The sequence below is a fragment of the Vicia villosa genome, linkage group LG2 (assembly GCF_029867415.1).
Source record: "Vicia villosa cultivar HV-30 ecotype Madison, WI linkage group LG2, Vvil1.0, whole genome shotgun sequence".
Taxonomy (NCBI): Eukaryota; Viridiplantae; Streptophyta; class Magnoliopsida; order Fabales; family Fabaceae; genus Vicia; species Vicia villosa.
This window is the reverse complement of record NC_081181.1, coordinates 223010313-223082401: the sequence shown is the minus strand read 5'-3', so window position 1 is coordinate 223082401 and position 72089 is coordinate 223010313. Positions and strand designations below refer to the sequence as shown.

Here is a 72089-nt window from a genome sequence, read left to right as displayed (position 1 = left end):
CTTCCCCCTTAATCTTGAGCCAGATCAAGGTTATCCAAGAGCTTCACTTTGATTCCCTTCTGCAGTGTCTTGATTCCTTGAACTCCCCGTTCCTCAATCGTTACACTCAGCCGAATCCTCAATGAACGCCTCTTGATAAAAACCCCCAAGAACCACCCGTCGTGGAGGACAAAACCCGCAGATTTTATTCACCAACAAACCCCACAAACCTTCACCCACTAGGAATCTTCAATTCCGTTCCATGGATGTTATCGAACTCATCACTAATCCGCAACGCAAGAATGATTATGTGTAATTGTGTTGGAGATGATGAAGAACGAAGATGAGAAACGTTTGTGTATCTTTCAGTCGTTGGTGTTTCATGAATAATTACCCTTGCACAATATATATGATTGCATAACAGTTAGAACCAAGAAAAACTGATTTTTGAACTTTCTTGATCAGTTAGGTCGACCACTTGTAGTGCTTAGGTCGACCTAACAGAGCTTGCAGAATTTTGCTCCCAGTTAGGTCGACCTGTTGAAGGAGTAGGTCGACCAGAATCCTCTTCTGATGCATTCTGGGGACATTTTCACAGATTAGGTCGACCTAGTTGATGTGTAGGTCGACCTAACAGGCTGGTATGTAGAATTCATCAATTTAGGTCGACCTAAATGATGTGTGAGTCGACCTAGCAGGGATATATGAATTTTTCTCCATTTTAGGTCGACCTGGGTTGATGGTAGGTCGACCTAACTGCTGTTTTTCTGCATTCTTCTTGTTTTTCTTGTGTTGAGGCAACCTATAAACATATAAACATAATGGGTTGACCTATAAGTGATCAATGCTTGCTTTTCTTTAAGTTTTCTGCTTCCGTCTTGTTGTTTGAATGCTTATTTGAGTTTGCCATGAATCAAAAACATCTTTGAGTGTAATCTTGTATTCACATACTCCCCCTTTTTGATGATGGCAAACCATTCGTCTAAGCTTTGGTAGTAAATGATAAAGACTCAACAGAGCTCCCCCGTACATCCAGCATCTATCTCTCAACAGGGCAATCTCTCAACAAAGCTCCCCCGTACATCCAGCATCTATCTCCCCCTTTGTCAACATCAAAAAGATAAAACAGGAGAATAGGAGAGTAACAAGAGAACCATAGATAATAATGCTAGCATGTACAGTATAGTAGGTAAAAGGTAGTTAATGATAGAATGAGACACATATGTGAGCAGGAGCAGTTTTTTATGCATGAAGTCACTATAAGCATGTTAATTGATAGCATATTATAGTATCAATAATATTTTTGGAAGTGAACAACAATTACGTTACCGCTTTTTCAATATGACGCCTGGCTTGATGATGAACTACCTTTACGCTAAGAAAAATGTTAGCAAGACAAATAGATATATACATAAAGTAAAGAAATAATATTAAGAGAAAACAAACGTAATTAGCCCAAATTAGAGATATCGAGTATCCCTAATTCCCTACGAATGTTGAAATATTGCTCCGTTGCTAGAGGTTTGGTGAAGATGTCAGCTAGTTGCTTCTTGCTTTCTACATGTTCAAAAGTAACGTCTCCTTTCTCTACATGATCTCGTAGAAAGTGATGCCTTATTTCAATATGTTTGGTACGTGAGTGTAAGACAGGATTTTTACTCAAGTTTATGGCGCTTGTGTTGTCGCACATGATAGGTATGTGATCAAGCTTAATACCAAAGTCAAGAAGTTGTTGCTTGAGCCATAATATTTGTGCACAGCAGCTTCCAGCAGCTACATATTCTGCCTCAGCAGTGGATAATGCAACCGATACTTGTTTCTTACTATGCCAACTTATTAATGAGTTTGAGAATAGATGACACGTTCCACTAGTGCTTTTTCTATCGGATTTGCAGCCAGCAAAATCTGAATCGGAGAATCCTACCAAATGACACTCATTTCCTTTTGGATACCATAGGCCATATGTAGTAGTTCCACGTAAGTATCGCAGAATTCTTTTGACAGCTTTCAAGTGAGATTCTTTTGGACAAGATTGATATCTTGCACACATACACACACTAAACATAATGTCTGGTCTTGAGGCAGTAAGATACAATAGTGAACCTATCATACCTCGGTATAATTTCACGTCAACCTCTTTACCTTTCTCATCTTTGTCTAGATTTGTATTTGTTGCCATAGGTGTGTCAATTTCCTTTGCTTCACTCATTCCAAATCTTTTGAGCAGCTCCGTACAATATTTAGTTTGATTCACAACCGTTCCATGACTGAGTTGCTTGATTTGTAGGCCAAGGAAGAAATTTAGCTCACCCATGAGACTCATCTCAAATTCACTCTGCATAAGCTTAGAAAAGTCTTTGACAAGTTTTGCATTAGTGGACCCAAATATAATATCATCTACATAAATTTGGACTAAGAGAATATCCTTATCTTTTCTTTTAATAAAGAGAGTAGTATCAACTTTACCTCTAGAGTACCCTTGACTAAGGAGAAATTTGCTCAAACGTTCGTACCAAGCCCGAGGGGCTTGTTTAAGACCGTATAGAGCACGTTTCAGCTTATAAACATGAGTTGGATACATGTAATTCTCAAAGCCGGGTGGCTGAGCAACATAGACTTCTTCATTTATATAGTCATTTAGAAAGGCACTCTTAACATCCATTTGGAATAGTTTGAAGTCTTTAGAACAAGCATAAGCAAGTAAGAGGCGAATAGCTTCGAGACGTGCTACAGGAGCGTATGTCTCTTCATAATCAATACCTTCCTCTTGATTGTAACCTTGGGCAACTAATCTAGCTTTGTTTCTAGTAATAACACCGTTTTCATCAAGTTTGTTACGAAAAACCCATCTAGTGCCTATTACTTGATGATCTCCCGGATGAGGGACTAAGTCCCAAACATCATTCCGTTTAAATTGGTTTAATTCTTCTTGCATGGCCATTAACCAATGCTCATCAAGTAATGCATCCTTAGCGTTTTTCGGCTCAACTTGTGAAACAAAAGCAAAATGATGGCAGAAGTTACTTATCTTTGAGCGTGTTGTAACGCCCCTTGAGATGTCTCCTATTATATTGTCAATTGGATGGTCTTTCACGTTTGTCCAGGCCTTGGGAAGTTCTTCATTGTTTGAGATGCTTTCTTTTTCATTTTCATTGTGAGACTCATCTTTCTCTCTCTCAGCATCTTTCTTTACAATACTTTCATCCTCATCTTCCTTATCCTTGACAATGTCTTCAGTGGATGGGCCTGCACCATTAAATGAAAGACCTTTCTCGACATATTTTGCATAAGATTCATCAAAAGAAACGTGTACTGACTCTTCTACTATAAGTAATCTCTTATTATATATTCGATATGCTTTGCTAGATTGTGAGTAACCAAGGAATATGCCCTCATCAGCTTTAGCATCGAATTTGCCAAGATTATCCTTACCATTGTTCAAAACAAAACACTTGCAACCGAATACATGGAGATGAGATACATTTGGTTTTCTACCCTTTAGTAATTCATAGGGAGTTTTGTTCAGTATAGGACGTATTGTTATCCTATTCAAAACATAACATGTTGTACTAATCGCGTCAGCCCAGAAATACTTTGGTAGATTACCCTCATTCAGCATTGTTCTTGCCAGCTCCTCTAGAACTCGATTTTTACGTTCAACTACTCCGTTTTGTTGAGGTGTTCTAGGAGCTGAAAAGTTATGCTCAATTCCATGTTTATCACAGTATTTTTCAAAAAGAATGTTTTCAAATTCTCCACCGTGATCACTTCGAATTGCAACTATTTTGTTGTTCATTTTGTTTTGACATAATCTTGCAAATTGTGTAAAGGCTGGAAAAGTTTGATCCTTACTAGGTAAAAAGATTGTCCAACAAAATCTCGAGTAATCATCGACAATGACAAAACCATAGGTGTTTCCACCTATGCTTTTAGTCCTTGAAGGGCCAAAGAGATCCATGTGAAGTAGTTCAAGAGGGCGTGATGTTGAAACCACGTTCTTTGATTTAAAAGAGATTTTTGTTTGCTTTCCCTTTTGACAAGCATCACATAGATGATCTTTTGAAAACTTCATTTTGGGTAAGCCGATTACTAAATCTTTTGAGACAACTTTGTTTAGTAAGTCAAAATTTATGTGGGCGAGACGTCTATGCCAAAGCCATGAGTCATCGCCTAGAGCAACTAGACATTTGGTACTAGACTTAGATACCTCATCCAAGTTTAGCATGTAGATGTTGTTTACTCTTAATCCCTTAAACATAATGTCTCTTTTCTTAGTATGTTCTATTGTGCATCCAGAATTTGTAAACATTACTTTAAAATCTTTGTCGCACAATTGACTTATACTTAAAAGATTATGTTTAAGACCTTCTACTAGCAGCACATCAGTTATAGTAGTGGTAGAAGGGTTACCTACACTTCCTTTACCAAGTATGGCTCCCCGATTGTTATCTCCATAGGTGACATACCCCTTTTTCTTTGCTTGAAACTCAACGAAAAGAGATAGGTCTACAGTCATGTGTCTTGAACATCCGCTATCAAGGAACCACAACCTTTCGGCAATGTCAAGACACTTTTCCTGCAGGATTAATTTAAAGAGGGAGGTCCCCAATTTTCATTGGGTCCTTGGTAGTGAGTACACAATTTGTTGCACTTAGGCAACCATTGAAATACTCCTTTAGGAACTAAAATTCTCCTAAATTTGCATTTTTCAATGGTATGTCCCTTTTTGCAACAATAATGACAGGTAATATGATGAGAATATGGAGTTTTGCTAGTTGATACTTTTGGTACAAAAGTGTATTTACTATATAAAGGAGTATACGATCTTTTGAACTTGTTTGGATCAACCGCAAAAGTCACTTTTGGTTGTAGAGCCTTGTCTAACTTGGCTTTTAGATCTCTCACTTCTTTTTGCCAAATGTGACATGTCTCACAACCAAACCATGATGTAGGATCTATTTCAACTTTGTCCTTTTGAATGTCTAGCATAGATTGTTTTAAAGCTTCCATATCCCTTTCGGTTTTCTCAACTTTTGATTCAAGATATGAAAATATTTTCTTATTTGAGGCAAAAAGTTTGAAAGCTTTAATTGCATCTCTATGTAATTCTTCAAAAGCAAGTTTTAGTTGAGAATGAGATACCTTATCTACGAGTTCAGGTTTAAGATGACTTACAGCTTTCTTTTTCTTGTTTTGATGAGCCATGAAACATAGGTTTGCTGATTCTTCTTCATCGCTTGACGAGCTTTCACTAGATGAATCACTTTCCCATGCTATGTAAGCTCTTTTAGATTTGTTATGACCTTTGCTTTGGTTCTTCTCCTTTTCTTTCTTAAGGTATGGACAATCCGGTTTGTAGTGACCGGCTTTCCCACAATTGAAGCAAAGACCTTTGATCTTTCCTTTGTTGTCGTCATCTTGTTTGAACATGTTTTATTGCTTTCTATAGTTGATCAATCCTTTGTCGGAATGTTTTGCTCCATTTTTCTTTAGATATTTGTTGTATCTTCGCACAAACAGTCCCATTTCCTCATCATCGGAGTCTTCGTCATCACTTGTGTCACTATCCTTTGGCTCTCGTTTTGAGGTCTTGGAGCTCGAAGCTTTTAGAGCTATTGACTTCTTCTCTACCTCTTTCTCCATGTTCTTTTCTTTCTTTGTCCTCTTCTCATGCATGTCAAGGCATTTAAGATGCTGTTCATGTTCCTCTAGTTTACCAAAGAGAGTGGTAATGTCTAAAGTGTTGAGATCATTTGCTTCCTTAATTGCTGTAACTTTGGGCTGCCATTCCCTGTTCAAACACCTTAAGATTTTGTTAGTAGCAACTGCATTGGAAACAGGTCTATCAAGAGAATTTAATCGATTTTTCAGGTGAACGAATCTTTTCTGCATGCTTTCGATGGTTTCACCATCTTCCATGTGGAAAAGTTCGAACTCTTGAGTTAACGTATTGATCCTAGCTAGTTTGACATCATCCGTTCCCTCGTGGGCAACTTGCAATGTGTCCCACATAGCTTTAGCTGATCTACAATGGGAAACGCGATAGTATTCATCAACTCCTAGAGCTGAGATTAGAATGTTTCTCGCTTTCCAATCGTATGCATATTTCTTTTCATCTTCAGCATTCCAAGTATCTTCTGGTTTTGGAACAACTGCACCAGCTGCATTTGTCATAGTGATCTGAAATGGACCATTGACAATAGCTGTCCAGATGTTCCTATCAATTGCATTGATATGGACACACATACAATCCTTCCAATAGCCGTAGTTTTCTCCGTTGAAAACTGGAGCTCTATTATGAGCCCCTTTAGGTCCGGAAGCCATCTTTCCAATAAGTGTTTCACGTAGCACGGAATAAACCAGAGCTCTTGATGCCACTTGTTAGACGCTGGCCTAAAGATCTAGAGGGGGGGTGAATAGATCTCACTAAGTTTTTACGGATTTTTCTACTGACTCGAGCGAAAGCGGTTCTGAATCGACTTGCGTCTATTCCGGACCGCTATTGCAAAGGTCGTATGTGTTTTAAAACCAAAAAGTAAGTGGAATTGATGGTGAAGTAATATGATGGCTAACCAATACGTTTAACAACTGAAAACCAATTTACTCCTAGATTGACAACTTTGATTTACAATGCAGTAAGATTGGATTAAGCAAAAACACAAACACTTGGTGATACGTTCAAATTGATAGTGATTCAAGTTGTGGTGAATTGTGATGTTTGTGCAGAACTTTAATTCACAATTTTAACACTTGAATCGTTGATCAATTTTGAACTTATGACCAATTATGAACAGAAAGAAAAAAGAGAAAGTAAAAGCGACAAGAACACGATATTTGTTTAGGCAGTTCGTCGATCGTCCTCGCTACGACTACGTCTGCCCCCAATTCCAAATTGAAATTGGGTAATCTTTCATTAATGTTGAAAGTAGTATATACAAAGAAGATAACAAAGCGATAAACGATAAACCAATTATGTCGATCCTTTGAATCTTCTTCCCCCTTAATCTTGAGCCAGATCAAGGTTATCCAAGAGCTTCACTTTGATTCCCTTCTGCAGTGTCTTGATTCCTTGAACTCCCCGTTCCTCAATCGTTACACTCAGCCGAATCCTCAATGAACGCCTCTTGATAAAAACCCCCAAGAACCACCCGTCGTGGAGGACAAAACCCGCAGATTTTATTCACCAACAAACCCCACAAACCTTCACCCACTAGGAATCTTCAATTCCGTTCCATGGACGTTATCGAACTCATCACTAACCCGCAACACAAGAATGATTATGTGTAATTGTGTTGGAGATGATGAAGAACGAAGATGAGAAACGTTTGTGTATCTTTCAGTCGTTGGTGTTTCATGAATAATTACCCTTGCACAATATATATGATTGCATAACAGTTAGAACCAAGAAAAACTGATTTTTGAACTTTCTTGATCAGTTAGGTCGACCACTTGTAGTGCTTAGGTCGACCTAACAGAACTTGCAGAATTTTGCTCCCAGTTAGGTCGACCTGTTGAAGGAGTAGGTCGACCAGAATCCTCTTCTGATGCATTCTGGGGACATTTTCACAGATTAGGTCGACCTAGTTGATGTGTAGGTCGACCTAACAGGCTGGTATGTAGAATTCATCAATTTAGGTCGACCTAAATGATGTGTGAGTCGACCTAGCAGGGATATATGAATTTTTCTCCATTTTAGGTCGACCTGGGTTGATGGTAGGTCGACCTAACTGCTGTTTTTCTGCATTCTTCTTGTTTTGCTTGTGTTGAGGCAACCTATAAACATATAAACATAATGGGTTGACCTATAAGTGATCAATGCTTGCTTTTCTTTAAGTTTTCTGCTTCCGTCTTGTTGTTTGAATGCTTATTTGAGTTTGCCATGAATCAAAAACATCTTTGAGTGTAATCTTGTATTCACAGTTTTTACTATTGCTTTGCGGTACTTATCGATTCTTTTGTATTATATTCTCTGAATAATTCCCCGCTTTTTGTATAAATATGTATAAATAGGATTTAATTAAGTTTTTATTCCTTTATATACCATTTGATAGTTTTCTATTCATTTTGTAGATATCGAGTCGCTTTTGGAGCAGGAGCAATAAAGTGCCAAAGACACGGCTTCAAAACGCGCAATTTTGGCGACGGAACCAACGAATCGTCGAATAAATCTCAAAATCAAATAAAAATAAATCATCAATTTAGTTGATATTCATTCATTATTGGATAGGGCATGGAATAAGCTTTCCAACGCTTCGAACCGGGCGCAAATCGGAGTTACGGTTCTCAAGTTATGGCCAAAACAATGATGTTGCTACTGGTGTCGTTCGCCCGGCGGAAGACATGCTCGCCCGGCGAATCTGGCAGGACAGAAGTGTGTTAAAAGGGGCAAAAACACATTTTTTAGGTTATGGTTTGGGTATTTTTTGCTCCCACTCCATCACCAAATATTTTTGAGTTAGATTAGCTTAGAAAACAACTTCGGAGCTTGCATACGGATGATCCAAGGTGGATTGATCATCGATCGGAGCTGACAAACCGAGAGATTTTCAGTTCATTTCTCTTCTTCTTTGTGTATTTCTCTTTGGTTGGGTTTTGTATATGATTTAACTTTGAACTCATGTATATTTGTTGATCATGGTGTTATATAAAGTTTGCTTTACAAATCTTTGTTGATTGTTGTCTTAGATTTTTGCTCTGTGCTAGGGATTTGGGTTGTTTTAGAGATAGACTTCTTGAATCCTTATCTAGGATGATTATCTGTTAGTTTCTGGATTTCAGAGATAGATTTAGAGCTAACAATCTTTATGGGTGTCGAAGCTTAATGCTTTCGTGTTAGTTGTGTCGGTTGAGAGATCGTCGATACGATTGATATGGATGTCTGCTGTGTTGTTGAGGTGTGCTGAGAGATCGTCGCCGAGATGATATAGTAGTTCTCTCTACTTTGGGTTAGAAATGACTTAGGGTGTGAGCGATGCTGGATGACATTGACGAGTATTGTAGGTTGAGTGTAACTGGTCAATAAGTTTAAGTTTGTGAGAAGTAGATTATATACCAGGTTTGATAAGTCTCTTCTTTCTGAAAAAATGAATTCTTTTTGTGTTGATATTTACTTTTATGGTTTTATGCTTCACCAATTTAATCCAAACTCATAATTGCAGAAACTGTTGAATGGCAGGTCGATATCACTAATCTCTATGGACACGATAATTTCCCGGATAAATACTTCCAAAACTTTTGTTGCTTGCCGCTTTACCGCTTCAACACGAGTCTCGGGAAATCGGCTAGCACGGAAAGTAAGGATGCGGGCGAAGATAGACATGCAAATGTAAATGTATGAATGCGTGAAAATGCAAATGCATGTGTATGCAAGAGACTCCTTTTTTATTTGTATATGATGACTCCTTATATGCAATGGAGACGTGCGACACATATAATCCTAAGAATAGCCTATGCGGATTTTGAGGTGACATTAGACCCTAGCGAAATCCTTGCAAGCTAAATGTTATGACACGCCAATGGAAATCCCTTAGTTTAAAGAGTACGCAGAAGGTAAAAGGTGGTGACCGTTCAAGATAGTCACCAAATCTCATGGCCATCGAGAGGTCGTTCGACGTGTACCAATGAAGTTGTCCCTCCTGGGAAGGTTCTCTATGCGGAACACAACCTATCTAAGGTAGATATTAGACGAAGCAAAATCCCCACGGGCTATGGATAAAAGATGTATAAATGGAAATCCAAAACCCTACAAGTTAGGGGGTGCGCGGGAGCTAGCATGGGGTGACCATTCAGAACAGTCACCAGATCTCATGGTCATTGAGATGTCAATCGACGTATGCTAATGAAGTTATCCCTCGTGCGAACAATGTGATCCTGGAATTAGAATCCCTACTGGCTAGGGAGTGCGTAGATGTAGGCACAGGGTGACTGTTCAAGACATCCACTAGGTCTCATGGCCATAGCGAGATCAATTGACGTGCATAAATGGAGATGTCCTTCGCGGGAAGGACATGATCTTGGAATTAGAGTCCCTACAGGCTAGGGAACGCATATGAAGACCTACAAAAAATAAAAACGCAAATATTTGCAGTATATAAATCGCAAAATATAATAAGCACCTAAGCACAAAAGCCCTAAGTTCACGGCATGATGGCTTAGGGAGTCTACCCTTCCCATTGGTATGTTCTAACAAGGGTCTCATGGGGTCGTTCGTAGCCTCCGAGATTTTTTGTCTCTTTGGATTTTAGAACAACTCATTTGTCCATGAGGTTCGAGTTTTAGGGGTAGGTTCTCAGAGAGATCAACCAAATACCAAGTCCTGCCCTCAACAAAGTCAAGTCTCGTTTTGGACATTTCCGGATATTCAACCTACTCTGAGTGGAATTATCGATAAGACTCGTAGGCGATGCAAGTCTCCCTGGTCTTAAAGATAATTTCCACACTTATGTTTTAACGCAATTTATAGTATCCCAGAAATATAAAAACAACATTTTATATAAAAAAATACAATAAAATAAATATGCAGTAAACAAATACTTATTTAAATTACTGTAAAAAATTACTGTAAATAAAAAATATAAATAAATAAATAAAAACACAGAAATTAAATATTTATTTAAAAGAAAAGAAACCAAAACCCTAATCCACAACCCTAATCCTGGAAAATTAGCCAAACCCTAATAGTTAGCTAAAACCTAAACAATCAACCAAAACCTAAACCCTGCAAAAACCTAGGAGCATAATATTCACCATTAATGAGTAATCTCCAGCAGAGTCGCCAGTTGTAGCAACCTTCCCTAAAAATAAGCTTTTTAGAGTCGCCACCTATTCTACCAGGGCGAATAGGAAACCCTACGCAGTTAAGAGATTCGGGGTAAGTTATTATAATCATGTCAAGGGAAGGTGTTAGGCACCCTTAACCCTTTCCTAAGGTTTTGAGTTAAGGCAAATGTTTATGATTAAAATTACTAAGGTTAATAGCTAAGGAAATGAATAAGGCAAAAAAGAGATTTGAATGAATTGAGGTTTTGGGGAAGGGGACTCGCCTTGGTTATCTAAGTTTCTACGTACCTCCTTATGGAGGATCAGAGTCTACGTAGTTCGGGGAAGGGTTGTACGCCTTAGATTTGATATGAACGCATTTGAAGGTATTTTGAGTTACCTTATCGTAGTTTTGAAATTTGTGGTTTGCAGGGTATTTTGAATTACCTTATCGGAGTGACGAAAATCCGTAGTTTGAAGAGGAAAAAGTGTTTTAAGATTTGGCGTACAACCCTGATTTTAGATATGCACTATTAATCGCAATGATCAATAGGTTTGATCACCATAATTAACATATTAGTAAAGAATTGCTAACAATTCTAATCGATAGATTCGATTATCACTAATAGCAAATAAATGTATTTAAAAATTAAATTAATTATTTAATTTTATCATTATCCCTCATAATCAATATATTTGATTACAAATAATAACAAATTAATAAAAAGAAATATGCTAATCATCGTAACCAATAGAGTGGTTAAAACCTTTTAGCAAAATACCTTTTATTTGAATTTAATTAAATAATTAGATAATTTATTATTACCCACCGCGATCAATTAATTTAATCGGAGCGAATAATAAATGAAATTTTAAGATTTACTTGGCTAAAAAAAACCTAAGTTAATTAGGGAATCTTAATCCTAATACTTGGGTCAATGGCCGGTGGGATTGGGCAAACCCTAACACCTTGATAAACCTTTCTAGGGTTTTTGTAATTTTTATAATTAAAGCTGATTGAAATAAATTAATCGAAATAATCGAATAATTGGGAAATAGTCCTAATATTAATTATATCCTAATTATATAATAATTCAAGTTCAAACTAAAATTATTATATACAGAGAAATCTATTAAAATTAATTAAGATTAATTATATAATTGTATAAATAATTATATAAAAATAATTAAATAAAACTTGGGAAGCAATCTTGTGTGGCATGCTCTGGACGTCCATGGTAGACCAGCGATGTTTGCCCCTTTAGATCTTGTTTGCTGTGAAATCGGTGGCCAGGATTGAAGGTCCATCACGTGCACACAAGTTTGAAACACATATGATCCATTGGCCAAGAAATTTAAAGAAAATGATTTGCAAAAGCCCGGGTTCGAACCCAGGACTTTGAAGGTAACAAATATCTCCCCAACCAGTGATGTTGTCTGTTTTGGTTGTTATTAAACCACAAACAAAATAATATATATATCAAAACAATAATTAAATAGGGAAATTCAAACCAAATCAACATGGGACACGGATTCACATGCGTGGCAATTCGTGGATGGAGGAATCTTTTGACCTCGCAGACCGCCCAATTAGGAAGAGAGAGAGGGACCCAACGTGTTTGAGCACCACCCAATGTTATTGTTCATCATCATCTTCCTTCAACCCTGCGGAAATTCCTGCGGATTTATTTATGCTTTTTCCTGTGGATTTTCATAATAATCAACCTACAAAATTAAATCTCCATGAAACGATTATGAATGGCAAGGAAATACGCCCAAAATTACTAAACAAGATGTTGCACGTCTGATGGTGTGGTTCCTTTGATCTGAAGGTGCTTGGGTTGTGAGAACCGAAGCAATCTCCTTCCTTGCCCTAACAATGGTGAAACGTGATTCCGGCTCTATAACTCCATTCCATTGATTAAAAGCTTCTCTATTACACGCCAGGAACTCATACAAATGGTCACATAACATTGAAACGCAGTGTAACGTTAGGTACGAAAAACAAAAAAAACTATGAACATGATGAACATGGCGTGAATGCTATAGGTGTTTTCACATGTTGCAATTCACATATACTTACTCTACCTTACCTGAAGAATAGAATAGAATAAGTTTTTGGTCTTGAGATTGCTTGCAATGATAGATATGAAAACTCACCTATTCTTGAATATTCGGAACTTGAAACCCTAATCTTCCTTGGCCAATTTTTCGTCCCCCCTTGCATCTGATGTTCTTTACCTATTTATATGGACTGAATCAGGTCAACAATATTATCTCAAATCCCCATGGTTTCCTTGGTTGAAATTTGACTTTAAATGTTTCTAAAATTAGCCAATTTGTTCCTTCTCTTTCCAATCTCAATTCCCACGAAATTTGTACCATATCATGGATATTTAGATGATTAAAACTTGATTGGAAAATAAATCCTTGATTTGAAACTATTTATTTCATATTTATATGATTTATTAATGTTTAAATGAATAAAAATTCAAGTAAATAAAAATAAATATAATAAAAGTAAAATAAAAGGTTTAAGAGTCCTTTTATGGACCATGGTCACGTTTGGAGTGAAAATCTTAGGCCCATTAACCAAAAAATCCAAAATTATTCACTTAGGGTTTCATGTCTTTCTTGAAATTTGGCCAACTTGTGCACATCGTATCTCCCTCAATTTTAGTCATATGAATGCATTCTAGGAATTTTTAAAAAGCTTAAAGAGTACTTTAAAACCTCCTTTTGGTTTCATCTCAATTGAAGCGTTCATGCTCATGTTATGGGCTTTTGAATAAGATTACCTTTTAATGGCCTTTTTGGAGGACTTGTAATGTTTTGGACCATATCTCTTGAATGAAGCATTTCTAGTCTTGGCATGTGAGAGACAAAGTTGTATATAATCTAATTTCCTTGAGAATGAGCTTTGGTTGGGAAAATTTTGATACTCCATGTGAAAGTTATGGCCAGTCAAAGTTGAGTTGACTTTAAAAAACCCTAATTTGAACCTTTGAATTTGTTTATCTCTGAGTTTTTTATTAATGATTCATGATAAAATTTTGATCAAATGATGGATATAACTTCAAATACTTGATGTTGACCAAAAGTCATAAAGTTTGACTGTATTTTGAGTATAGTTGACTTTGATGTCAACATAGTTGATTATTGATCATCTGAGCAATTGAATGAGCAATCCTTGGAATTGAAGCCTGATTTTTGATGTGGAGATATTTTGAAACATAATAAGCTATATGAGATCCATCGGGAACCTTGGTTCATCACTTTTCTCAAGGAAATGCAAAACCCTAATTCATGAGGTCCTCGCTTAAGAGGAAGCTTTAAGTAAACCCTTGAGCCTGGAGGATGAGATGTGGAGCCTTTGATGGAATATAATAGGGAAAATTTTGGGGTATGACAGCAGCTCTTGTGTTGGATGCTTCTATCTTGCTCTTATTCTTCAAATCTTCTTAATAAGCAGATTAAGAACAATGGTTCTTATTAAGAGTTGCTTCTTTGATTCTTCTTCCTTTAATCTTCCTAGTAAGCAGATTAAGAACAACAATTCGTATTGAGAGTAGCTTCTTTGATTCTTCTTCCTTTGATCTTATTTGTAAGCAGATTAAGAACAACAATTCATATTGAGAGTTGCTTATTTGATTCTTCTTCCTTTGAGTAATAATTTTAATGGGAGTCTTTTGTCAGACAATATTTCGATCTTATTTTATTTAAGGTTCCTTTAGATTTTGGTAGTTTTTTTTTCATTACTACATCTTATCTCCAACCCCTCACACTCTTCATGAGAGATCTTACTTCTTTTTATAGCTTGAAAGTGTGTTCGTTGTCTTGATCTTTGGAAAGCGTAATAAATGTAGACGTGTTTCCACCATGCTTTTGTTTTGTTCAATGGATTGCATGTAGGTTGCTTCTTCAGTCAACCTTGGGAGTTGTTCCTTTTAATTGTTGTAGCCATTTATCTAATGATGATGTTTGTAACGGTTTTCTTCTTTATTCCGATTCTTTGTATTTTATTTGATTTTCCATGTTGAGTTGAAGGTTATCTTCTGATTTACATGTGACTCTATTGCTGTTTACCTTTTGTAGGTCACTGCGTTGTAATTTCATAACTTGTAACTTCAGAACTTCTTATCTTACTACTTGCGTGATCTTCTGATGTTGCAAAGCTTGTTGTAGCTGATTTTTCTTGTTCAATTTCCTTGAAGCTTCTGATGTACTTTCTGATTATGTGTTTTTTGTATGTAAACGTTGGTATTGCTTTGAAGATTATCTTGTTGAATTTTAGCTTCTTGTGATCCTATTGTTGTTGCATATTCTTCTAAATGGTCTTGTTTATCATTGTAGCTTCTTTACTTTTGATTTGCTGATCTTGACTTGTTTGACGTATTCTTAGTCAGAACATCTGATGAATGATGTTAAGCTTTGTCAATCTTCTGAATGTTTCAGATGTAGTTGTTGTACTCTTTTTCGGATGAATCCTGTATAAGATTTATGACATAATATCTGCACACTAAATAAAACCATTAGTAATAAAATTGTTACTCACAAAATATATGTTTGTTATCATCAAAACCAGATTCTGAACATAGATTCTAAATCTTGTTCAAACAAACGGTGATGTAAGTTTGTCCTTAGTAAAAGAAATTTCTCAATTGATATAACTAGCACGATGATAGATAGATGTAAAGCATTAGTTTATTGGAATTTAGTTTGTGCGGAATTATAGAGTGGTGATTTATAAGAATCACTATGAATTTCAATACTAAAACAATTATTTATAGCATAAAAACAAACTATGAACCAGGGACGTATCATTGTATCAGGAAGTTATAGATTGTGGAAGCAAATTTAATATTAAAATAACATTAAAAATATAAATATTATTTATAAATTAACGTTCATTTATAAAAATTTAAATTTTATTATAGGGTTATTAGTTAAAAGTTTATTAATTAGTTGTTAATACAGAAACGTATAATGATAAAGGTAGGACAAAAAATTTCCACCGCATAAAAGCTATTTATAATAGGACGAGTTTCCCTTAAAAAAAAATAAAGCTAACATGTGCCCTTGAGGTAAAGGTTAAGAAACATATTGGAAAACGTACTAAACACATTAATTATAAAAAATTTATGAAAACAATACACAATTTTTAAGTAAAAATTTTTACATTTAACTCTTAACATGTGCCCTTAGGCCTTAAGACACATGTTAGCATGACCAAAAAAAAAAACTTAGGCTGAGTTAGAAATTGAAACACAAAACTAATTAATTAGATAATAAACTAATACAATATAGGAGTATATCATTAATAAAATATTGTATAATTATAATGGGGGCACCTGCCTACAGGCTCCACTAGCTGGGTCCATCATTGAAGCTAGAGAGGCACAAGAAAATAAGGATAAAAGATGAAAATTGTGTCATTGTTTTAGATATTTGAGTGAAAATGTTTTGATAACAAGTTATATTCTTTCATGGTTTTTATAAAACGACAAAGCATAAAGATAACAGCAGTAGAAAATAATAAATATTTGTTTAATGACATGTTTATTATACATGTTAACTATTATACGTATTTTAAAGATTTGATTTGATTTAATTGAAGAAAAAAATATTTGATTGGATATTTTTTTAGCCAAATATGATTTATAATTCTTTATTAATAAAAAAAATTAAATGGAAATATTTAATCATAAGAATTTCATATTGTTTTTACAGATAAATATATATACTCCCTTTGATCACTAGAGAAAATAATTTTAGATTCATATAATAATTATTATATATGGTCTATATTTAAACCACTTATGAAGTTCATATAGATTTTCTTCTACTTGGTGTAAAAAATAATGCATCATATACTTAATGGAGATATGGTACATTATCATGAACTAGAAATAATGATGATATAAAATCCTAAAATATTTTTTCTAAATTGGACTTGAACTCATGCCTTTAACTCCTTTACACTAAAGCTCTTACAACTAAACTATAAAAATTTACTTGTCAAATTTCTACACAATGTATATATTATTATTATTAATTAGAAAATCATTTTTTAGTTTATGAAGGTGATTTTCTCTTATAATTTGGAATAGAGAAAATATTATTAGAAAATATCAACTTTTCAAATTTATAGAATAATCAGTGAATTTAATCTATGAAGGTTATTCAATAATCCTGGAAAGAGAATTATTGTTTATAATAATGAATGAATAGAGACACTATATTTTTTAGTTTAGATCCAAAAATTAATTTAATAAATAATATAAACACTCATATTGTAGAAAACAAGAAAAAAATTTAAATTCAATTTAGACCATTCATATTCATATTTTGTTAGGGAAAGTTAAATCCCTCAAAATAAATATATTTAAGATTATTTACCCTTTTGAACCCATGAATTTTAGTCCTAACACAATGTAAAGAAGTATTAACAAATATTTAATATGATTTAATGGTAGTGCCACTATTAATGTAAAGAAATATTAACAAATATTTAATCAAAATAGGGTTAATGAACTTTTTGGTCCCTCTAAATATTGGAGATTTCGTTTTTAGTCCCTCTAAAATTTTCCTTTAAGAAATAGTCCCTTCAAAATTTTTCATCTAAACTATTGGTCCCTAACGTCAAATTTGCTAGAGATTAGCTACGACTTTAGCCACTGATTAGCTACGAAATTTGACGTTAGGGACCAATAGTTCAGAAGAAAAATTTTGAAGGGACGATTTCTTGAAGGAAAATTTTGGAGGGACTAAAAACGAAATTTAAAATATTTAAAGGGACGAAAAAGTTCATTAACCCATCAAAATATTATAAAGTGTTAAATTATACTAATAATTTAAAATTTAAAGTCTGATTAACGGCATAAATTATTTTAACATAACCAGTTTTCTCTTTTAACATAACCATTTTGTTCCCTGTCACATATATGCCCTCAACACTACACCACAAGTTTATCAACAATGTATTTTGGGAGAAGTATCCTTATACTTCTCTATTAATACTTTTTTATCATTAATGATTAATAACAATCCAAATTAGTGTATTAAAATTAGAAAATAATTATTTATTCATGAGTTATTTTTCATTTTTTTTGTAAAAGAAATAAATGTATTGATTTGACGTTAATAGACAAAAAAGATTTGATTGGACTTTTTTGGACTATTATTCCATAAAAAAAAAGTTAAAAATGGATACATTTAATTATAGAAATTTTATATTTTTCTTAAAGGTTAATATATATAATAAGTGATGTACATTACCTTTATATAGACCAAATACATTCAATAATATATATAATATTACTTTTTTAAAATTTATTGAATGTATTTGATCTATAAATATATTTTATTAATGATGACTAGAGAAAGAAAGTATATTTTTCAAACTAATTACAATGATATTTATTTATTTTTATAAATATATAATTTAATAAATACCATGATTTCTTTGAATGTAAAAAAACTTTTTAAACAATGAAAACTTGTAATTTCAATTTAGATATGTCAAAGTTTGTTAAGGAGAGTTAATATGTCAACAAAAAAATATTTAGACTTAACAGGTCATACATTTTCGCCCATACACATAATTAATCTTTCTATTATAAGCATTTTTCATTTCACTCACATATATGCACTCAAGATTGTTGTTATGGTACATATTTATCAATAATGAATAAGAGCAACCTAAATTAGATAGTTTTAAAACTCGTGAAATTTTGCTTACCCACGAATTTATTATATTTTTTATTAAAAAAATCATATATGTTAACTACTATACCTATTATAAAGATTTCATTTGACCTTACTGAAGAAACACCATATATTCGGTTTGAATATTTTATTTACCGAGTGTGATTAATATATTTTTATTCAATGCAAAAAAAGTAAATAGAAATCTTAAGTCCTTGACATTTCATATTATTTTTTAAGATTAATTTCTAAATTAGAGGTGGTCTAACAAACTACTCCACCCTAAATGAACTTGATCTTAAATGGATGGGTCAAAAAATTGCTACCACAGCCCAGACCTTTACGGGTTTTAGGATAACCGAACAAAAACAGGTTATCTTGTTATAGGGCAAAATACCCTTTTTGGTCCATTATGTTAACCTCAGGGTTCATTTTGGTCCCTTAACTTAAAAAAGTGTCATATTGGTCTCTTAACTCTTCAAAAGGTGTCATTTTAGTCTTTTTTGTCACATTAGCGACGGAAAATATCATATGATTTGTTTTATATATATATATATATATATATATATATATATATATATATATATATATATATAAAGAAAATTTTATTATTTTAAATATTATACATTTTAAAATACTATATTATTTTTTGATAAATAATTTAATATATTAATGCATGCATGTATAATTTGTATAAAATAATACTAAAGTATTTAACATAAGAGAAACTTCTAAAATACGAGGAAATTGGGAAGTAAAACATAAAAAAAATTATTATCTAAATTTATTAATGTATAATATTTAAAAGAGAAACGTGGAATATAAGTGAGGTGAGAAAATTTCAATGTAATACTTTGGAGTCACTACTAGAAATACACGTATTACCTGCGGAATTTCCTGCGAAATATTTTCCGCAGGTATACCTGCGGATTTTCCTGGGACTTTATTAAAATAAATAAATTTTCTACGGATACAGGATTGGCAGCAAATTCCGCAGGAATTCCTGCGGATTTTACTGCGGATCATATATTTTAAACCAAATATTTATCCATAATATAAATTCCGCAGGTAATTTCGCAGGAAACGTTAACTTTTGTTAAAACCAAACTGTAATACAAAATCCGCAGGTAATTCCGCAGGAAAGTTTCCTGCGGTATTACCTGCGGATTTGACATATTTCAATATTTAAAAAATTAATCATTATTTTTTCTATTTTATTAATTTTATTTATGGTGGTTTTTTATTTAGTTTAATTTAACTATTAATTAATTCGTTTTTAAAAAATAAAATTGTAAAAATTTAATTTGATGGGAATTTATATTTTAAGTAATAAAATTGTAAAATTTTAATCATTATTTTTTCTATTTAATTAATTTTATTAATTTTATTTATGGTGGTTTTTTATTTAGTTTAAGTTTACTATTAATTATTTTGTTTTTAAAAAATAAAATTGTAAAAATTTAATTTGATGAGAATTTATATTTTAAAAAATAAAATTGTAAAATTTTTATCATTATTTTTTCTATTTTATTAATTTTATTTATGGTGGTTTTTTATTTAGTTTAATTTTACTATTAATTATTTCGTTTTTAAAAAATAAAATTGTAAAAATTTAATATGATGAGAATTTATATTTTAAAAAATAAAATTGTAAAAGTTTAATCATTATTTTTTCTATTTTATTTATGGTAGTTTTTTATTTAGATTAATTTTACTATTAATTATTTCGTTTTTAAAAAATAAAATTGTAAAATTTTAATTTGAAGGGAATCGAACCCACATTTTAAATCATTTAATTGGACTATGTGAACCACTAAGCCACTACACTGTTATTCTCTTTTTTTTAGTTATATTTATTCCTTCAACAAATTACTCACTCTCACGTTTAAACAATGTTCAAAAACCTAAGAAACCACCACCCACTCACTCTTACGTTGTAGTTACTCAACTTCAAACGCCAAAAACCAACAATATTCAATCGCTTACGCTTACGCAAATAAAATTTGCAAAACCTAAAAATCACTTCTCTTGTGTTCAACCGTGTTCTGTTGCTATCACCGCGTCTTCGCCGGTGTTCTGTTGCCGCAATCTCGCCGGAGCCTAGCATTGTGGTCTTCTTCATCTTCACACTTCAATTCAGGTATTCTCTTGACATTATATACATTTCGTTCCTCGGAGTCCCATCACCGCATCTTCACACTTTAATAAGAAATACCAGTACTATCAAGTTATGGCTTAAGCTAAAAATCAATTGAAATCATGAATTTCAGTTTCCATAGCTAGGGTTTTGTTCCTGTTTTTTTGATGTGGTGAATTTGTTCCTATTCTTGTCTGAAATTAGATGATTTTAAGTTAGGTTGAATATAAACTTATGTGATTTTTGTAAACAAGGTGTTTGTTGAAATGATTTTAGTCTTAGGCTTCAAAGTTTGCAACCTTGAAGATTCATTCTTGCTGGAAATTTTCATATACACACAGCTTGTTGTTGGCCTTTTCTCTTCAAACTAAAACTCTTTGAGGAAGTATTCCAACCAAACGAGTACATTTTGTTTCTTACTAATGACATGGTCACTTATTTTGCCTCTGCGTTGAATCGCGTGATTACATTTTGTTTATTACTTTTAAAATAGATCGTTTACCAATGCATGATTATGCCCAATCAGTATATGAGTAATCAATTATCTAAGTATGTCCTCTATCTTCATAATAGAGACGATTTTCAATAGCATTTTTATGTATTTCAGAATCTGAATTATAGCTCTTGTTTGAACAATCATAATACCCTATTCTGTTGATTGAACAATGTGGCTGCTGAACTACAAGATCCCACACATAGCATAAATTATTAGTGACATTTGTGGCATTTGTGGCTACGTTGAGATTTTGTGAGGCTATGATATCTAACGTTTATGATCTGGATCTGGATGACTACGTTTTATTAAGATCCCTAGATGTCTAAATTATTAGTGACATCATAAATTACTAATCACCAATTGTGGATTGTCTGATGTTGATAGATATTACTAACAACAGGTTATATTTATATTCTTCTTCTAAGTTCTATTTTGTTTTTGTTCTTACTTTATTTTCTAATGAGATGTATTGAATGTTTGGTTGATGAAATGGTAGGGTATATTGATAAATGGACAGTTTCCAGGACCTCAGATTGAAGCTGTCACTAATGATAACTTGATTATCAGTGTTTTCAATAGCTTGGATCAACCTTTTCTGTTTTCTTGGTTAGTTTCTTTCTCTGCTAAATTTCTTGTTTAGTTTTGTGTTTCAAGTATTAGCTTCAAAAATAATATCATAGTTTTACTTTTTCATAGTTTTATAGTTACTTATTCTGATATAAGAAATATAGATACCGACATTGACACCTCGACACCGGTATTAATTTGAAAAAAATAATGTAATTACTAGTGTCGCAGTCGGTGTCATATATCAATCCTGGTGCACAACACCAATACTGGCACATCAACTTATCTTTTTTTAGAGGTCTCGGTGTACGAAGTTAGTTTTGAATAGTACAATGCTCCTATTATTTGAGTGTTAGGCTAATATTAAGAGGATGTGATGAATCTTGATTAGGAATGGAGTAGAGCAGAGAAGAAATTCATGGCAAGATGGAGTATATGGAACAAACTGTCCAATTCCACCAGGAAAGAACTTCACTTATGTTCTTCAAGTAAAAGATCAGATTGGTAGCTTCTTTTACTTTCCCTCCCTCTCAAAATTGAAAGAGTATTATTTAATTTAAAAGTGAAGAAGAATTTATCTTTAAGTTTAATGGATTTATTCGGTTTAATGGTATTTTTAGCGGTCAAATCAATAACAGAGTTTTGATTTGACAGTGATGGCCCAAACCAAACTAGTGGATTCCTTGGTTGGTTTAATCTTAATCTCGCATTGTTATTAAAATTAATTTTGTATGTGGATAATACTTTTTAAAACACCATGTTTCTTATCTAATTTGATTTCGTGGATATGTATATGGATTATGAAGAGGTAGGTGTTGGTGGTATTATATATATCATGGAGAGACAGGGACCACCTGTTGTGTTAACAGTTAATGGAGAATGATGGTAGTTGGCCGTATAGACAAGAGACAGATGGGAGATATGAAACATTTGAGAGATTAATTATAACCATTTAATTAGTACTAATTACTTGCATCTTTAATTGATTTAGTTTTAATTATCAGAAAAGTTAATTGAAATTCTGTGAAACATATGGCCATCCCATGTCAGATTCCATTGCTTTGTATTGTAGCTCATGCACTTGATGTCAATGAAAGATATGTATCAAACAAGGGAACCAGTTAATATTTTTACTTCAACTTTCAAATAATTCTGTGAGAGTTGGGATAGAGAACAATGAAAGCGGGACGAGAGAATCTGCACATGTATAAATTACATGCATTGAGCTTGTTACAAGTATTGGCTACCCTGCTTACATTATTTCTAACAGGCTCCCTCAATTTAGAGTGTATATAAATCATATGCATTTAGCTTGTTACTTGTGTTAGTTATACAAGGACGGACCTCTCAAATGTTTAGTGAAAACATTTACAAAATTATTTTAATCACACTTTTCCCAATCCCATACTACATTATAAATATACAATAGTACAAACAAATTCTACGTTCAAACATTCTATTCTAACTTGCTTGCATTCAATATTCTATAATGGTTAACACTACTCTTTTCCATTCGCTGCAATTGTGAACTAGCTAGTACTACCATGTCCATAGATAAGTCTTACTAATTTGCACTATCACTTGTATTTTTTACACTATAATTATTTTTTGTGGTGCAGAGAGAAAGTGGTGGTTCCCGTGACGAAACCGTACGTAACGTTTGAAGGTGAAGGAAGAGAAGTAACAGTGATAGAATGGCATGATAGAACGAGTGATCCTGGTCCCAATGGACAACAGCTACGGACTTATAGAACTGCTTCTGTTAGCGTTTTCGCTAATTATTTCTCTGCAGGAAATATCACCTTCAAGGTAATTCATTTTTTTCAAACTATTTGGAAGAATCCTCAAATATTGAAAGCGGTAATTAATCAAATATAGATTGTTTCATTGTTATAGTAAAAAAACCGTACTCCATGTGTTCTCGCAATCTATAGCTACGTTCCAAAACTGTAAATATGTCCTTACATTCTCGTGACTTTGCACTGCATGTGTTTTTTTTTCTCTTCAAGTTTTAGGATTATATTTATGGGGCAATGTATAACTTTTTTATTTGATTATCGTGTTTTTTTCATTCTACTTTTATGTATGTAGGTGTTGCAAAAGAATGATGCTAATGCATATATTTTGCGCTTTAAAATTTTAAGGTGGCGCATCTCTTCACACTGGGGTTTCTATTCCTCATCGCTTGCATTGGAAAAGAATGGTATATAATATATATTATATGTTCTTCATTATATTTTTTAGAGTAAAAAGTTTATTAACCTGAAACAGAACTATAAAAAGCATATACTTCGATAGATAAACTTACCGAGTTCTATTTTTTTTGTAATTTGTAGAGAAAGGAAAAGGGTGCAGATCCATCATTGACCGAGTTCTATTTCTTTTGTAATTTGTAGAGAAAGGAAAAGGGTGCAGATCCATCATTGACCGAGTTCTATTTTCTTTTCATTTTGACTTGGTTGTAATTTGGATTGTATTATCTTTTTAACTTGGTTGACAAATGATTAGTAATAACTAGATTTTTTGAATCATTTTTAGTAATGACTATGTAAGTACTTACCAATTATGTTATATGAATTCAAGTTTAATTTAAATTGAAAATTATAATTTTATTTTATATTATAGTTATTTAAATATATATAATGGTTCAAATGTTTACTAAAATAAAGAAATTATTTAAATTGAGAAAGAATTTCATGCGGAAATAAATTTACTGCAAATTTATCTGCGGAATTAGCTGTGGATTTACCTGCGGATTTATCTGCGAATTGTTTCCTGCGGATTTAGCTGCGGAAATACCTGCGGAATTACCTGCGAAAAATATTACCCACGAAGGTTTTAGCTGGGGACATAAAACCGCAGGAAAATCCGCAGGAAACACATTTCCTGCGAAAATTTAACAAAAATCCGCAGGTAATTCTGCAGGAAATACGTGTATTTCTAGTAGTGAGTTTGACAAAATGAATATTAAGGGGTTGTTTGTTTTAAGTTTAAGAATTAAGTTTCCAGAAATAATTTTTAGAAAATGATTATACCATGCCTGTTAAGAGTTTGAAGAATAATTATATTTAGGCATAAAGGTTCTAAGGAATAAAATAACTTCCAAATACATCTATAATTCTTATGATTTTATTCTAGAAGGGTGAGAATTTTAATTCCAATAAAATTTTACATATAATAATTTATTAAAAAAAACAAATAAATAAAATAATAAGAAGGCATGGTCGTAGACCGTCTACCCACCACCTTGGCGGAGCAAGTTAGATTTTTATACCCATGTCAATTGGTAGACTTGCTCGCTTCACTTTTGTGTGGGTGTATGGCGAGACGGGATTGGACGGGACAGACAGCCCGCTTTGACACCCCTAATAGCAACTAGGGAGTATACATATTAATCTGTAAGAAAAATATGAATTCGTATTATTAAATAATTCCATTTTGATTTTTTTATTTTGATTTTTTTATGGTAATTTTGATTTTTTTTATTGAATACCTATATATCAATCATATTCCACAACCAAAATGTCAAATTAAATTTTTTTTTTTCAATTAAATCAAATCAAATCTTTAAAATAGGTATAATAATTAATTTGTATTATTTTTTACCAAAAAAATAAAAAACTTGTGATTAAACAAATATTCATTATTTTTAATGCTTTAATTTCTATTATTCTTACCTTTTCATCAATGTGCAGTCTCATTTTATAAAAAGAATGAAAGAATATAACTTGTCATGATAAGATTTACTCAAATATCTAAAATAATGTCACTATTTTCATCTTTTATCCTTATTTTCTTGTGCCTTTTTTGCTTAATAGTTTGTTCACATGCTATAAGCAATAGGGAGTTTACATATTAATCTCTAAAAAAAATATGAATTCGTATTATTAAATAATTCCATTTTGATTTATTTATTTTGATTTTTTTATGGTAATTTTGATTTTTTTTTTATTGAATACCTATATATCAATCATATTCCACAACCAAAATGTCAAATTAAATCTTTTTTTCCAATTAAATCAAATCAAATCTTTAAAATAGGTATAATAATTAATTTGTATTATTTTTTACCAAAAAATAAAAAACTTGCGATTAAACAAATATTCATTATTTTTAATGCTTTAATTTCTATTATTCTTACCTTTTCATCAATGTGCAGTCTCATTTTATAAAAAGCATGAAAAAATATAACTTGTTAAGATAAGATTTACTCAAATATATAGAATAATGTCACTATTTTCATCTTTTATCCCTATTTTCTTGTGTCTTTTTTGCTTAATAGTTTGTTCACATGCTATAAGCAATAGTTTTAGTGTTGAACTCATTCATCGTGATTCTTATAAATCACCACTCTACAATCCTACCCAAACAGAATTCCAAAAAACTATCAATGCTTTACATCGTTCTACCAACCGTGTCAACTATATCAATAAGAGAATTTCTTTTACTCAGAACAAACTTGAGTCATTTTTGACCTATGATGATGGTGAATATCTAATGAGTTATTTCGTAGGTACTCCACCATTTAAGGTCTATGGTATTTTGGATTCAGGTAGTAACTTAATTTGGATTCAATGTAAGCCTTGTAATATATGTTACAATCAAACTTCTCCTATTTTTAATCCTTCAAAATCTTCGAGTTACCAAAAAATTTCATGTTCTTCTAGTAGATGCAAATCTAGGGAAGAAGATATATCTTGTTCTAAAGATAAAGATTCTTGTGAATATACATTAGATTATGGGCGTGGAGCAAAAACCCAAGGAGATCTTATTTTAGAGACAATTACATTACAGTCCACATCCGGATCTACTGTCTCATTTCCTAACATTGTTATAGGATGTGGACACACTAATAATTTGTCGTATACTGGAAAAAGTTCAGGTGTAGTTGGCCTTGCAATTGGGAGTACGTCACTTATAAAACAATTAGGATCTTCCATAAATGAAAGATTCTCATATTGTTTAATTGATTATAGAAATGCTAATCAATCTAGCAAGCTCAATTTTGGAGATGCTGCCATTGTTTATCGAAGTGATGTTGTTTCAACTCCTATAGTCAAAATGATAGGAAACAATCAAACTGATTATTACTATCTACATTTGAAAGCAGTTAGTGTGGGAAGTAAAAGAATAACGTACAGTGGATTTAAACTTAAAGGGATAAATGCTTCTACACATAACATCCAACTTGACTCTGGTACAACCGTAACTTATGTTCCCCGTCATTTTTACCATAGGTTAGAATCAGCGGTTAAAAAAAAGGTTAAACTAGTGCGTTTTCACGATGATAGTGGTTCGTTTAACCTTTGTTATAATACCACATCCAAACAACCCACAACTAAGCAATCAAACTTTCCGGTAATTATTGCACATTTTAGTGGAGGAGATGTTAAGTTAGATCCTAAGGGCTATTTTTTATCTTTATATGAAGGGATTGAATGCTTTTCTTTTTTCCCAATTAAAAGTGATCTCGGCATCATGGGAAACACTTTACAAGTGAACTATTTAGTTGGTTATGATCTAAAAAATAATATTGTTTCGTTCAAACCTACCGATTGTTCTAAGTATTGAATGAGGGTAGCCATTAGTTCCTCATTTAATTATTAAATTGATAATAAAACCTGTATTTTGTTTCCCATCTCTTTAGGATTATCTCAAATTTTATTTTAAAGGATTTATAATAAGGATTCGTTATAATGTTGCATGACATTTATGAAGTTTATATATGTTTTTATTCATATATGTTCTTATTCATTGGTGGTAAACAATACTTCCACTACTATAAAATTCATTTTTAGTGACCGAATTAGAGACCGAAAAAACTTTAAAATTGGTCACTAAAACGCTTAGCGACTTATTTAGCTACCATTATTTTTCGGTTGAAAAAATGCTAGTCTCTAAGCTTTTGCGATGAATTTAGTGACCAAAATTTAGAGATCGAATTTACTGACCGATTTTAATGTTCTTTTTCATATATGTTTTTATTCATTGGTGGTAAACAATACTTCCACTACTAGAAAATTCTTTTTTAGTGACCGAATTAGAGACCGAAAAAGATTTAAAATTGGTCACTAAAACGTGACGTATTTTAATGTTCTTTTTCATAAAATGAAATTATAAGTTGTGTAACCTAGGAATCAAACTTGTGACCTCTGCGTATTTTATTAAGAGCTTGTCACTACACCGCTTAACATCTATTATTATATGTTATATTTAAACATATATACATATAGTTTTTGTATAAATATATCATATGTTAAAGCAATAAAGAATAAGAAAATTTTAGTAAAAATTAAAAATTGAAAGAAAATAAAAATCTTTAAAAAAATAAAAGGAAATAGTAACCTAATAAAGAGAATTAAAAATAGAAAAAGAAAACAAAAAATAGTAGTGATCAAAATTTCGGTCTCTAATTTTTATATATAAATTAAATTGTATATAATAATATTTTTTCGTGACCGATTTAGTGACCTCTCAAAATTAGCTCATGAATATCAAATTCTGGTGGCTGATTCGGTCACTACAATGACCAAAATTTCGGCCACAAAATTTTGATCTCTAAATCGATTGATGATTTATTTTAGTGATTGATTTAGTGACCTCTTAAAATTGGCTCATGAGTATCAAATTTTGGTGGTTAATTCAGTCACTATAGTGACACAAATTTACATCACTAAATCGGTCACTAAATGCGAATTTTCTAATAGTGTGCGTCATATAATAATGGTGATAAAATACTATACTATGAATCAACAATAATGATGATATCGTATATTAGTTGAAATACTATTATACGGATTCAGATCCCTTGAATTTGACGCGGGAAAGTCAGGGTAACTTTGAGTCCATCACGTCCCGTAGATCAATCTGACACACAACATCATGCCACATATTGCTCTATAATTATTTTATTTAAAAAAAAATTATACTTAATGTAAAAAAAATAAAATATTGTACAACATATCCTTCCTTCTCTATCTTCCACAATCTTTCCAACTCATCCTTTCTTCCATCACCGCCAGCCCTCCTTCAACATTCCATCACCGTTGCTCTAGTACCAATGTACCATGACACAAATTTGCGATTTACTGATAAGGAAGATTGAATTTTTTTATATTGTTATATTTCTCCATTTTTCTTTATATAAATACTGAATGGTGTGAATTTCTTCACCCCACCCAAATTATTTTTGCAGGTATTTTGATTGTGTTCATAAACCAAAGATTTACTTTTTTCTTAAAAATTCAGGGACTTTCTTCATCTGATTCAAACTCAATTTTCTGCTATTATTAATGATAAATCAATGGGGGAGAAAGTCATCGAAAGTGGCGGTCAAGAGCTGCAAGGATCACAGAGAGGTAAGATCCACGGAGCGGCCAAGGTTGACGGCAAGAACATGACCGGAAAAAAATCAATGTCTTTCTTCATCCAACACAACTCTCTACTGTTGTAAATAAATTTAATAAAAAATCAAAACACATGGCATGATTTTGTGCCTTAGATTGATCTTACGGACACGGTAGACACAAAGTCACCGTGACTTTCCCACGTCAAAGTCAGGGAATCTGAATTATACATGAAATATCTCATTGACTAATATATAATATATATTATCAATTTTAGATATTATCATAATTAGTGCTTGTACTTCAAAATAGTGTGATAATATCATAACCCGTACCTAATTTTAAAATAAAATTGTCTTGAACAATAATTAAGCTTGGATAAATTATTAAAAATATGTAGTATGTAGACTTTATATGTATTATTACGATGTAAGTGTTAAAAAAGATGTACAAATATCTTTTTCCATGTCAAAATACTAGAGGATCTCAATATAAAAAAAGCGAAATAGCTAGATAAAGGGTTAATAGACATTTGCCCCCCTGCCATATAGGCGAGATTCGGTTTATCCCCCTATTAATTTTTTTTTTGGATTACCCCCTGTATTTTTAGGGTACCTCCTAAGAGTGTAAAAAACAGTGAAAAAACAGGGGGGTAAATAAAAAAAACAAGGTTACAGGGGGGTCCTAGGGGGGTAAATCATAGAGTTTTTCATATTTCAAGGGGGCAATCCAAAAAAAAATTAATAGGGGGATAAACCGAATCTCACCTATAAGACAGGGGGGCAAATGTCTATTAACCCAAAGATAAATAACTAATAAGAATTAAGCATCCTCTTCACGCCATCTTTGCTTTTCCTTTACTTGTCACTTGATCAGCAGTAAGAAGAAAACACATGGTGAGAGATAAACAATATTAGTGTAGTTCTTATTACATCCAGAAGTTATCTTCGTGGCCAACTACGTTACTTATAACATGCTACCACTATTGATAAATGGTTCGATGTTCTTGAGAGATTCTTTGAGCATTGACTTGATTGCCCCAGATTGATTGGACAAAACACGTCATGTCCCTTGTATTCATTGACTTTTAATCGAATAAATCAGTTATAAGAGATGTTGCTGCTGGAATAGTTTCGTCTTTCGGGATGACTTTTAGTCATTAGACGTACCCTGAGCAAATTCTTTCTGACGCTAACATTTGAAATTATGTAGCAGAATATGTTTGATAATGAATTCATGAGATGTAATGCATATGTCTGTCGTGAGTTTTTGAAAAACATTAAAACAGGAGATGTAAAAGCGTGATATTTGTAAAAACGTGATGTTTGTAAAAACGAAATATCAACTCAGCATTTTTGGTGAACCTTAAGGATTCAGGATGCCCTTTTGGTGACAATATGCTTTCAAACTAACCATGCTTCAGTTAGGACTTTCAAGGGTTGTAACGTGGCTTGTATTTTATTTGTACACATCCCAATCTTCGTGATGTTCTTCGATCCTACTCTCAGTTAACTTTGTGTTTAAGTCCTAGCATAGCTTGAAGTCTTAACACTGACACTTGATGATGGTTAAAGTGTTGTAAGTTTATTTGGACATGCAGTCATTCTTTTTTTGTAATATTTTTTTGTCGAGGATTTATAACAACCTCTTTTGGTTTATTGAATTTATTATCCCTAACTTTTACCTGAACTATTTATTTTGAGATTACAGTCAGCGGGATGTTTTGATTTTTGATAAGTCTCCTTCATAGGTTTTGACTTAACATCTTTTCTTTTTGGTCGATATTGACTGTCTAACTTAATGGTTGCAGGGACCCATCATTATTTGTGTAAACAACAGCTAGTATTATTGAGTTAACTTAGTAACTACCCTGCCCCATGTTATGATTAAGGGTTTAATCTATACAAAAAAAAATTCTACTTCTTAGGCTCAAAGGGGTCGACGAGGGATTAACATCCTTATATATCCACTGTTTAGGAATTGAAACAATGCCTGTACATGGTTAGCATAGTCCGTTCAAAAGCATATTGTATGAGGTTGCGATATCGTTTTCATCATCCTCCATCAAAAGGCTTACAACTTAGCAGGAGTTGAATATCACAAAACATATGCAAAGTAGAAACAAAGTTTAAATATGAGTGATAGCGAAATGATTAATTCAAGACAAACATATGCAATGCACTGATGATGATTATTAAAATAGATAATGTCTATCATAAGTCGAATGTTTAAACAAACAGAATAGAAATTAGGCATGAAAAAAGTCTAATGATTAAAAAGTTCATCCTTCTAGACATTAATCAATCTTGTCGTGATTAGGCATGTGAGCAGTGATCACTACAGGAGTCTTGGGAGGGTTGAATTCGATTTCCCGAGCATCAATCATATCTTAGATCTTGTTCTCCAATGGACAACAATCATTCGTATCATGTCCAGGGCTATTGGAATGATATGGTCACCTCACATTGGGCTTATAGCTAGGAGCGGAAGTGTTGAGATTCACAGGAGGATCCCTTACAATAATCAAGTTTGCCTTCAGCAGATGTTGCAGTACCTGAGTCAGCGACATATTGATCTTTGTGAACAGACGCCTAGGTGCATCTGGCTTGCATCGTTATTGTGGAACTGGTGTAGAGATCAGAGTTGTCCCGACAGATTGGTTGTGTTCATTACGACCTTTCAGATTGTACACAGCATTAGCCATATGAGGTTCCTCAGGTGAATTGAAATCAATAATCTTGTCATCGATTAAGTTTTGTATCTTATGCTTCGAATGATAAGAACATCTCAGATGATAGTTGTACCCAGGATTGGTAGGAACTGAATATGGAGGCACTATAGTTATCAAGTTCTGATTGAGCAGTTGTTGCATCTGCTAATCCTTTTTTCTTCTGGGTTAACAAGGTTTTTCAACTCGTATTGCCCCTTGGCCAAGTTTAGAATCAAAACTTGGAATCAGATATTCTGAGCCTGAAGATTTTTGAGTGATTGCTCGAGATCCATTTGTGCTGAAATAAATAACGAGAGAGAATGGGAAACCTATTGCGGAAACCTGTTATGCAATGTTTATGAATGTAGATGTAATGTTTTCAAGGATCTTTAGGAAATTTAGTTTGCGACATTAGGAAATGATTTGGTCGCATCTTTGTCTGAAGAATTCTGACTTTCGTCTTGGAACGTCCTTCTTTAAGAATCAAGCTCACCATATCGAGTGGGTCATCACCTCTGATTCGGGATACCTCTGAATTTGAAAGTATATGACTAGAGGAAAATAAATCCTCTTGCCTCTTGATAGGTGCTGAGCCTTTGATTTGGAAGGTATGTGGCTAGAGGAAAATAAATGCTCTTGCCCCTTGATAAACATTTAGTCCTTGGTTAGGGCACATGAAATTGTGCGCCCTAAATCCCTAAGATCCTTGAAAGGGTTAGTTAATCATGCTATGTTATGATGTCATGATGTTATGCGAATGCAATGCATAAGGTATGTCGTAAGAGAATAAGGACGAACAATATCCTACAAATGAAACCCGCAAGGAAAACAAATGTTAGTACCAAACACAAACAAGTCACACAAGTGTCCTTAGGTTTAAAGGCTTGCATGGAGTCTAACCAGGTAACTACCCTTTCCCAAAGGTACTTCTATGGATTAGGATGAGATCAGCAATAGGTTCTACCAGTTACTCAGAATTGTCAGCCCCTCTAAAGCACCCTCGAACATGGTACATGCATACCACGCAATGATACTTTAAGAAGAAACCTATCTGAATTGTAGTATCGGGTCGCGACCATAACTTGACATGCATCAAGAATAGCCCTCCCACTACGTTCCTAAAAGTCAAGATGGCTTAAAGGTGACTAAAAGTCCTTGAGCTCCGACACACCCAAAGATACATACGTAAACCTCTCTCATGCAAAAGAGGTGCATAATAACTAGTGGAGGCCTAACTCAAGCGCGAACTCTCATATTGACCAATCCCAAGCATGCACAAGGGAGGTCTCCATGACTACGTCACTCCTATCTTAAGGTGTACTCGAATCCGGGTGTAGGATCCATCTTTCATTCAATACCCAAAACAACATTGAAAAATAGAACAAGCAAACAAACAATTATTAAAGTGAACTAGCTCTAAGGTAACCCCTCTTTAAATAAGTATCCCCAGCAGAGTCGCCAGTTCTGTAACACGGTGGGAGAGCTGACTTTAAAAAATGTTGCGGATAGCAAGAGTCGCCACCGACTTTTATTTTATCCAATATATAGAAAGGCTAAAAGAACAGAAAAAACCTTTTTAAAAGACTTTGAGTTCGGGGGGTAAGTTATACAAAGGGAAGGTGTAAGCACCTTTTGTATCCATGGTTATCCATGGGCTCTTAATTGCTTAGATCACTTGTTTGTTTGAATTGTTTGAAAAGTGTCGTGTGTGAATTGAAAAACTTTGTTAAGGACTTTAGCTTGTAAATAAGCGTAGCCTTGTTTTTGAAAGTATTTGAAAATGAGTGAGAAAAAGAGTTTTGAATTTGAAAATAGTAAGCAATCAGGAGGACCTACCCTAAGTTAGAAAATTTGTTCTTTTAGCTTTTCAGTTTGAAAAGGCTATCCATACCATGAGAGGGTAGAAAATCCTTTCATTGGATGTTAAAGGGTCATCGAGGAAATATCGTTCGCCATAAAACTGTCCCTACCATGTAGAGGTAGGTAGTCTTTAGGGAAGGATATAATAGTCATTAATCTTTTTTAGGCAACCAACGAGTACACCTTAGCATTCGAAAGGGCGATCATCATTTATCGAGGCAACATCGAGGGACGAGATCATTTTTTATCGTAGGCAACTCGAAGGGACTATGATCTTTATATCGAGGGACTATGATGATTTTATCGATGGCAACATGTGCTAAGATATCCATACATCCTAGGAACTTGACTATTTTATCGAAAGGCAGCAATAGAGGGGGTTTACCTTAAAGGTGGGTGGGTGCAACAATCATGTGATTCTGATTCAATTATATTATTTTGTAAATTACTGATCTAGATTCAGTTAATAGTCTTGCCACTCCCTATTGTTGCTAACCACGCAATTAATATCATGCCGAAAAATAAAAATCATATTTATTATCATATTTAATAGAGGAATTTTTTTAGATATTAATATTTAAATTGAATGGTGGTTTATTTATAGAAAGAAAATCATATTTAACCTAAAAAATTATAATATAAAAATCCTAACGTTATTATAGAGAATTAAGTGAAAAAAAAATATTTTTTCAGCATATTGTTTCACGGAGACGACTCAAGTGAGAACACTTAAATATTTATTATCGTTGTATTCAAAATTCATAATTATCATATATTAATCAAAATCATTAATATAATCATATAGGAATCAAAATTAATAATAAAATTAAAATATTCATATGTTGTATTTATATAAAAACAACTAATATAATTATGGGTTAATACCTATTTTGTCCCATGCCATATGGGGTCTATTTGAAAAACCCCTGCAAAAAAAAAGTTGCAAGAATTCCCCTAACAATTGAAGATTCTCTCGTTTTAAACCCTGTAAAAATATTATTTTGAAAACCAACCTTGCCACTTGAAAGACTCTATCATTTTGAACCCTGTAAATTATTATTTTTAGTAAAACCAGCCTTGTCTGTCATATTCCATAGGGTTTAAAATGACATAATCTACAAGATTATAAGGTTTAAAATGAGTGAATCTTCAAATGATAAGGTTGGTTTTAAAAACAAAAATTTTACAAGGTTTAAAACGAGAGAATCTTCAATTGTTAGGGGAATTCTTGCAACTTTTTATTTTTGCAGGGGATTTTTCAAATAGACCCATGTGGCAGGGGACAAAATAGGTATTAACCCTATAATTATATATTATTCAAAAGCATTTATGTCTATAGTTTCTGTATTAAAAAATATATAATTATTAATTAATTTTAAATGTTAATATATAACAATTGTTGCCTATAGAATATATATTATAATGACTAAATACAACAAATGTGTTTATTAATATGATTTTACTAGGAGTTTTAATTAATATATAATTATATTAATAGTTATGTTTTAAATAAATCTGATATATTTATATTATATTAGAAGTAAAAAATTTAAGATTGAAATAATTTTTTTTAATAGATTATTATTACTTAAGTAATAAAATATTAGTTATTTTTGAAAATAATAATAATTGATTAAAAATAATTTATATATGTTAGTTTTGAATATTGTATTGATTAATATACAATGTGTATAATTTTTAATACAATGATAATAAACATTTATATATTAAATTTTAAATAACAAAAGACACCATTAAATTCATCAAATTATAATGCTAATATATTTTATATGTTACTCTTTCATTAAAAAACTATATAAATATGCATTATTGTTATTTTAAACTACTAGTATATTAGTATTAATAAATATATTTGTAGTATTTAGTTATTATAATCATAATTTTTTCAATAGGCAACAAATGAGATTGTTATATATTTATAATTTTGAATACAACGATAATAAATATTTAATTTTTATTACTAAAATTATAAATATCATATATATATATATATATATATAAATTATTTTTAATTGATTATTGTTATTTTAAAAAAAATCAAATATTTTTTTTCTTAAAATATAATATGAATTGATTTTGGTAATGACTATTAAAGAGGATTATAAAATGAAATTTCAATCTAATCCATTAATTTTACTAAATCAAAATTTATTGGACATGATTAATTGTTCTTATTTCTTACAATAATTAAGTGTTCAAACTATTCGTCCTCTTGTTTCACAACTCTTTATATGATTTATATGATGACAATGAAAAGATAAAAAACAAGGGACACGAGAGAAATTTAAAATAGAGATTTTTTTTAACCACATAATCATTATAGTAAAAAATTATATACTTATCTAATATACCAATTTTAAAAATTTTGTTTGAATTTATTTTAAAAAATTGATTTGACTTTTGTGTTTACCAAATACTCTCTTTAATCCTATTTATAAGAAAAAAGTTATTTTTAAATTCATAAAATAAATAGTCTATCAGGACACTATATAGACCAAATACAATAATTATTTAATCAATTGAAATTAAATATTTTTTATAAATAACATAAGTGAAAGTATTAATATATTTTCATTCAATGCAACATTTTAAAATTGACAATATCTTATTGTTTCCATTTTATTCTTTATATGCTAAATAAATATATAATGATTTCAAAAGTAAATATTTTCTTATAAATAAGATAAGCGAAAGTATTAATATATTTTCATTCAATGCAACATTTTAAAATTGATAATATCTCATTGTTTCCATATTATTCTTTATATATCAAAATTAGAATGATGCATTGAATGTATATCACTTTTTTAGGTAATTTTAAAAAGTATTTTCCAAGATATAATGATTTCATTGAACAAATGATTTGTTTATACTTGATTTATTTTATTTTAGGTAAAAATTATATATATATATATATATATATATATATATATATATATATATATATATATATATATATATATATATATATATATATATAGGGGACGACTCAGGTGAGAACACTTAGTTATTATGAGAAATGAGAACAATGAATTACGACCGTTAAATTTTTATTTTTTGATTTTAATGGACTTGATTGGTTTCTCTTTCTAAAATCTTTAATATTTATTTTAACTCCATATAAAAAGAGAAATCAATCCAGTTCATTAAAATCAAAAAATCAAAATTTAATGGTCATGATTCACTGTTCTCATTTCTCATAATAACCAAGTGTTCTCACCTGAGTCGTTCCCATATATATATATATATATATATATATATATATATATATATATATATATATATATATATATATATATATATAAAATTTTTACCATTTATTTTAAAATCTAATGGTTCAGATTCATTCTCACATTCTCATATAAAAAAAGACATTTTCATTATATGCCCTCAATATTTAAATTTGTTTCCATTGAATAGTCTATAATAATCATAATCATATATGTTGCAAACGAAAAAAAGTCAGATCAAATCTTTTTTTTTAAGAAAGTGAAATCAAATATGTTTTTTAATAAAACCAAATCAAATCTTGAAAAAAGGTGTAACATCTAACATATATAATATTTCACTAAAAGAAGTAGTAAACAAGTGATTGAGCAAATATGGACGGATTTTCATATTCTAGTTTTCGTTGTTCTTATCTTTACATCACTCTGAATCCCATTTTATAAATAGCAGTGAAATAATATAACTTGGTTCAATAAGTTTTCGCTCCAATTTTGAAAACAATGTCATATTTTACCCTTATTTTACTTTGTCTGTATTGTTTAAAAACTACTTCTCAGTCTATTAACAATGATTTCACCTTTGAACTTATTCATCGCGATTCTTTTAAGTCACCATTCTACAACTCTACACAAACTGAAATTCAAAAAGTTTTCAATGAAGTCCAACGTTCTATCAATCGTGCCAATTATATCAACAAAGAATTTTCTCCAACAAAAAATAAATTTGAGTTTTCTTTACCTTATGAATATGTCGGTCAATATCTCATGAGTTATTCTATTGGTACCCCTCCATTTAAGGTTTACGCTTTTTTAGATACAGGTAGTAACTTAATTTGGCATCAATGCAAACCTTGTAATATATGTTACAACCAAACCTCTCCTATTTTCAATCCTTCAAAATCTTCGAGTTACCAAAATATTCCTTGCTCTTCACGATCATGCAAAACTATGGCATATGCTTCTTGTTCTTATGGTCGAGATAAATGTGAATATACATTAGATTATGGTCATGGAACAAAGACACATGGAGATCTTATCATGGAGACTCTTACATTGGAATCAACCTCAGGGTCTATTGTCTCATTTCCTAAAATTGTGATAGGATGTGGACACACCAATACTCAAGGTTTTGAGTATAACGGTAAAAGTTCGGGTATTGTTGGCCTTGGAAAAGGGCCCACGTCAATTATAAAGCAATTAGGATCTTTAACTGATGATAAATTTTCTTATTGTTTAATTGTAAATGAGTTTTACAATATTTCTAATTTATCTAGCAAACTCAACTTTGGAGATGTTGCCGTTGTGTCTGGTGATAAAGTTGTTTCAACTCCTATGGTCAAAATTTTTGGAAACCAGCAAAAAGACTATTACTATCTAACTTTGAAGGCATTCAGTGTGGGAAAAAAGAGAATCAAGTACAAAGGGTTTAAACGTGAAGGAACAAATGCTTCTACAAATAACATCATAATTGACTCTGGTACATCTGTATCTCGCCTCCCACGTCGTGTTTTTCATAAGCTGGAATCTACCGTTAAAAAAATGGTTAAGCTAAAGCCCTTTCCAGATCCAACAGATTCGTTTAGCCTATGTTATAATACCACTTCTAAAAAACAAAATTTTCCTGTAATAACTGCACATTTTAGTGGCGCAGATGTTAAGTTAGATACAAAAGGCGTCTTTAATACTATTCTTAAGGGAATTGAATGTTTTGTTTTTCGGCCACATGATGATGGATTAGGCATATTTGGAAGCTTGGCACAAACAAACCATTTGATTGGTTATGATCTCAAAAATAATATTGTCTCCTTCAAACCAACTGATTGTACTAAATATTAAATAAGTGTAGATATTTGTTACCAATTATACTTGGTAAATGGATAATAAATTTGTATTTTTTCATATCTCTTTAACAGGTAATTGTCTTTTTTCAAAAAATTTATTTTGAGACTTGTTTATTAATAATCAGTCATTACAATGCTGTAACTAGAGGTGCCAAAATTGGCTACCCAATCCAACGAGACTCGACATTTTTAGCGTCGGGCCGAAAAAGTCTTGGTTGTAGTATCGATTCAATAACTACTAATTATAAATAAATATTTTTGGGCTTCACGCAATACCTACTCCTTAACGGATTGACCCTGACGTGACTCGACATTTTTAGCGTCGGGCATAAAATCTTGGTTGTAATATGTATTCAAAAATTACAAATTATAAACAAAAATTTTTGGATTTCTGGCTACTCAGTCCTAAACGACTATTTTTTAAGTTATTTTTTATACAAAAATTAAAATAAAACCTCATAATATTTATTATATATTTCGTCCGTCTCAAATTATAAGAGAAATTCATTTATAATTTGAGACATTAATTATTCAATGAATAAAAAAATAAATTTTTCTTATAATTTGAGATAGAGGGAGTATATTAAAACATACTCTCAATATATTTTCCACATAACATCATTTTTGCCACATAACATCATTTTTAGTTTTTTTACCACATCACTCATATTCCTATGCGGTATCGTCTAGAGTCCTCACTTTTCACTCTTGTTCTTTTCACATTTACCCAAATTCCAATGTTATCCAAATATAAATTTAATTACAATTGGATGAGATGATAATGGATCTCTTCCCATTTTATCAAAAATCATGAGTTCGATCTCAGTCCAAAACTCGCAACAATGTTAAATATTGTTGAAAGAAAACTTTTCCAATATATTGATACTATCAATGCATGTCAATTAAATTTTTTTAAAAAAACTTCATTTCCTTAATATTAGAGTTTATAATAATATTTAGAAGAATGCTATTGACAAAAAATAAATTTTTAAGAAACATCAATATTAGTAGATGATAAAAGCTTAATTCATGTTAAAATGTCCTACTAGCATTTATTTTACTTAAATGACGAGTTTATAACATAAAAACCTCAATTATTTAATAAAATTATTATTGTGCAAGTTCACTTGTTTGATTTACATTTGTATAAGAAACAACCTTAAAGCAAAAACCAGCAATCAGAGAGTTTGCGTTGCGAACACCAGTAAAGTCAAAGGCAAAATCCAGACAACAGACAATTCGCGAGGCGAATGTACATCGAAGGCTCGATTCTCTAAGTGAATCATATTTCTCATAGTGAACGTTGGCGGTTTCTGAAAGATATTTTGAAAGACTTAGAGCTGAAGAAAGGTAGTTCGCTAAGTGAACCTCACTTCGCGTAGCAAACTTTGGCGGATTCCTGGGGGCGGTTTGAATGCAAAACTTAATGGAGAAGAAACAAAGACTTCGCTTAGCGAAGTATAGTTCGCATAGCAAACTCAGGCGGCCAGAACTGCTATAAATAGGACAGAAACTCAACTCAAAAGCATTCATTCACTTTTTCTGATAAAATATCATTTGTAATAGCAGTAGAATAGGAATGTAAGAGGTTTTTAGGGAGAGGGAGCTGGATACGCATCAAGATTCGGGAAATCGTCGTTGATGTCGTTTCAACTCAATTCTTCCATTGTTCATCAAGATACCATGAGTAGCTAAATCCCTCTCTTGTTGGGATTGGTCGTAGTTCACTGAAACAATATGTATTTACTTTGATCATGGCATTATATGCAATTTATGTTTGAATCATTATTATTGTTATCTTCGTCTTACCTTTTATTTCATGGATTGAATTGATATTGACAAACACACTTTTAATCTTGATCCAATATAACATCTATTAAACTCTAAATGCTAGACATATATTTAGGTTTAATATTCACTCTAAAGTATTGAATCTTAATGCTACTGTATTGTTTAATAGATTGAGAAATTTTCGATTAAACCATAATGTAGAAACTTCAACAAATGTTTAGACATGAACTTTGTTTGTGAGCAATACGTGATGATAGTGAAACATTCTTAAATTGTGTATAAATGATCCGAGATTTGCATATTGAAACGGTGGATAAAAACTAATATTCAACAAGTCTATTCATCTGAACTTATCTTTTGTTATTTATGCATTTTTACTTTCCATACTTTAAAACCAAACAATCTTGAAACTTCTGCTTAGATTTATAGAAATTGTTGAAAGATTTTGATATCGCCCCAATTCCTATGGATACGATAAACACAATAATTACATTTGATTTTACTCAACATCAATAGATTATATTGGTAAAGAATTAAAAAATGAATTTCTTATATTTATGGTGTCATAAATCACTTATAAAAATTATTTACACATTTTCAAATAAAATATAAACTATAAAAAAACTTTAATACATGTTTAAAATTATTTTTTATTCAAAATTATCATTTTTTAAATTTATTTGGACTATCATTAATATTAATTATATATATAATATTTAAAAATTTATTTTAAAAAATATAATGTTATTTCTAACACCCGCGCATCGAGTGGGTCAAAATCTAGTTTATTATAAATACAATACATGTTTAAATTCATAATTATATTAATTTAAACACAATACATATTTAAATTATATAAAATAATATTTGAATGTTAAAGATAAATATATAACATAAGAGAAAATAGTAGAATGCGAAGAAATTATGAAGTAAAACACAACAACTGAATATCAATTTGATTATACTGGTGTATAATACTTTCAAAAATATATATTTATGTATCACTTTAAATATTTAACATAAATATATAAGAGAATAGATATAAAGTTTAGTGAGGTGAAAAAATTTAATTTATTAATTTGGGGTGAAACAATATAATTCTTAATGTAATTCTTAAATTTTTTTATATATATGCAACCTATCAGGTTACCTGTGCCCTGTTCAAACTAGCCCAATGGGTAACAAGCTTTTAACGCTAGGTTAAAAAGCCCTAAAAATATGGAGTTTGATTTTTAGAAGTAAACACTATAATTTATTAGGTTTGACATACCGACCCATATAAACCAGTCAACCAGTCCATTTTAACGACTCTTAGATGCAACATATTTATGTATCACGTGCACATTTTCTCCAATGATCATATAAAAATTAATCATTTATTACTGGTGATAGGATAATTTATCATTAACCATAATCTTGAAAATGCTCTAAAAATAGGAAAAGGGCCCTTTTGTGAAACTTACTTAGATTCTATCATTGAAAATACTCTAAAAATCAAATTTGTTTACTAAGTGTTCTCGTTCAGTTATGACACTACTACAAAAGCGCTTTTAACTTCGAACAAAAAATACATTTTACCTTAACTAAAGAAGCGATGTAATGAAAGACGTCATGAAAAGTAACGACTTAACACCTCGGTTTTTAAAACATCGAGGGGTATATTAACTTGCTCATGGGTTCAAACTCCATCATCTTCACTTTTTATTGAGAGAATAGATAACTTTTATTATTCTTCAAAAACAATTACGTACACCCAATCCACTTGGATCCCGGGAAACAAAATAAATCAAAGATTACTAACTGACAAGTAACCCCTAGCACAAATCATTTAATAGTAAGGTCGTCTATGTTTATATGATTTCCAATCCTCTTCATCATATTGCATTTACTTCATCCGGTTGCTTTTGTTGGAAGATGACCTCAATCCATATTTTCCGAACCATATGAGCAGATTCTGCTAAAGAATTTTTCAACAGAAGTCTTCTCCAACCTTTCTTACTTGATTCCCACATAATCCACTCCTTCTCAATGCTCCACACTTCATCATTTTTTCTATAGCCAATCCAAGTCAAGATTGTCCTCCAAATCTGCTTTGTGTACCTGCACCCAAAATAAAGATGGTCTATTGTTTCGTCCTCTTGACAAAAACAACAACCTTTATCAGTCACTATGCCAAATCTGTGAAGTCTATCCTTTGTGGGGATTCTCCCCATAAGCACAAACCATAGATGGATATTTGCACGTGGTCTCACATTGTTATGGAAGAAACTTTCTTCCAAGGAACTTGTTCTCTATCACCTCTAGTCATTTGGTAATTCTCCCTAGTATTAAACTTGTCCAGCTGCAGAGATTGTTCCCACTTCTGAGTATCTTCTAATATTGCAGCTCTACTTGTCATAATTTGTTTAAGGATCCAAGAGCAATCTGCAGGGGGATTCCATTGCATAGTGTCTCTGCCTTTTATGTAGTATACATCCAGCCATTTCACCCAGAGCTTGTCCTTTTTTTCTTGCGCATTCCACAACAACTTGAGCATGGAAGCTTAGGCCCATTCCACAAGAGAAGTGATACTGAGACCTCCAGCATTTCGAGATTTACAAACTTTCTCCCGAGTAACTGAAGCCTTTCTGAAAATTCTAATAACTCACACGCGATGTCGTACTGGATTTTATGACATCCACAATAACACAAAATAATACTTTAAGACAAAAAAGCATAAAAACAGTAAAGAACACAGGGAATTGTTCACCCAGTTCGGTATACAACAATACATACTCTTGGGGCTACCAAGCTACGGAGGGAATCCAATATAAGCAGTATTAACTTAGAGCTAAACTCCTCTGTTTACAACTCCTCACTTAAGACCTACCCAATTATTATAAACACATCAGTGATTACAAACAGACTTTAATCAAAAGGAGAAGACACCCTTCAAAAACACACCTTGATCTTGCTTAAAAACTTCAATCAAGAGATACGCACTCGTGCTTAAAAGCTTAGAGTGATAAAGTACAAAAAATAACCTATTCCAATACAATCATCAAAAGACAATTGCTTGGAGTACAAGAGACTAAACTCACAGACACAAAACTACGGTTCTTCACAATTAACAATCTCTTTGCGTTCCAAATTAGGATTGCAGTCTTCTTATATGCAGCTCTTGGGCCTCGGGCTTTTCAAGAAACAAATTAGGGTTAACCAAGTTAACCTAATTCACACGTCATCAGGCTATTAAAGAATATGTTGTATACGAAATCTTCAAGGAGAAATATTCAGCACACAATAAAATGTTTCCTAAGTTGTAGATTGAGAGAAATCAGGAAACATAATAGTAAAACATAATAGCTCCTACTATCAAACATGGATGCCATGACATCGGTCATGACATTCACTAAAAACTTGTATTAGCTTAAACATATGCAACCTGCATAACACCATATAAAGCATGTCATGACATTTGTCAAGACATTAAACACCCAGGTATGTTTTACCACAAAAGCAGCAGAGAAACATCCTGTCACACCACATCAGAGAAACACTTGCAGCAGAAAACACACAACTACACACAATCAGAGCTAACGCAGTACAACATAATACAGTACAACATACCACACAAACATGCAATCACTACTACTACCATCAGCATGCATACATCAACCACATCTACTTCTACTTCTACAGCAAACATCAAAGCACATAACATAGCTATACTACCACTACAACCATACCACATGAACAGCTGTCAAGTATAACATAAATAAACAGCTATACTAAACACAATCAAACATATCAACACGAAATAAGCTATCAGAATTGTTGATCACACACACTCTTGTTGTTCTGGGGTGACTACTACTCCCCCTGTTTGGCCATAAAAGTTGCCAAAGCAAACTAAATATGCAAATAAGTACAGACAAGAATAAAATCCATAAAGAGAAACCAAAACAACAACAAAAATATCACCACCACCAGCTGTCTTCATTCGTCTGATTCAGACCCACCAGAGTTATCTGCATCACTTTCTTCATCTGAGTTATCAGCTAGATTGGTATTTCCTTCGTCAACTTCTTCCTTAGAGTCTCTTCCCTCTTCATGTTCATCTTGTGCTTCTATCCCTGCAGCACCTGCAAAATCCTCATTACCATCCTTCTCTAGAATGTTGATCATCTTCTCATGAGATATCTTCCTCGCCTCCAGCTCTTTGCAAGTCTCTTTCAACATTGTTATGACATCAGCTTTACTGGCTGATGATCCACTCTTGGATGTCTCAGTCGATGTCATGACAATGTATGTAACTTGTGTTCCCTGAAACAACTTATAGTGGAAAGACAGATCACTTTCTCTTTTGCAAATAGAATCAGTTTCAAATAAGATGCCAGGGTGCTGGTTTAAGATGATGTCATATATGAGAGAATGAAATGCTATAGGGCCTTTTACACTGTAGCCACCAGCATGCTTTATGATCTGCTCAAGAATGTAGGTACCATAGTTAAACTTTGATTTTGTACCAACAGCATAGATAAATCTTCCAAGAACAGTTGAGACAGTAGACTTGTGATTTGTTGGCACCCAATTAGCAGCCCCAATCTTATGCAGCATTGCATACTTCATGCTTAGTTTACTGGCAGATAATTTTCCTTTCAAAGGCCAGCTCCTGACTTGGTTTGCAGTGATAACTTGACATACCTTGTTATCAAAGACTTCAAGCTCAGGTTGAGCTTCATCAGACCTTCCCAAGAGGTTGTTTATCACAGTGGAAGAGAAGTTAACACATTTGCCTCTTACAAACACTTTTCTGAATTCCTTAGATCTTTTGTCAGCACAATCTTCAGAGAGGTCCAATATGAACTCTTTCACCAGCATTTCATAACATTTACTCAGATGGACAACCGTTTTTATTAGGCCAGCAGCCTCAATCAAGTCCATTATGTCCTTACAATCACGAGCATTCTGAGCCAATTCCCTCTCAAGGGCCAGTCTCTTTTGATACACAAATTTCCACCTATTTGCACTAACAGCAAAGTGAAAGGATACATTGTCAATGGGAACTTCAGGTACACTTGAAGCAAGCTTGCTAGTTATAGGCTTCTTCTTTAATGGAATGTCATTGACATTCACTTCAACATCAGACTCAGATTCTTCAGCAGCTCTTGCCTTCCTCTTCTTTGGAACATCCTTGCTCCAAGATTTTGTGAGACCAACACCAACACTTTTAGCCACAACTCTGCTCTTTATAAGTTCTGCAGAGGTACTCTTTTTCTTGACAGGGTCTTTGGAAGGGCTTTTAACATCAGCCTTCTTCACAGGAGAATTCTGAATCACAACTATGCCTTTTCTCCTAGTCACGAGCCTTTTGGCTACACTAGGGTTCACAGTAGAAACCAAATCATTTTCCGAGTACTCATCTAAATCCACAACATTTGTACCTGTTCCTGAATCTGCCCTTGACTCTCATCAGCTTCAGAATTTCCGATGTCATTGACATCCTCAATGACATTGGTATTATCAGCATCTTCTTGAACATCTTCATTGTTCTCCTCTTCAGTCATGTGAATGTCACTACCAGTAGTGTGAACATCGTTATCATCACTTTTTCTCTTGGGAGGATCAGGAATCACGGTTTGTAAAGGGAAAGATATCCTAGGGACCTGATGATTGTCATCCAAAACCCTTTTGACAATCTTGGCTATGGAGTTATGAACATAGCTTATTCCTTATTTAGTAAGTTCCTCACGAGGGTTGGATGATGAGGGATTGGAGCCCTTAGTACGAACACCCTCCTTAGGTCCTCTTGCATGCGATGTTCTTGGCTTTGTAGTCGTTAAATCATCAGCGCTAATCATCCTTAGAGGAGATACATTGAGAGCCCGATTAGGGTTAGTTGACTCATTAGGTGTTGTAGAGTCGGAGATGGAAGACACTTTCTTTGGGGAGGAAGCATTAGGTTGTTGAGACATCTTGAGATCCTTCAGAGAGCTTCTTATGACACGAGTGTGAGGTGCGTCGGAGCGGTTCAAATTCAGAAAAGTATTGTTGAAGCCAATAGAGTAGGTTGCCGTATTTTGTAGAAAAATAGGAGTACGAGGGAACTTGACACAGAAACTAAATAGGGGAAGTTTCAAATAATGGATATTTAAAAAGCCCAAAGTGTATTCCCCTAATAGGATTAATTGCTATGATTCTGTATGATGACAAATACCTAACATACCCTTCACTTCTTCAGAGTGATTTTCATCTACGGTCTTGGTAATACCATCAACAATAGGAAGATCAATAGCCACACATTTTTTGTTGATCTGAAGTTTCACAATGTTGCCAACTGATGTTACAACATTCTCTCTGACATTGCAACTAGATGAGCTTTTTGATTCATTTCTCACACTGGACTCATTAGCAATTTTTGATGTCAAGGCATATGTTGTGACATTCTCACATGCTCCTGAGATAGTTGGCTCAGTTTCTTTCAGAGCATCAATCTTCTTGGTTTCTTGTTCGTTAGATCTTGTGTCTTCTAACTTTCTTTCCATATTAGCAATATGAGACTTACTTTTTCTTTTAGTAGGAATCTATTAGTATTCCTATACTCCTGTACTTTTGCACACAGTTTCTCATTCATTAGACATTTCTCAGTAAAGCCAGTTCACTGATGGTGAGATCTCCAACATATGATTCTTCATCATATTCATCAGATTCATCAACCTCTTGATAGTCATCCTTGATTTCTTCTCTGATCATGGAGTGGGCAGAGGAGTAGTTTGAGGTGTTAGGCTCCCATAGGTAGAAATTATCCTTAGACCTAAATCCCTTCACGACTTCTTCATTTTCTCCATTTGTGACAATACATTCTTCTTTAGTGAATCTGACATTGAACCCTTCATCACACAGTTGGCTGATACTTATATTATTTGCAGCTAGTCCTTGTACCAGCAAGACATTATTCAGACTAGGAACACCAGGACATCCTGACTTGCCAACACCTTTGACTTATCTTATTTCTCCATCACCAAGAGTCACATAACTGGTGCCATCAAGTTTGATGTCTAATAATAAGCTCTTTCTTCCAGTCATATGATTTGAGCAACCATTGTCAAGGTACCAGTCTTCCTTGGTAGGCATTCTTAGATAAGTGTGTGCTACTAGAGCCATATTCTTAGCCTCCCATTGTTGAATCCTTTCAGGAGTATCGTGTTTAGGTTTGGCTTGATGTATTTGATTGGGATATCCAACTAGTCTAAAACATAATGGCTTTATGTGTCGAAAAATCTTCCACAGTAGTGAAACCTCCATCTTTGGAATTTCTTCTTTGTTTGGTTCCTTCTTCTGTTTCCTTGATGTTGTGACATTGGTGCTGACATTTGGTTTGTCAAGTAAGCTTCAGGTTTTGATATTCTGAACTCAGAAGTAAATTCTAATTTAGCCACAAATCCTACCTCAGACATGTCTCCTGCTCCCTGTCCAAACTGCAGAATTTCTTTCAGAATGTCGGTTCCATTATTCAGCATCCTGAGAGATTTGGTCATTTAATCAAGTTTGGAGTTTAACATGCTCATTTTACTACTGAGTGAGTCTATGGTTACAAGATGTTCATTCTTCTCAGTTTCCAGTTCCTTTATGATCATATCTTGCTTCTCCACTTGTTTGCAGACTTCAACACTCTTAATACATAGCTTCTTGTATGAGGCATCAAGTTCATCTGCGTGAGTGTCGAGGCTTATGAGAGGGTTTCTTTATTGCAGTTAGTTGTGAGGTTAGTGATAGTAAGGTCTGGGTTATTGTTTGTGATTCGGTTAGAGTTTGTGCGTTACTGATTTGAGGTTGAGTGAGGGGTTTGTGTTTATGAGCAGAGTGAGGTTTTAGAGTGAGGGTGAATTTCGGTTGAATCAACAGATGAAGGGTCAGTCTTATAGGTGGATTTGGGTAGTTTTTAGGAGGAAAACTGATGAATTTTGAACAATTGTGGTGTTTTGCTGTGTTGCTTTTTGATCCAGGTTTGTATAGTCTATTTTAGTAAAATGTTTGGACAGATTATGCAGTAAGTTGATGGAGCAGAGTTATTGTGTACTATGTACTGATTTCTGTTCTTTTTTTTTTTTGTATTTTTAGGTACAAGGAGGAATGAAGGGCATGATGCTGATGATGAAGCTAGGGTGAAGCGCATATGGAAGATTAGTCCATATTATACTTTTTTTGTTTTTTTATGTAAATTACAAATATTGATGTAAATTATATAAAGTGAAACAAAATATTACTAATGCAATCAATTATAAAGAGACAATGGTTCTGAACTATATATATCTTCTATTGTAATTATTTTTGTATTTAATCATGCATAATGTACTTAGATAAAAACATGAATAAAAACAAACTTTAATCTATAATTAGTCTATTTGTTAAAAAAAATTCCAATAAAAACAAACTTAACAATTCAACTAACAAATGATGCATAAAAAAATGCAAAGATTCAAATGTGATGTAATTAGCGAGATGATTAGGCCAATGGGCTTCACAAACAATCAACTATTAATTAAGACACAATCAATACAAACGATCCAAATGGACTATGAAATGGTTCATAAAAGAGTACTAATTTTGATTATGCATATGAAAATTACTGAGGCAAAAATCGGGGTAGGACAGATGTCTCTATTTAATTGACTTTAGCCGAATAGCTAGAATGATCTCGACATTCGTGATGTCAGTGGCGGAAGACAATTAAATACACAAATGTCCGAGTTTTGCCTCTTTGATGCAATGATATGAATGCATGAATTCTTGTTGGGGATATGAAAACGGAAAGGATACTCTGTGGGTATTAATAAAATGATTTGGTTAAGGAGTTTCAATGGGAATGCTTGTTGGGGAAAGGCAATGGTGCCAAAAATAATCGTTTGCAACCAATGAGTTGATCTGATTAAACAAGAAACAAAGCCAACATCAACCAAAGAGTTAATAAAGGTAAACAAGCAAATTGTCATCAACCAATGAGTTGATTATAAAAAAGACGAACTGACATCAACCAATGAGTTGATGGAAAGTCGACACGTTATACAAAACCAATGAGTTGGGTATGATCAAAATAGATAGACGCAAATATCAACCAATGAGTTAAGGAAGGTAAACAATGAGTTGAATCCAAGATACCTAACTGACATCAACCAATGAGTTGACGAAAGTCGACACGTCATCCACAACCAATGAGTTGGGTACGATCAAAATAGGAAGACACTAATATCAACCAATGAGCTGATGAGGGTGAACAAACAAATCGTTATCAACCAATGATTTGATTCTACAAGACATAACTGACATCAACCAATGAGTTGATGAAAGTTGACATGTCGTCCACAACCAATGAGTTGGGTATGATCAAAACAGATAGACGCTAACATCAACCAATGAGCTGATGAGGGTGAACAAACAAATCGTTATCAACCAATGAGTTGATTCTAAAAGACATAACTGACATCAACCAATGAGATGATGAAAGTCGACACGTCTTCCACAACCAATGAGTTGAGTACGATCAAAAATAGGAAATAAAGCCAACATCGACAAATGAGTAGATGAAGGTAAAAAAACAAATTGTCATCAACCAAAGAGCTTATTCCAGAAGACATAACTGACATCAACCAATGAACTGATGAAAGTTGATACATCGTCCACAACCAATGAGTTGAGTACGATCAAAACATGAAATAACCAACATTGACTAATGAGCTAATGAAGGTAAACAATAAATTGTTATCAACCAATGAGCTGATTACATAAACATAACTGACATCAATCAATGAATTGATGAAAGTTGACACATCGTTCTCAACCAATGAGTTGAGCACAATAAAAAAAGAAATTAAGTCGACATCAACCGAGTTGATGAGGGTGTGAAGAAGCTAATTTCAACCAATGAGTTGACTTGGGTTAAATGGAAAATAAAAGACCAGCTTCAACCAATGAGTTGAGGAGGTAAATGATAAATTTCAACCAATGGGCTGACAATAATAGAAGGATTATTTTCAACCAATGGGTTGATTCAAATGACAAGAAAATTGATGATTAATTTCAACCAATGGGTTGGCTCAAGTTAACAAGAAGTTAAAAACAAACTTAACAATTCAACTAACAAATGATGCATGAAAAGAAAACATAAAAAATGTGAAGATTTAAATGTGATGTAATTAGCGAGATGATTGGACCAATGGGATTCACAAACAATCTACTATTGATTTGGACACAGTCAATACAAACGATGCAAATGGACTATGAAATGGTTAAAAAGAGTACTAACTTTGATTATGCATATGAAAATTACTGGGGCAAAAATTAGGGTATGACATATACTTCTATGCATCCTACCGGTAATCTGAGCAAAGAGGAAAACAACTCTAAAGTATGTCAGAAGCTGTAAAGAGATATGATTTTCTCTTTACTTTATTTAACAGCTTCTAGACCTGCTATTTTATATAGTGTCTGTTTGTGAGCAAGATTTCAATAAGGTCCAAAAAGACTCACTTAACTACTCTTAAGAGAATCTTTAGGTATCTGAAAGGAACAACTAATCTAGGACTGCTTTATATAAAATCCCTAGATTACAAATTAGCTGGATTTTGTGATGATGACTATCCTGAGGATAGATTTGAGAGAAAATCCACTAGTGGAAACTATCAATTCATAGGTGAAAAACTTATATCCTGGGCTAGTAAAAGACAAGAAACTATTGCTTTGTCTATAGCAAAAGTAGAATACATCCCAGCTTCAAGTTGTTGCACATAACTACTCCGGATGAAGTACTAGTTGGAAGACTATCAAATATGTGGAAGCAGTATTCCAATTTTCTATGATAATATTACTGCTATATGTTTGACAAAGAAACCTATTCAACATTCTGTAAGAAGCACATAAAAATTAAACAGCATTTTATTAGAGATTATGTTTAGAAAATTGTGATAGATATACAATTCATTGATATTTATCATCAATGGGTTCATATATTTACCAAGCCTTTTACAATTGAACAATTTGATTTTATTAAAAAGAATCTGAACATAGTCAAATACAAAAATACAAAAAGAATCTGGACTAATTGACACTCTTTTGGGGATCAAAATAATGGAAAAACAGTGGGGGTTATGAACTTAGTCAAATACACTTTGTTGAGAAAGTTCTTGATAAGTTTAAACTATCACGTTTCAAGAAAATGAATATTCAATTTGATCTTAATGTCAAAATGATGATGGGAGAGATGTGTCTATATTAGAATACGCAAGTGAAATTGGTTTTCTAATGTAATTTACTAGACCTGACATAGCATTTGCACTTAGTAAATGAGTAGATTTACTAGAAATCCAAATGGTGAGCATTGGAAGGCCATCACAAGGATTTTGATTATCTTTTAAACCAAAATCTTGACCTCCGTTATGGTAGGTTTCCTGCCATATAAGAAGGATATACCAATATGAGTTGGATATCGAGTATTGGAGATCATATATTTACAACTAAGTGGATATTTACACTAGTTGGGGGTGAGATTTCTTGGAAGAGCAAGAAACAAAGATGCCTCACTCTCTTGACCATGAAGCCATAGTATGTGGATCTTGCTTCCACTGGTCAAGAAGTTGAATGGTTGAAAGATCTTCTGTTGGAAGCTCCATTGGCTAAATACAGTGTTTCAAAGGTGTTAACACAACGTGAGAGTTAATCGAGTTTAGCAAAATAATTCAGATATATACGATTCTTTCGTGAGAAAATTGATTAAAGATGTAATCATTTCATTCACATATATACAATCAATCTATAACTTGAATGATTCATTTACTAAACCACTGGCCAGGGATTTAGTAAAGATAATCTCAAGAGGTGTGAGGTTGAAACTCCTTGAATAAGTGTTCCAACAATGATAGCAACCCAATCTGAAGTTAATACATCTTTACCTAAGATTCAATGGGTAACAACAAGTCGTTGATTTGAAAGTTGGTGCAATATTTTGTGACAATGTTGACTATTACATAATTAAGGGTTGAGTTTTTTAGAAACTCTTAATGAAGTTCTATATCGAGGAGGATATGTATCTCAAGAAATAGATACAAACTGAACTTCATCTATATGAATTTCAATATGGTGCCGTCTTAAAGTGAGAGTTGGATTTTCTCTCATGAAAAATTCATGAAAACAGGAAAAGCACATGGCCATAAATAGTGCTAGGCGAGATATGTAGGCGAAGAACCTTTAAAGAGTATGTGTATAGTAACGTCGGTCGGATCACATGTGATAACGGTTCAAAGCATAGCTACCTAACATTCTGATTAGGCTTTGTGTTGTCTTTACTAAGGTTAAGTTCAAATCGAAAGATACCTAACTGTATTAACACTCTTTTGTTTTTTATATTCTGGAATTAGACTTGTCATTATTAGAACAAGTGGGGGATTGTTGTAAATTATTAATAATAATTAATAATATGATAGTTGTTCCAAAATGACAAGAGAAGTGGATTTGAAAAATGGCAACACTTCATGAAGTGTTGTAGAATGAAACCATGCAACTCTTGAAATGTGTTGTTGTAGGCCAATCATTGTGACTTTTGGTAAAAGAGATTTTTTCACCAAGGGTCGCTACATTGTGAAACAATACCAACATGGCCTATAAATAATTCATCCTGAATTCAGAAAATCACAACACAAAAATGCAAATCCTTTAGAATAATTCCAGAGCACTCTTCGCTACATTCGAGTTTTCGTCGGTCTTGCGCAAACTCGATAAGGCTGAATTATCCTGGGTATTCCTGCGTAGAAACTCCAAGAAAAATTGGGAGTGCTTGAAATACTATAAGGAAAGTGTTTCGTACACGATTCTATCCTCGATTTCATTTGGTCTAAATTAATTTTCCAACACATACCTTAACTCAATCTCAAGTGCCATTGACATTACAATACAACCAAACTACCCTCCTCCTGATTTTTGAGACTGGGCGCTATTGTATATCAAAATTGTAATAGTGAGAGTAGTGGAGAACAAGAGATTTCGATCGGGTTCATTAAATCTTGTTCATCAAGATTAATTCGGAATTTTTCATAAATTTTAGGGCGAATCAAACAATTATTACATGTCGAGGTGTCAATGTGAATGTTGTACGTTAGTGTTGATTTTAGTGCTCAAGTTATAATTTTTTTTAGCATTTATTAAATTTTTATTGCAGGTGTGGATTATCCATTTGGATCCTTTATGACCTTAGAAAAGGACTTAAAGGATGAAAAGATGATAAGATACTTTCGAGACTATCTCTCAAACTTATTTTCTGCTCTATATGGTATTAATGCAAAATTTCACAAGTGCTTGAGTTCATGCAACTGTAGAATCCTTTCATGTAGCTTATGTAATTATATGTTGTGGGATCCATGCATTGGTTGTTGTAATTGATAGCTATCTTGATAGACAAAAAGATAAGAAATCGTAGAGTTTATATCTCAAACTTATCTACTGCTATAAGGTCTTAATGCAAAATTTCACAATTGTCTAAGTTCATACAATTGTGGAATCCTTGGATGTAGCTTATGTAACTATATACAATAATTTGATTGTTACCTTGATATTGAGATAACATGAACTCAATGCATGGAAGATGATAGCAATGTGAAAGGTTACTTTGAGATAACAAAAACAAAGTAATATTTGGTTTAAAGAAATTCCAGAAAGTAATTTTAAAAATTTGAGATCTTCTGTATTTATTATATCTATAATAGGATGTAAATTCGTTGACATTTTACACCAAATAATATCTAAAATAGGGTGTAAATTTGTTGACATTACATCCGATATACTTAAAAATAGCTATAAATTCCTTAAATTTTACATTTGTTATATCCAAAATAGAGTGCAAATTCAATTTACAATTAAGTAAGTTATTTCATATTTTGCATTTATATTTAAAATTTTTACAATTGCATTTGTTACAATTTTATTTTTCATAATCATCTACTATCAAGAAATTACTATTTAATTGAACAAATCATCTATTACACACAAAATTAACACATGAATACAATAATAAAATGTTTAATCTTACGGGTCACTTTTAACATAATACCTATTTTATTTTAATCAACATTAACTTTTATTTAAAAACTAAAGTCTTTATTTTCAAATTTCCCTTTTTTATTTTTATTTTATATGATTATTTAATACAATTGAATTTTATGATAATTGTTTATTTTACAATTAAATACTACACCACAAATAATACACCAGGGCGACAGCACGAGTCTCTAACTAGTTTATTTTACAATTGTTAACAAATAAAAACATAAAGTGCATTAGCTGGGATTTGAAGCATGTTCTGAATGGTATATCACCCCGGATTTTGAAACAACCGAGGAAACAAGTTATTTTTTAAATATATATATATGGCGCGCATTGGAATAAAGCTATATTATCCCCTCAGTTTTGTTAAAAATCGAGTTGAAAAAGCGTTTTTTACATTACATTGTTTATACTGAATATTAAAACACAATATTACAACAAGTCCAAATTCTTGGAGCACAAATCTTTGATGTAAGGAGTGATCTGTTCCAAACATTGGAAAATACTATATGGATTGAATGTATCCAACTTCTAAAGATATTTGTCCCAACCATTGAAAAATATTTGTCTACACTTCTATTCATTATACAGAACTTTATCAAGTTGTTTAAGTTCCAAGATTTTATTATCTTGCCATATATCCCAAATAATAATGCGTACAAGTTAGGATCAGGGTAAACTCTATTTAAGTTCCAAGATTTTATTATCTTGTCATCTATCCCAAATAATAATGCGTACAAGTTAGGATCAGGGTAAACTCTGTTTAAGGAATGCTTTTATAGTAAAATATGGTTATTTTATCCCTCGGTTATTAAGAAAACCAACGAGATAGATCATTTAATTTACAAATAAAAAATAAAATAAAAAGAAAAGTTCTTGAATTATTTTTCCCTTGATTTTAAGAAAATTCGATGTAACATGTGGATTTATTTCTAAAACGTGGCACGCATTGGAATCATATTACTTGAATAGCAATCATCATCCATATTCAAAAGTAACATATATTTTGGATTTCAAGGAGACTTTTGAGTTATTTAAACAATATACATGTTCGGGACTGGCCCAATCACCCAAATTGGCTCAATCAACTCTTTGGCCCAACACGTTCTGGCCCAAAGATGCGACAAACTTCCTTGACATGTTCCGGGCAAACGGAAAGCTAGGACCGAGTGTAGCGCTAAAAAATACTCGAGGTATCTACACACTCGAAAAAGAACAGAGTCGCCACCGAACTTTATTTATTCCGAGAAGGAAAGGGAAAATATCGATAAAACCCACGAGATAAAGAAAAATGGATAAGATGGTCATCGCAACCAAATTAAGGGTTCGGGAGTCGGTTAAGCAACGGGAAGGTATTAGCACCCCTCACCTCCATCGTACTCGATGGGACCCATTTAGTTGGTTTTATGAATAAGTGTTTGCGTAATGTTTGTGTTCTTTAGTTTATTAATCAATAAAAGAGAAAAGAAAAAGGATTTTATTTTTTATTATTGTGAAAGAGAAAGGAAAGATTTTTTTATTATTATGCTCGCCAAGACATTTGTATCTTGTGCCTACGTATTCCCTCGTGCAATGGGAAAGTCAGAGCAATCGTAGTTCGGGCTAGGAACCACGAAAAGATTTGTTGGTTGATTTTAGCGAGAGGTACTCGATCGCTTTCAAATGGAAATACTATACGCACATGGATATGAGATCACAACAAGAATGGATGACTAAATCAAGATAAGACATGATTTTGGCCATCATCGCATTCGAGTGGAAGATGTTCGATCTTCACATGTGGAAGTATGTTCGTATTGAAAATTGGATAAGTGTCTCGTTTATGAAAAGAGTTTTAAAAGCCATAAGGCAAAAAGGTTGAATGAAATTGAAGTTGTGTTTTAAAGGGACATTTAGCAAAGGATTGAGCATAGGTGTTCACCTAGCGCGTCTTTACCCAAGGTATTGAACAGGAGCTAGCCCCATTTTCACTTGTTGTCCAAATTAATTAATTTTGGTTCAAAAGATCAAGGTATTCAAGAGGTGTGCACTTCTTGTCACAAGATCTTTCGGTTTGATTAATGTATTTTAATTCAAAAGATCAAGGTATTCAAGAGGTGTTCACCCCTTGTCACAGGATCTTTCGGTTTGATTAAGTGTTTTAGATTCAAAAGATCAAGGTATTCAAGAGGTGTGCACTTCTTGTCACTCAATCTCTTGGTTTGATTGATGTATTTTGATTCAAAGGATCAAGGTATTCAAGAGGTGTGCACTTCTTGTCACAGGATCACTTTGATTAATTAAAGAGTTTTGGTTCAAGAAAATCAAGGTATTCAAGAGGTGTGCACTTCTTGTCACTTGATTTCTTTGATTTGATTAAGAAAGTTTTTTATTGTTTGATTCAAAGGATCGAAGGTATTCAAGAGGTGTGCACTTCTTGTCACTTGATCGCTTTGATTCGATTAAGAAAGCTTTTTATTTAATGTTTTAATCCAAAAGAATCGAGGTATTCAAGAGGTGTACACTTCTTGTCACTCGATCTTTCGGTATGGTTTAAAGAATTTTTGTAAAGAAGAAACTCGACGTCGGATCGAGAAATTATTGGTAACGATTTGGCATTGAACCAAGTTTATTGACTTTTTGGATTGAAGAATTAATCTAAAGTTTTTGGTATTTTTTAATATTAAGAGAAACATAAAATCGAATTATAAAACAAATGGCATGTTTTTGTATTTTAACATATATAAGAAAATGAAAACAATTAGTAAAATAACATAGAAACAAATTATAATAAAATAAAGTCAATTGGACTTAAAAATAGTAAAATCGGGGGTATGCTGAAAAGAAATGGGGCGCTGAGCCTGAGTTGCAGAAAGGCCCAAGATGGTTGACAATAAAACAAAAAAATGATGACCTGGGCCGGGTCAGGTTGACCCGGGATCCATACCAACTTCTAAACACATAGCGGGTTGAAAACCCTAAAGAGCAAAAACGGCTCTCTTCTCTGAGAAAGAAAAAAAAACACGTTCTCTTCCTCTCAATTTCGCACCTCGCTGCTGAGCAAACAAGCTACAGCGACAACACAACATCTCTCCTCTCCATTCTCTTAATCTCGTTTCACATAAACGCCGAAAATCGATGGCTCTCTCTCTCCGATTTCTCACCAAACACGTTCAAACTCTGTGTTTCACCATGAAAATCGAGCAAACCAAAACCAGAGAAATCAACGCGCTCTTACTCCATCTCTCGATCTCTCAATCACTCTTCTCTCACGCTCAATGTCTCACATGCGATTTCGCTAATCTCACTTCCGATTTCTCTCGGACTCGATCTCTCTCGATTTGGTTCTCTTACAGTTTCAAGTCCGTAACTCAACAAACCCGCTCAGTTTCTCACATGAACAACAAGCTGAAACGGCTCTCGCCTCTCTCTTGCTCTTAGTTTCTTTGAACGAACAAAAAGGATCCACACAACGAGCGAAAACCCAATATTTCAAGAATAACACAAATTACAAATCCAGAATGCAAACAAAGGTTCAAGTAACAATTCATACATTACAAGCTAACGGTTCATGAAAGTTTTAGAGGAATCAAAAACAAATACCAACTCCGAACGTTCTCGGAGGTGACGAATCCACTCAGGTACTGTGCCTCGGCTTCTTCTGCTTTGAACTTTAACCGAGAATTTTTTTGTCGAAGTTTGATTCGGTGTAATGTTGCTGAGGTTGAGGAAGATGAGTTTGTGGTTCAGATGCTATAACGATTTGCTGTGTTTTTGTGTTTATTGTTGTTGTGCGTTGTGTGTGGTGTGAAGGTAGGATGGTGAATCGGTTTCAAAAAGTCTGGCGGTGAGTTAAAGTTGTATGAAGGAGGCGATGCAGTGTTAAGGGAGTGAGGCTCGGTTTTGAGCGGTGGAAGGTTTATGAGATTGTTGGCTTTCTGAGCTGAATATTGCAATAGGTGAAGGTTGAAGTTTAAGGTTGAGAGGTGATTTGAGCAGAGTTTTTGTTACTATCGTTTTTTTTGGCCCCCCTTTTACTGTCTGTTTGTTCTGTTTTATAGGTAAATCAATGATAAAATGGGGGGAAAATTGGTGGTAATTTGAACTGATTAGGTATACTGATTCATGGCTTTTTGATGCAGGTTGTGTTTGATCCATTTAGGTGAAAGTTTTGGAGCATTGTGGACAGCAAGAAGCAGAATTTTGGCTGTTATCTTTGTTTGTATTGGAGCAGGGTGCAGGAGCAGAGATGTGGACTAGTTACAGCAATATGTAGAAGCGTGGCATAGAGAAAGATGAAGGAGAATCCTTTTTTGTTTGACTATCTTTTTGTGTAAAAGGGCTTAAAAACAAAAAATGTAATCGGGCCCAAATATATAAAGCTTTTTGTTATATACTTTTTTGGAACAAACAAAAAGAAAATAATAATAATAATAATACTAATAATAATGCTAATAATAAAAATAATAATAAAAAGATGTAAATAATAAAAAAAAAATAATTTATTAATAAAAGTGTAAAAACAATATAAAGATAAAAATTCAATTATTAATTAAATGAAAAATGCAACATGAAAGTGATGTTTAAATCTATATTTATATTTTTTTTTGAGATTTTTCGAAATAAAGTGCGAAAAATGAAAAATTAAGAAATTCGCAAAGACGCATAATGCAAGCTGACTTTAAAAATTGATATGCAACGATGTGACGATTGAATGATGAATGCGTGCGACACATCCAAACGAATGAAATACATAGGGCAAAAATTGGGGTGCGACAGATGCCCCTATTTAAGTGTCTTCAATCTAGAGATACGATGTGATTGAAGAGACTTAAATACAGAAAGACACAATTTTTGGCCCAAAGATACCGCAAAGATGCCTATGATATGATATGCATGAATGCAGATAAGGAAAACTAATGGTACAAGGTGTCACAAGAGATAAACTACCACTAGAGAAACAAAGTAAAAGACAATGAACTCCACAAGGGAATATTGACAAAGCGACCCAATTAGGGAAGGGATTACAACAAAGGATATCCAAGTCCGCTAGGAAATGGAATCCAACTCTTCTGGAGAAGAGATTACAAATCTGCAAGGGAAAATCCCCCACTGGTAGAGAAACAAAGGATGCACCGACTTTTACTGAAGGTGGAGAAACAAAAGATACACCGACGTTTACTGAAGGTGGACTACCAACTTTTACTGAAGGTACATGAATCTTCATCTGGACATCGACTTTTTACTTGAAGATGCAGGAATTTTGTCATCTGGATACCAACTTTCACAAAAGGTACAGGAATCTTCATCTGGACATCGACTTTTTACTTGAAGATGCAGGAATCTTGTCATATGGATACCAACTTTTACTGAAGGCACAGGAATCTTCATCTGGACATCGACTTTTTACTTGAAGATGCAGGAATCTCGTCATCTGAATACCAACTTTTACTGAGGGCACAGGAATCTTCATCTGGACATCGACATTTTACTTGAAGATGCAGGAATCTTGTCATCTGAATACCAACTTTCACAGAAGGTACAGGAATCTTCATCTGGACATCGACTTTTACTTGAAGATGCAGGAATCTGGTCATCTGGATACCAACTTTTACTGAAGGCACATGAATCTTCGTCTGGACATCGACTTTTTACTTGAAGATGCAGGAATCTGGTCATCTGGATACCAACTTTTACTGAAGGTACAGGAATCTTCATCTGGACATCGACTTTTTACTTGAAGATGCAGGAATCTGGTCATCTGAATACCAACTTTTACTGAGGGCACAGGAATCTTCATCTGGACATCGACATTTTACTTGAAGATGCAGGAATCTGGTCATCTGAATACCAACTTTTACTGAGGGCACAGGAATCTTCATCTGGACATCGACATTTTACTTGAAGATGCAGGAATCTTGTCATCTGAATACCAACTTTCACAGAAGGTACAGGAATCTTCATCTGGACATCGACTTTTACTTGAAGATGCAGGAATCTGGTCATCTGGATACCAACTTTTACTGAAGGTACAGGAATCTTCGTCTGGACATCGACATTTTACTTGAAGATGCAGGAATCTGGTCATCTGAATACCAACTTTCACAGAAGGTACAGGAATCTTCATCTGGACATCGACTTTTTACTTGAAGATGCAGGAATCTCTTTATCAAAGGTGTAAAATAAATACACTCTTGATCTGAATTTCATTGATTTGAAAGGTCTAAATGATTAGAGACAAAAATCAATACATGAATGAGCTGGAGAGAAACGGTCAACCAAGACTCTTCCTCGTGAGGAATAAGCTCATCTAAGGATTTATCCTATCCAAAATGGAAAGGAAAGCTAAAGCAAAACACTCCCACGAGGGATAAACTCAGTGGGGAATTTAGAAAGGATACACACTTTTATGCTTATAGCTGACACTCTATTGGTGAGAGGGAATACACTACTTAGTGATAAACACAACCAAAATGGATTTAGGATCATTAGGAAATGCAAATGTGCATGAAAGGTGTAAGTATGAATGTATGCATACCATGCATATGTTGACCAAACAGATAAACTAGGGATCTTCAAAACATTACAGTGTAACGAGATACTCGACTAGATGAAGACTTCTACATAGAGCTTGCTCCTTGCAACATCCTCTAGAAGAAATAAACTTATGCTGGAGATGAGAGAAAATTGATGGGAGTAACATCCATTAGGGAAATAAACCCTAGAGGGAAACCACACTTGTCGGAGAAACTTACTAGCAGCGTAACCATGCCTACTGGGGTAAACCAAAGAGAAACTGCAAACATTAATTGTTGGAGAAGCTTCAGAACTACTTGGGGGATCAGGACCACCACTTAGGAAAAAAATAGAATCAGCTTACTCCATTGGGGAAATTAAAAAATCGACTGGAAAAAACCCCCAAAATTCTTAAGGTTTCAAACACTATCAATAATGCAGCAAATACACCAGCCGAAGGAGAAACACCATCAACCAAACAAATCATGATTCACAAATCATTGAGGAATCTTATGCACTGTTGTAAATGAGGATTTGAGATCTTATGCCCCTATGCTTGGCACTCGGAAGAAGATTGCCCCTGAATGATGAGCCCTTCAAGTGACTGACTTTAACATTTCAGTAATGTAACATGCCCCAGTGTGAGCCTTTGAGAGACTTTGTCTCGAGGTAACTGCCCCAGATCAACCGGATCTTGAAATAACTTGCCCCAGTGCTTGGAACTTTGGAATGGAGTGCCCCTTAGTGAAGGACTTGTGAAGTGATGCAAACCTGATGGTTCCACTATAGGCTCTTCAATTGATTTTCATTATCGAAACTTCCTTGATGGAAAGTGTTGGCATGCAGATGAAACTATCCAATTCAAAATGGTAATTTTAATGCGACGTGCATGCAAGTTTTGAAAACAAACCATTTATTGAAATGAAATTGTGGTATTCGAGGATGAAAGTTTGAAATTCAAGATGTGAAAGATGATGTGATAGCGTGGTATCGAAACAAATGATTTAGCAAATATTCAGGAGTCAGGTTAACGCAACCTTGCTTTAGTATGCTTTCAAAAGAAACCTTACTTCAATTAGGACTTTCGGAGGTTGTAACGTGGCCAGGTTCACGGTTTGAGAAACAAAGGATATAGGCTCAAAATTTGATTTAAACCCACCCATTCTTCGTGATGTACTTCAGTCCTAAGTTCAGTTAACTGACACATGTATTCAAATTCCAAGAGGAGTTACGAATAATGCTTGAGAACCAGTGGATTCTAAGGTGACAGACACCTATTCTTCTTTGGAAGTCACACAAGTTTGTTTTTGCTTTTCTTCTTTTGATAATGATCTTCTGATCTCTTTTATTTTGACTTTTGTATCCCTAAATTTTTTTTGCCTAAGTCTCTTTTTTAGGTTTTGACTTAGCGGGCTTTTCTTTTGAATGATTTTTTTTTTTTTGAACAACTTGTGTGACAATTGTTCAATGATTAGAGAGGAGTACGACTGCCCCACTGATGGTTCAGGAAAGACAACCGTTATGAGTTTTGAATATTCATTACTTCTTCGACATAGTGTACGAAGAGAGGATACGGTTGAACCTTTGGTCGGGAATGGTTCCCATGAAATGATTCTCTTGGAAATCAAATGCATTAGTCATTTTAACTGAACAACTACCCTGCCCCAGGTTTTGATTAAGGGTTTCAATTGCGTGCAGAAAGAAAACACCTACTTCTAAGGCTCAAAGGGGTTAACGAGGGATTATCATCCTTATATCTCCAGTGTTTGGGGATTTGAAAGAATGCCTGTACATCATCAACAAAGTTTTATTTGAAAGCACACTGATGCAAATTGGGTATTTTGTTTATCGTCATCCTCCCTCTAATATTTGCTTAGACAAGAAATCTGATAAAAAAAATGAAATGGAGAAAAAGCAAAATTTTTGTATTATATTTTTTTTGAATTTGTGTAAGCGATACGAAAGTAAAGCAAGAGAACATGTCATGATTGATTCAAAACAAATGCAATGCTCATTTCATTAAAATTACGATTAAGGATGACAAAGTTCAAATGCAACGAAACACAATCCAAACAAGGATGAACTTTCTAGTCTTGATAACTGGCTTTAGGCATGTCTTCAGTGTCTTGGCACTCTTCATAGTATGGGGTCGTTAACCATATAGTGTGTCGAGATTAACCCTTCTTGGTGTAATGCTTTGAAGCATTTCCATGATAATGACCACAGGTATTCTGAGTTCATTTTTTCACTCATCATCTTCTGAGACAAGCTTCAAGTCCAATACAGTGTCGGGTAATCAAACTTGCCTTGTAAACCGTGTTGGAGGATGAAAGGTATGAATATTGGATTCTGGGAAATGCATGTTTAATGAATGCAAATGCATGATGATTGTTTATGCAAGAGTGATTCTTATGAGATGCAATGGCATACATACATTATAGAATGCAACACAATGATATAAAATAGACGTATGTAATCGGGAAAAACACAACCTAATGAGGAAGGCTCCTTATGATGGGATAGTTCAAAGTTCTTTTACCCAAAGATCCCCTCACATGATGGCTCTAAGATTTTTGATGGTAGAGATGTCTATATCACCATTGATGTAACGGGTTCTAAAGGTCCTTGGAGTTAACGACGAAATCAGATTTTCGCCATGCGACGGGTGAACCATCTTATGACAAATCTCATGAATAAGTCTCCTCCAAGTGGGGTTTTCGTATTAGCCATTCAAGGTGTTCACCTTGGGGACTAGCACTACACAACCACCTCCTAACTTATGTTTTTCTCTTGTTTTTCAAAGCTCGGGTTGAGAGCTTCACTCAAATATCATTCCCATACCCACAATTGAGTATATACAGAAATAAAATAAAAGCGATAAAGCAAGAGTAAAGAAACATAAATAGCATAGGAGTAAACATAAAGAACATAAGAATAAGCATAAAGAACACAAGAATGAACAAACAAAAGCAAACACTTAAACATAAAACAAACTAAACTAGGGTTGACTCTCTTAAGATCTATATTCCCCAGCAGAGTCGCCAATTCTGTAGCGCTAAAAAATACTCGAGGTATCTACACACTCGAAAAAGAACAGAGTCGCCACCGAACTTTATTTATTCCGAGAAGGAAAGGGAAAATATCGAGAAAACCCACGAGATAAAGAAAAATGGATAAGATGGTCATCGCAACCAAATTAAGGGTTCGGGAGTCGGTTAAGCAAGGGGAAGGTATTAGCACCCCTCACCTCCATCGTACTCGATGGGACCCATTTAGTTGGTTTTATGAATAAGTGTTTGCGTAATGTTTGTGTTCTTTAGTTTATTAATCAATAAAAGAGAAAAGAAAAAGGATTTTATTTTTTATTATTGTGAAAGAGAAAGGAAAGATTTTTTTATTATTATGCTCGCCAAGACATTTGTATCTTGTGCCTACGTATTCCCTCGTGCAATGGGAAAGTCAGAGCAATCGTAGTTCGGGCTAGGAACCACGAAAAGATTTGTTGGTTGATTTTAGCGAGAGGTACTCGATCGCTTTCAAATGGAAATACTATACGCACATGGATATGAGATCACAACAAGAATGGATGACTAAATCAAGATAAGACATGATTTTGGCCATCATCGCATTCGAGTGGAAGATGTTCGATCTTCACATGTGGAAGTATGTTCGTATTGAAAATTGGATAAGTGTCTCGTTTATGAAAAGAGTTTTAAAAGCCATAAGGCAAAAAGGTTGAATGAAATTGAAGTTGTGTTTTAAAGGGACATTTAGCAAAGGATTGAGCATAGGTGTTCACCTAGCGCGTCTTTACCCAAGGTATTGAACAGGAGCTAGCCCCATTTTCACTTGTTGTCCAAATTAATTAATTTTGGTTCAAAAGATCAAGGTATTCAAGAGGTGTGCACTTCTTGTCACAAGATCTTTCGGTTTGATTAATGTATTTTAATTCAAAAGATCAAGGTATTCAAGAGGTGTTCACCCCTTGTCACAGGATCTTTCGGTTTGATTAAGTGTTTTAGATTCAAAAGATCAAGGTATTCAAGAGGTGTGCACTTCTTGTCACTCAATCTCTTGGTTTGATTGATGTATTTTGATTCAAAGGATCAAGGTATTCAAGAGGTGTGCACTTCTTGTCACAGGATCACTTTGATTAATTAAAGAGTTTTGGTTCAAGAAAATCAAGGTATTCAAGAGGTGTGCACTTCTTGTCACTTGATTTCTTTGATTTGATTAAGAAAGTTTTTTATTGTTTGATTCAAAGGATCGAAGGTATTCAAGAGGTGTGCACTTCTTGTCACTTGATCGCTTTGATTCGATTAAGAAAGCTTTTTATTTAATGTTTTAATCCAAAAGAATCGAGGTATTCAAGAGGTGTACACTTCTTGTCACTCGATCTTTCGGTATGGTTTAAAGAATTTTTGTAAAGAAGAAACTCGACGTCGGATCGAGAAATTATTGGTAACGATTTGGCATTGAACCAAGTTTATTGACTTTTTGGATTGAAGAATTAATCTAAAGTTTTTGGTATTTTTTAATATTAAGAGAAACATAAAATCGAATTATAAAACAAATGGCATGTTTTTGTATTTTAACATATATAAGAAAATGAAAACAATTAGTAAAATAACATAGAAACAAATTATAATAAAATAAAGTCAATTGGACTTAAAAATAGTAAAATCGGGGGTATGCTGAAAAGAAATGGGGCGCTGAGCCTGAGTTGCAGAAAGGCCCAAGATGGTTGACAATAAAACAAAAAAATGATGACCTGGGCCGGGTCAGGTTGACCCGGGATCCATACCAACTTCTAAACACATAGCGGGTTGAAAACCCTAAAGAGCAAAAACGGCTCTCTTCTCTGAGAAAGAAAAAAAAACACGTTCTCTTCCTCTCAATTTCGCACCTCGCTGCTGAGCAAACAAGCTACAGCGACAACACAACATCTCTCCTCTCCATTCTCTTAATCTCGTTTCACATAAACGCCGAAAATCGATGGCTCTCTCTCTCCGATTTCTCACCAAACACGTTCAAACTCTGTGTTTCACCATGAAAATCGAGCAAACCAAAACCAGAGAAATCAACGCGCTCTTACTCCATCTCTCGATCTCTCAATCACTCTTCTCTCACGCTCAATGTCTCACATGCGATTTCGCTAATCTCACTTCCGATTTCTCTCGGACTCGATCTCTCTCGATTTGGTTCTCTTACAGTTTCAAGTCCGTAACTCAACAAACCCGCTCAGTTTCTCACATGAACAACAAGCTGAAACGGCTCTCGCCTCTCTCTTGCTCTTAGTTTCTTTGAACGAACAAAAAGGATCCACACAACGAGCGAAAACCCAATATTTCAAGAATAACACAAATTACAAATCCAGAATGCAAACAAAGGTTCAAGTAACAATTCATACATTACAAGCTAACGGTTCATGAAAGTTTTAGAGGAATCAAAAACAAATACCAACTCCGAACGTTCTCGGAGGTGACGAATCCACTCAGGTACTGTGCCTCGGCTTCTTCTGCTTTGAACTTTAACCGAGAATTTTTTTGTCGAAGTTTGATTCGGTGTAATGTTGCTGAGGTTGAGGAAGATGAGTTTGTGGTTCAGATGCTATAACGATTTGCTGTGTTTTTGTGTTTATTGTTGTTGTGCGTTGTGTGTGGTGTGAAGGTAGGATGGTGAATCGGTTTCAAAAAGTCTGGCGGTGAGTTAAAGTTGTATGAAGGAGGCGATGCAGTGTTAAGGGAGTGAGGCTCGGTTTTGAGCGGTGGAAGGTTTATGAGATTGTTGGCTTTCTGAGCTGAGTATTGCAATAGGTGAAGGTTGAAGTTTAAGGTTGAGAGGTGATTTGAGCAGAGTTTTTGTTACTATCGTTTTTTTTGGCCCCCCTTTTACTGTCTGTTTGTTCTGTTTTATAGGTAAATCAATGATAAAATGGGGGGAAAATTGGTGGTAATTTGAACTGATTAGGTATACTGATTCATGGCTTTTTGATGCAGGTTGTGTTTGATCCATTTAGGTGAAAGTTTTGGAGCATTGTGGACAGCAAGAAGCAGAATTTTGGCTGTTATCTTTGTTTGTATTGGAGCAGGGTGCAGGAGCAGAGATGTGGACTAGTTACAGCAATATGTAGAAGCGTGGCATAGAGAAAGATGAAGGAGAATCCTTTTTTGTTTGACTATCTTTTTGTGTAAAAGGGCTTAAAAACAAAAAATGTAATCGGGCCCAAATATATAAAGCTTTTTGTTATATACTTTTTTGGAACAAACAAAAAGAAAATAATAATAATAATAATACTAATAATAATGCTAATAATAAAAATAATAATAAAAAGATGTAAATAATAAAAAAAAAATAATTTATTAATAAAAGTGTAAAAACAATATAAAGATAAAAATTCAATTATTAATTAAATGAAAAATGCAACATGAAAGTGATGTTTAAATCTATATTTATATTTTTTTTTGAGATTTTTCGAAATAAAGTGCGAAAAATGAAAAATTAAGAAATTCGCAAAGACGCATAATGCAAGCTGACTTTAAAAATTGATATGCAACGATGTGACGATTGAATGATGAATGCGTGCGACACATCCAAACGAATGAAATACATAGGGCAAAAATTGGGGTGCGACACCGAGCACGCTGAAGTTGCATGCTTGGCAACGGCTAGCTTTCCGCGTTTCCTGGCCGCAAATCGCGCACAGGCCCTTAAAAGAAGGAGTCGGCCGTTACAGAATAATATTATAAATAGCCCTCTAGCCTCAGAGGGCAAGGTAATCTCATTTCAACCCAAAATCCCTCACTTTTCTGTTGTACCTTGTTGTCCAAACACTTACTTTGGCATCGGTGTGCTTTGTAGGTACAACCCCCCGTTTTCCTCTCAAGCGTCCCGAAGTTCAAGCCCCGCAGTTGCTGGCCAACTGCTCTGCTCGTAAAGATCAATACCTATTTTCAACGTCTCATTTCTAAATCTTTGTGTCTTCAAACCTAGTTCAAAGTCTTTTCTTTTCTTAAAAAATGGATGAAAATCTTTTATTCTTATCAATGAAAAGTTTGTTTATTTGGATGATTTGAAAGACACATGTTTTGATATAAGGAAAAGTATTTTAAAATAAAAATTGAATGGTTGCTTTGACATTCTTTATGCCCCCGTCTACATTAATCTCATTTATGAGTTCTGGTTAAATGTATGCGTTGTGCCACTTGAATTTTTGAGTCTCATCATTCAAGCATCAGTTTTGATAATTCTCGATTCTAGTATGTTTGTTATGATGTAAGGAATAAAATCCTCACATATATGCCATTTATCTTTGATGTGTATCATTTAATTTGATTTTAAAATTCTACGGTTCTTAGTGTCTTATGTAAAATTGATGAGCTACGGTGAAAAATCTAATTACATCAATTAATGAAATTTTTTCGTTTCTCCACATAAATTGTGAATGTGTCACAAATGAAATTTAAAACTGTTCTTCTTGAAGTTGAATACTTTATACTAATCTCTATGATAATCATAATATAAATTATACAAATTTGTTATGGCTAGTTCGAGTAGAAGGACCTGCGGTAGAATTTTAGAAATCTGATATCCGAACCAATTAACATCGAGTTTTGTTGGTTTGGTTTGATTTTTGTCCGAACTAAAAATATGCTCGAACCAAACACTATAAGTTAGTTTGAATTCTAGTTTAGTTCGGATATTCCCGAACCAATAAACGTACCGCTAACAATGGTAAATGAGGTCATCCAAACTCTGGTTGGCACTAACATGAAAAACTTTCTTACCATTCTTCCTTCCAATGAGGAGATATCCAATGCAGTTTTTCGTCTCAACAAAAATAAGGTCCCTGGCCCAAATGTATTCGGAGGAATCTTTATCCATACTTATTAGAACATAATAAAAAATAATAAAAAATGATGTCATTATTATACATCATCATAATCTCATTCTCTTCCATTGAACTCGTCTATAAATTCATTTATTTAAAAAAATTTCATTATTCACATCATAAACCTTCTTATTTCTTCTTCTAAATTAATATAAAAAATCCTAAGAGAACAAATCTTGACAATGAATAATGTGGAAAAATTATTATTATTATTATTATTATTATTATTATTATTATTATTATTATTATTATTATTATTATTAGGACAATGCTAACATGTGTCTGATGACACATGTTAAGAGCTAAATGTGAAAATATTTTTTAAAAATTGTGCATTGTTTTAATTAAAAATTGATAATTAATCTGTTATGTTTTTCAATATAAATTTTCTATCTTTAAGTTTTTTAGCTTTATCCTTATTATTATTATTATTGTCTCTTTTCCTTAATGCGTATTATTTGGGATTCTATGTTAATATGATTATGGACGTATAGGTAATAATGACCCTTAGCCAATGCGTTTGAACTAGAGCAATTATTGTATTTACGCCGGTTGAATAAGGATAGGAGAACTCTAGTAGTGGCACTTGAATTAATACACCGTAATATTGCATAATTTCACTAGCGCTGGTTGAATAAGGATAAAAGACATCTTGTATGAACTAGTGAGCTATACACAAAGAGATTGGGTATAGTGGCTTTGTTAGTTTGCCGTGGAAATATAACAAAATTTTCCTTTCATGTAATACATTACACATCAACAGGGGACATATAAGGGATTCGCTACAAAACCTAATCGCTTTCTCATTATTTTGAGAAGTTGTTTTAATTTTCTTAATTAAAACTCAGAAAAAAACCCATTGTTACTTTCTACTTGCACAAGTATTGTTTGGTTAAATAGCAGTCCATGTGGATACGATCTTATTTTATTACTTCGACATTGTCGATACTCAGAGAAAATTTCTTCAAGACTCGTGCTGGGGCAAGCATTTCAAGTGCACACTAAAGTAGTCATTTTAAGAATCAGCAATCTGAGACAATCTACTTCAAGAAATCCCAAAGCAAAGATCATCAGTCCTTCCCAAAGGAATTATCAGGTTGATACAATTGACAAATGTGACCGAAGTTTGTTCTAAACATATTCTGAAGGCAAAGTTGGTAGAGATCCTTGTGTTGAGAAATCAGAGTTCCAACCTTACCTCACAAAAGATTCTAACTCAGTTGTCATAAGCATGTGCATTGCATGCATTGATCATTCATATATCATGTGTTAGACGATAGGAGTGGTCTAGAGGGGGGTGAATAGACCACCTTTTTCGACCTAAGAAAATTTTAGCTATTTGAAACGTGACTTCCCTGAATCACTTAATCGTCTAAGATGATTATGTTATCGGGGACCGGATATGTGCTATAAACCAAACGGATGAGAATGACAAGTGATGAATTACGTTTTAACGAATATCTCGATTATCTCAATTACACACTATATGGTATATTACTCACAATGAACGTTTTCACTAAAATATGAACAAAAATTTGATTGAGTAATTTTATCGAACACTTGGTGATCGATATTTTACTTAACCTTAGTTTTTGTTCAATAATGGAAATAAACGAAAACAAGTGAAAATGCGATAAAGTAAAAGCGATAAGGAACACGATATTTGTTTAGGCAGTTCCTCTATCGTCCTTGCAGGAGTACGTCTGCCCCTAATTTCAATTGAAATTAGGAAAGTTTTTATTTAATTGCAAAATGTTTAACAAGGAAAGAAAGTACCAATCACCAACTACAACAATGCAGTAAAATTGAAATACACTTCGATCCTTCCCTTGATTCGAGTCGAATCAAGTCGATGTCTAATATTCACGATTAAGACCCCGATCGTTTCTTTCTCAATCCTCCGGTTGTAGAAAGTTTGTTGAGTAGATCTTCAATCTCTCAAACCCTTATGCACGGCTGAATTGTTACCAAAGCAAATCGATCGTCAAAAACCTTCGAACCCAAAATCTTTGATGAGGAAGGAAAAACCCTAAGGTTTTATACAAGAAACACCCTCAACACTCTTCACTCGAACAAGATGAATGTCTACCGTCGAATCTCGAACAAGACAAACTCTACCGTCGAACCTTATCTACACACGTTCCTTACTTCGATCGAGAAAGATGATTATGTATGATTCTCGATCAATAAGCGAAAGGTTGAAGATGAGAAGATGCTGAGTCTATATTTCACGTTTCTTGTTGTTTTTGCCATAGAATGATCACTTGAGTATTTATACCACACTTAATGCATAACCAATTTGAACACAGCAGAAAAACCAATTTAAGAAGCGACAGGTCGACCTGCTCTCTGCATAGGTCGACCTATTGAGTTTGTTGCACCTGAAAATGAGGGATGTGAGACACTTGAGTCGACCTGAAGGGTCGGCGTGCGCATACCCGAGATTTCCCAAAGTTGCATGCGTCGACCTACTCCTTCCATGCGTCGACGCATTCCCCTTTTTCACCTGAGGTTGCAAAAGCTGAATGAGTCGACCTGAAGGGTTAGCGTGCGCATACCCGAGATTTCCCCAAAGTTCTTTGCGTCGACCTATGCATGTAATGCGTCGACGCATTCACTCCTTACTTGAAATCTTTCAGAATCAGCTTGCAATAGGTCGACCTATTGCATCCATGAGTCGACCTATTGATGTCTTGTGGTCAAAGATACTTGTCTTGGTTGCATTTGCTCGGTTTCTTAGATTCCATTTGGGTTGTAGTTGATTCACAATGTTTTGACGTCATGAAAACTACACCTTGCCCTCACATCATGCATAGAAGCAAAATTCAATAGCATGCATAGCTCGAAGCGTGTTTCACACTCATTTGTATTTTTCAAGGTAGTGTTGTCATTGACACCTTACCTTGTTGTAAAAGTCCAACTTAGTTGGCACCTACCAAAGTAGATATTTTCCCTTGTGGTTCATTTGTCTGTGTTAATCCGATGTTTTTCCAAATATGTCTTGATTGTTTTTATGTTTTTTTGGAATCTATTCATGTACAGTCAATGCTTTTTCTGGATGTTTCAGATGTATCTTCATAATCTTTTCCTTCGCATCTAACATTTGATGGAGTTTGATATTGAATCACAACAAATCACATTTCCTCCGAAAAATTTTATATTGTTGCGGGAGATCTATTAATGGATATTTGAT

At 33.3% G+C, this 72089-nt stretch overlaps 3 protein-coding genes and 1 long non-coding RNA gene across 4 annotated transcripts; 3 read left to right on the top strand and 1 right to left on the bottom strand.

Moving 5' to 3' along the window:
- Positions 1–21332: 21332 nt before the first annotated feature.
- On the top strand, positions 21333–23401 carry LOC131648326 (uncharacterized). Its single transcript, XR_009298116.1, has 3 exons — positions 21333–21683; positions 22036–22148; positions 23264–23401. It is a non-coding gene; the product is annotated as an uncharacterized LOC131648326 (long non-coding RNA).
- Positions 23402–25871: 2470 nt separating this feature from the next.
- LOC131651437 (aspartic proteinase CDR1-like) lies at positions 25872–27215 on the top strand. Its single transcript, XM_058921103.1, has one exon. The coding sequence runs from the start codon at positions 25872–25874 to the stop codon at positions 27213–27215; it is 1344 nt and encodes a 447-aa protein (XP_058777086.1).
- A 10094-nt stretch (positions 27216–37309) lies between these two features.
- On the top strand, positions 37310–38644 carry LOC131651436 (aspartic proteinase CDR1-like). Its single transcript, XM_058921102.1, has one exon. The coding sequence runs from the start codon at positions 37310–37312 to the stop codon at positions 38642–38644; it is 1335 nt and encodes a 444-aa protein (XP_058777085.1).
- A 5774-nt stretch (positions 38645–44418) lies between these two features.
- On the bottom strand, positions 44419–46967 carry LOC131651435 (uncharacterized). The gene is made up of 3 exons (XM_058921101.1): positions 46649–46967; positions 45867–46126; positions 44419–45753 (listed from the first exon to the last, which is right to left on the bottom strand). The coding sequence occupies exons 1-3, from the start codon at positions 46965–46967 to the stop codon at positions 44419–44421; spliced, it is 1914 nt and encodes a 637-aa protein (XP_058777084.1).
- Between the last annotated feature and the right edge of the window lie 25122 nt (positions 46968–72089).

Excerpts from the sequence above, each read along its gene's own strand:
- LOC131651435 (XM_058921101.1), bottom strand. The coding sequence starts at position 46,967 with ATGGAAAGAAAGTTAGAAGACACAAGATCTAACGAACAAGAAACCAAG. Across the intron at positions 46,127-46,648 it reads TCACTCTGAAGAAGTGAAGG|CCAAGATTGTCAAAAGGGTT; the intron begins GTATGTTAGGTA and ends ATAACTCCATAG. Across the intron at positions 45,754-45,866 it reads AAGGGCAGATTCAGGAACAG|AATTCTCCTGTGAAGAAGGC; the intron begins GTACAAATGTTG and ends GTTGTGATTCAG.
- LOC131651436 (XM_058921102.1), top strand. The coding sequence starts at position 37,310 with ATGTCATATTTTACCCTTATTTTACTTTGTCTGTATTGTTTAAAAACT.
- LOC131651437 (XM_058921103.1), top strand. The coding sequence starts at position 25,872 with ATGTCACTATTTTCATCTTTTATCCCTATTTTCTTGTGTCTTTTTTGC.